General features: G+C 47.5%; 1 protein-coding gene across 1 annotated transcript; it reads right to left on the bottom strand.

Annotated features, from left to right (window-relative positions):
- Positions 1-797: 797 nt before the first annotated feature.
- On the bottom strand, positions 798-25,572 carry XPNPEP2 (X-prolyl aminopeptidase 2). Its single transcript, XM_052663700.1, has 21 exons — positions 25,524-25,572; positions 22,409-22,479; positions 21,001-21,111; positions 19,816-19,879; positions 18,893-18,997; positions 18,604-18,690; positions 17,436-17,582; positions 14,683-14,784; positions 13,952-14,033; positions 13,474-13,669; positions 12,612-12,701; positions 10,796-10,905; positions 10,016-10,093; positions 8,874-8,945; positions 6,584-6,644; positions 5,299-5,368; positions 4,750-4,854; positions 4,255-4,314; positions 3,917-3,993; positions 1,266-1,355; positions 798-992 (listed from the first exon to the last, which is right to left on the bottom strand). The coding sequence occupies exons 1-21, from the start codon at positions 25,570-25,572 to the stop codon at positions 798-800; spliced, it is 2,022 nt and encodes a 673-aa protein (XP_052519660.1).
- Between the last annotated feature and the right edge of the window lie 45,863 nt (positions 25,573-71,435).

Raw genomic sequence — 71,435 nt, forward strand, 5'->3', positions numbered from 1 at the left:
TTCTTGGAAGTCTGGGGTAGTAGACTGGGTAGAGTCATATTCCAGAGTCCTCTCCTACCCCTTGGGCAGATTCCTATGGCTTAACTGCCTATGCTGTCAGTAGGAATGGAGCCCATCCAGGGTTTAGGAGTGATGGGCTTACACATGGGTGGGGAGAGGGGCTGGTCTGTCTGACCCTGGAGTGGCAGTAACACAGCCAAAGGCCTCAGCCGCCATCTCTTCCTCTCCCTCCAGGGGCGCAGCAGCCTGGAGGCAGCAATTGTTCCTTCAGCCTGTGGACTGCAGCCAGGAGGCCACTGCAGGGTCAGGGCCAGGGCAGGAGGCCAGAAGCGGCCTCAAGGGTGCAGGAATACCCACAAGTCAGGAGCCAGTGTATGTCAGGCTGTATCCAGCAGGTGTGACAGAGTGGGACTCTCACAGGGTCTTGGAGCTCCTGGGAGGTAGGGTGCTATCTTGTATTGATCTTTTGAAGCGGGGGAGGAGGTGGGTCTGCCAAGTCAGTGGCTGGTCTGCTGGATTCATAGGAGGAAAGGGGACCACCCGGCTCTTGTATCCAGGGGCTAGGGGTTGGGAGCTGAGGGTGAATGTCCCAGCCTGAAGGTCGGAGTGTAGGGCGGAGAAGGGGTTGGGGGAGGTGCTGACAGTGACCAAGAAGCCCCACACCCCTAGGGCTTGGTTCCGGAGGAGGAGGCGGAGGGCAGCGGTTTCTAGGCAATGGGTTGGCGGGGGCTCTTGGGGCATGGGTATTGTGGGGTGAGGGGAGTTGAGTGAGAGGGTCAGGAGGGGAGTCTCAGACACTAGACACTCCAGCCTAGGATAGCGAGAGCAGAGACTGTCACCAGAGGGGCCAAGGAGGCGGTGGGTGCCGCCCTGGCAGTCAGGGGCTCTGTGTGCCGCTGTAGCCAGGAGAACTCCTCCTGAAGCTGGCGGCGCTGCAGCTCCGGGCCCACCTTCTCACGGATGATTTGGTAGTAGCGGTTCAGGTACTGGAGCTGCAAGACATAGGAGGGGTGAGGGCTTCACAGGCCAAGGTGTGGGAGCTTGGTGCCAGCTTGGCCCAGGTCCCCAACCATCCTCAGGTGAGCAGGGGAGGGATGCCCAGTGTGAGCCTATAGATGCCACTCGTGTGGACCCTCCCAAAGTGAGGGAAGGGGCAGAGGGTCTTAGGGTAGGGGGAACAGAGGCAAGAGAGGGCCAGGGCCAGGGAGAAGGCAGTCACTGGCTTGAGGGCTCGAGATAGACAGCGCCAAGGGGTGCCCGCTCACCTGCTCAGAGGACAGCAGGCTAACATCAATGAGGTTCCGATCGTAGGGCACCAAGGACACCACTTCAAAGGTCAGGTAGGTCCCTGGGTACTGGGGGACCCACAGGTAAAGGAGGAAAGCAGGAAGTGAGCAAGGCTAGACGGAGAGAGAGAACACTCCACCCAGAAGCCCGGGGCACAGGGAACTGGCCTTGTCAAGCCTGAGCCCCCACAGTGCCCTTGACCACCCCTGTGTCCACCACTTAGCCACCTGCCTTTGGTGCTTCCCTCATGATTCCTGAAGTTTAGACTTAGGCCTATGTTTCTCAGATGTAGAGATCTAATTTCCATCTCTACATCTCTCTCTCTGTCTGTCCGTATCTCTGTTTCTATCAATTGATGTATCTATGAAGATAAGCATAAAGAAGAAGAAATAGCCCATAATTCCCATCTCCCAGAGAGCTCTTGCATGTATGTGCTTAGAAAATTCAAACTACAAAAAGAGACTCAATAAAAATGAAAAGATTCCTCCTTGCCCGGTTTCTTTCCTGAAAACATTTTTGGCATATATAATATATATACAAGTATATTCTAAAAAAAATTCAAGCATAATGGATCCTACTATACACTTTCCTGCACCTTCCCCAACTCTGTCCCTGCCCCCCACAGTAAACTTAGGAGAGTGCTCCATATTAGCACAGGAAGGTCTACCTCCTTCTTTTTAAGGGCCCATAGTATGTGGATGATAATTTATTTAACCAATGATGGATATTTGGGCTGTTTCCATTTTTTTAAACTATTACTGTGAATGCTACAATCAACATCATCATATAAACATCTTTATACAAAAGTGGCATTTTGGGACTATAGCCAGAAGGTACACATCTGGCAGTGGGAAGGCAGAGACAAAAAGTACAGGCACTTTTAGTATAAATTTTGATAGATATTATCAAACTGCCTTCCTGAAAGTTTGTAGGTATTTGTACCTACCCAAGCAACGTATGAGAGTGTCCTTGTCCCCACAAACTCACAAGCACTGGGTATCATCAAAGTCTTTTGCTTTTGTCAATCAGGTGGTACTCCATTGTCACTTTGATTTATATCTTTTTAACAATAAAGTTGAGCATCTTTTTGAATTTATGGGCCATCTGTGTTGATTTTAGTTAATTGCCTTTTTATGTCTTTTAATCATTTTTTCTGTCTTCCTTACTTTGGTCTTACTAATTTTTTTTAAGTCGCTAAGTTGTGTCTGACTCTTTGCGACCCGTGGACTGTAGCCCACCAGGCTCCTCCATCCAAGGGATTCTCCAGGCAAAAGTACTGGAGTGGGGTGCCACTTCCTTCTCCAGGGGATCTTCCCGACCCAGGGATTGAACCCAGGTCTCCCACATTGCAGGCAGACGCTTTAACTTCTGCACCACCAGGGAAGCCTTTCCTTTTTCCAGGGGATTTTCCCAACCCAGGGATCAAACCCAGGTCTCCCGCATTGCAGGTGGATTCTTTACCAGCTGAGCCACAAGGGAAGCCTGGTCTTACTGATTTTTTAAAAGCTTGTGGTAAAAGAAGGACATCCCCCCTTTTTCAGATATATGTGCTATACTTACCATACATCTTTTGACCTCATTTTGGCATTGTTCCCATATAGACGTTCTTTAACTGAGTCAGAGTTATAAAGGCCCCTTTCTGCCCTGGGATTATTAATGAATTCATATAGGTTTTCTTCTAGATCTTTTATGGTTTCACCTTTAAACCTTGATCCATTTGCAATTTTTTTTAGAGTAACAACGAGGTTCTTCAGTTTAATTCCCCCAACCAAATGATTAGCCATTTGTCTCCTCTGCCCAATGATCAAACAATCTCTCTTCTTGACTGTTTTGAGGCAACAGCTTTATAGTAAACTAAATTCCCATCTCGTTTGATGGAAATTAGAGGGTCTATTCCTGGACTAACTATTCTGTCTCACTGTTCCATCCGTCTTTCCCATCTCTGCTGTCTTACTGTTTTAGTGATGGCAGCTTTGTAGTGTGGGCTAGTATCTGCAAGAGCTAGTTTCCCTTATTGTTCTTTTCCAGATTATCCTAGCTACTGAGCTATCTTTGTATGTTTATCTTTACAAATAAACTTTACCATCATTTTGTGAAGTTACAAAAGCATCCAGTTAACGTTGAAATTGCGGTTGTCTTGAATTTGTAGATTAATTTAGGGAGAAATGACATCTTCATAATATTGAGGCTTATTTCCAGAGAGCACCGTTTACTTAAATCTTTTTTTAATGTCCCTCAGTAGAGATTTTCTGCACATAAGTCTTTTAAAGTTTATATCTAGGTATTTTATCTTCTTGGTTGTTATTATACAGAATCTTTATAACTAACAAGCTCCCCTGGTGCTTATTATGTGCATGGAGAACCAATGATTTAGGGCAGCGCTACTGATTCATTTGGTTCAGAGTGAGACCTGGGCATTGGCTTGAAAAAAAAAAAACAACAACTCTAGATGATTCAAATATTCTAATGTGCAAACAGGTTTGAGAAACTGTTTTATGGAATTATTCTGGTGCTAAGGAAGACTCTAAAGAAATTCATGCCCATACACTGAGTTCTCCTTTGACCTTCCTCACCCCCGATGCAGCCCAAAGTCCCTGCCATGCTGTCTACCCCTCCAGCCTGTCTTTACCTTGGTCTTTGCTTCTACCACAAGGGCCACATCTTCCAGACGGATCCCAAATTCTCCATCCAGATAGTAGCCAGGTTCTGGGAGACAGAAGAGATGCTGGTGACATTAGGTAGGGGGAAGACCCAAGCCCAGGTTTCCTGTACTGAATGAGGAGTGGCAGTCCCACCACTTGCTAGATGTTAGGAGGGGCTTGGTGTTATGGTGGGACAGCCTATTTGGGACTGGGGAGGTGGGTGAGGGAGTACAGCAGTGGAGTCTGGGCGGGCCTGTGTGGGATTGTGCTCCCTGAAGGCTGGCATTTGCTAGAATGAAGTCGTGGAGGAGTCCGAGAACTGTACCAATGGAAGTGAACATGCCCTTGGCCATGGCAATGTTGCTGGACTGGAATCCCACTGGCCCTGCAAAGGGAGAGAGGGAGAGGCAAGGCCAGCGTCAGCTCTCCTGCACTCGCCAGCATGGCATCTAGCAGGCTCCATGGCATCTGGCAGGTTCTGGGAAAGAGCAGGTAACTGGATACCCCCAGCAGCATGCATCCACCATCCTCGTCTACCAGTGACTGGTTGGCTCTGGCTTTTATTTCTCTGGGGTCTGGGCCAGTCAGCCACTGTGTCTTGACCTGCCTCTCTTCTTTCTGGACCCGTCCTGGATGCCAGTTGGAATGGCCAACTGCCAGCATTTCTCACTTACCCTGTGGAGCACCAACTTCCCACCAGCTGGGTCCCCTGGCCTGGGTCACTGCCCCTCCACGGGTCCCAGTCCTTTCCATACCTGTGAAATACTCTGCCTCTCTCATAAGAGGGGGGACTGCAGGAGAGTGCCAAAGAGATACCTACACTCGTGCACACATAGGAAGTTGCCAATGCCGTGGCCTGTCCCGTGACCATAATTGAGCCCAACATCCCACAAGGCTTTGCGGGCAAAGGCCTCCACCATTCGTCCTGGAAGAGAGACAACCTCCAGTCAATTGGCTGGACGCCACAGTATTGGCTTTGCCCCTTCTGGCTAACTCTTCCAAGACTAACCACCAGGATGGTGCATGAGGAGAGGGGACCGAGAGGCAGGTAGGCATGCCCTGTCTCCAGTCTATTCTATGTTGTACCCGTTATCTGGACCTCCCCATGTGTTAAGACACCTGCTTCCTCCCAGAATCCTCCCATGATTCCTGCAGCACACTGAACACCCCTGCCTCTGAGCTCAAGGCCTGGCTCTCCCACTAACCCTCTGTGTGATCTTGGGCAAGTGGCTTTCTCTCTCTGGGCTGGACTGGATCTATACAGTGGAAGGGGTGATGACCTAACCCCTGCCCCACTGGCCTCCCAGGGTCTGGCTGCAGTGGAATCAGGGCCTGAGGCTCTGGGTCCAGCCTGGTTTCCAAAACCCACCTGAAGTAGCAGCTGGGAAGACAAGTCTGGACAGGTCAATATTTCCTATCAACACGCGGGTGTATGCCTCCTGATGGAGAGAAGGTGACAAATGTGCATGAAGCCTGAGTGGCTAAAAACTCATATGTGGGCCCAGGGGGATACGGGGGGACCCATGCATGCTTGTGTGTGGGCACACAGGTTCCGGAAGACGGCCAAAGGAGGCTGAGGGGCACCTGCCCAAAGCTGGGGCTTGGTCCACGTGGTTCCCTTGGCTTGTCTAGGTGGGGGGTGAGCTGAGGCTGCGACAGTAAGGGTTTAGAAGGCAAACTCCCTGGGCTAGAATCCTAACATGGCCACTCACAAACTTGACCTTGATCAAGTGTTTTGAGCTTCTTTGTGCCTCAGTTTCGTGGTCTGTAATGGGATGATCATAGTACCAGCTCAGGTCGTTGGGAGGAGTGGGTAGACTTGTGCGTGTAGGGTGCTCTCAACAAAGTAAATGGGTCAAATAGAGGTCAGCGCCCCTCTGCCCTTATCATGATCACACTTGAGTTTTCTTACGGCCTTATGATTAAGTTGAGGCCTGATAATGGGCAGGCCAGCCTTGCTCTGTTGGGGCTGTTACCTCGTGGAAAGAGAGAGGGAGGCATCTTCTCCCAGTCACTCCCTGTGGTGATGTGGCGAGTCCCCTTCACCACCCACCCCCCCCCCACACACACAGGGCTTGTCATCTTGAGCGTGACAGCCCGGGGCACTGGATCTATCCGCTAAACTGAGCTCCTGGAGGCCTGACCAGTGTTTGTTTTCTCTGTCTCTGTTTCAAGTACAATGTCTGAGCCACAGTTCACCTGCTGAATGCACGAATGTGGTCCCAGAGGTGCACAGACCGTGTCCCCACACTTACCCCCAGCGGACCAGCCCTCATTGTTTCCTGAACAGTGAAGTCCCTTTCCACCTCTGAGACTGTGCTGGTGCCAGTTTTTTTTCCCCTGGAATGGAATGCCTGTCTTCTTCCTTTCTGCTCAGCACAGACTGCACTAAATAAATCTTTGTTCATTGAGTTTCTGAAATGGGATGATGATAAGCTTCGGCTGAGGCCCTACCAGGGGCCTGAAGTATCTCTGGGGAAGTAGTCCGGGGCACTGGGTTTCCTGGTACTAATTTGCTGTGTGACCTATGGTGAACTACTTAACCTCCCTGGGCTTCAGTTTCAGACTCTATATAATCAAATGGCTCTTGCAGGAGTGGTTGCTTGGGTGTTCCTTGGGTGAGCATAGGCAGGGAAATCTGGTCTGATGCCTACCTTTTGGAAAGCTGAGGGGGTGCCCCAGTGGACTGTCCTGGTGACGTCTGTTGTCCCATCCCTGTGGAGGACAATCATCAGGTCCAGCTCAGGTGAACACTTTGGGGTAGGGATCGTGGCCCTGTTCTTCTGGAGTGTTCACCACTGGGGTTTGAGTGGCAGGACTGGGATGGCGGTGGGGAAGGAGGCCAAGGGAAGAAGATGGCAGCCATGATGCAGTCCCCATCCTCAGCATGTGCATCTGAAGGAGCTCTGCAAAGTCGTCAGGAATCCTGAGTCCCCACATACATCCTCCACCCCAATCCCACCCATTTTGACCAAAAGTTTCCTTGGGCCAGTTTGGCTCTAAAAGAAATGCTCCCTCCAGGCTTCCTGTGAGGCAGGAAGGGATTGTCCCACTCTTACAGATGGGGAAACTGAGAGATCATAACACTGTCACACATTCATACACTTATTTACTATTTACAGAATGAGGGATGCAGAACAAACCTCATTATCCCCATTTCATCGACGAGACAACTCTCCCTCGCTGGCCTCACGGAGGCCGGGCCTGGCTCAAGCAGTGGCTTTATACAGTTCTCTCCATTGTAAACATGAATCTGCCCCAGGGATTTGCTCAGTGAACCGAAGCTGCCAGAAGGCAAACAGTCTGACTGCCAACCACCACCTGCAGTCGTTGCCCCAGAATGGCCCCTGTGGCCACCCCCGCCCCCAGGGAAGTGGGGAATGGTCCCAGGGCCTTTGGGACTCCAGCTTGGGAGCAGGTCACAGGATGTGGCTGACTTCTTCAGAAGGAGAGAAGAGGAAGTGAGGTGACCGTTTCCCTGGCCTCACCCTGCTTGAGCACGCCCCAATCCAGCAACACACCGAGAATTCACTTCCCCTTTGCACATCAGCCATCTCAAGTCTGCACTGCGCCATACTGGTGACTGCAAGGGCTGGTAGGCTGAACGCCCGCCAGGCTGGCTCCCAGTGAAGGGCCTTTGTCATTAGCACATTCACCACAGGATAGAGGATGGGAAACGATTCCTGGCTCTTGCATCAGTTCAGCACATCCCTTCCTTTCCCCCAAGTTTCCCAGAGTCCAACTGCTTCCCAGATGAGAAGGGAAAATCCTCCAGCCCATTTCAACTCAGCTCCTGTGTGATTGGTCATACATTTGGAAGGAATGGGCTTAGCCTATTCTCATGGTTATCGTGGGCTTCCCTGGTAGCTCAGCTGGAAAAGAATCCGCCTGCCATGCAGGGGACCTGGGTTCGATTCGTGAGCTGGGAAGATCCCCTGGAGGAGGGCATGGCAACCTACTCCAGTATTCCATAACGGGGCTTCCCAGGTAGTGCTAGTGTTAAAGAACCCATCTGTCAATGCAGGAGACATAAGAGATGTGAGTTCGATCCCTGGGTCAGGAAGATCCTCTGGAGGAGGATATGGCAGCCCATGCCAGTATTCTTGCCTGCAGAATCCCATGGACAGAGGAGCCTGGTGGGCTACAGTCCATGTGGTTACAAAGAGTCAGACATGACTGAATCGACTTAGCCCGCATGGCTATCATGTCTAGGTGTTCAGGTTGTGCACTGTACAAAAGTAACATATCTTAAAAAATGCCACTCACCAAATGGGTATATACTAATTTCAATGAGAGCACACAAGTAGACACGCAGATTGTGGAGTCCTGGAGCAGGGGACAGTGCCCTCCCACATAACCCTATCTGTGGCCATGCACATACTCAGAACACACACACGTCTACTCACAAACATATCCCATGCTGATGGTAGTGCCTTGTCCCAGCTCTGCTGCTGGCTGTCCTCTGACGCTGCGTCACTCACCTGCCTGCTTCTCTTGAAGGTCCGATCCTGCCCCCACTCCACATGATGCGGTCACCTCACCAAGCACGCAGTGAGGGGCGGGGTGGGGGCGTGCACTATGCTGTCACGCCATGCAGGTTGTGTCCAGGGTATTTGGGTGAGAATATGGGCATACTTTTTGCACAGTCAAGCAGGGCAGTTGGGACTGTGTAATAATGTTCGGGCTTAAAAAAACCTTTTACTTGTACAAGGGGAGTCTTTTCCTGATTTTTAGGCATCTGTGGGCAGCCGCACTTTTGGCCTCTGTCGGTTGCCCACCGGGCAGGGATTCCCACGTGTGAAAATGGACAGGCTACTTAAGCAATTCAATCCAGGCCTCTCCTTTCTCAGATGCAGAATCCACGCCCAGGAAGGGAAACCTTTGGCTGGCTCTTGTCTGAGCTGACACAGCCGGGCCAGGGCGGGGGTGAGGTGGAGTACATACCAATATTGTCCCCCAGAATCCAGCAGATATATCTCGTCTGAGGACAGCTTGCGGTGCAGCTCTTTGGTGGGGCTGGGAAGGGCAGAGATGCTGAGAAAGGAGCAGCCTAACACTGAGCTAGGTAGGGAGGGGTCCTGAGTGGAAGCAGAGGAACCCCTTCCTCCCTGTGGGTTGGCTTTTCAGCTAACTCCCTTGGGGACATCATCATCTCCCAAAGGGCCCTGGAAGATTAATGAACTTCTGCTGCTAATGTCCTCAGCACACATCTGTGTATCCTACATCTCCCCAGGCCAGGCCCTGGTCTCCAGGGAGGGAGAAAGGAAAGAGCCCTGAATGTGGGAGATGAGGAGGCCTTAGCGAGCACCCAGTCCAGCCATCTTTTACATCAGGAGGCCCCTCAGGAAAGCCATGAGGGAACTGGGCCTGGACCCAGATGCTCAGTCTAGGGCTTTCTCTAACTTCCTGCTGCCTCTAGGAGCAGACGGCCCCAAGAAACCAGGGCACAGGAAGGGAGGGAACTCAAGGGTGAGGCTGGAGAGCAGCAGTTGGTAGAGCTGAGGAATTCCTACCATGCTCCTCTCTAGTAGGGAGAGGGGGCTGGGCCAAGGCAGCTGAAGGCTTGGGGCCACCAGGAGAAGGAAGACTGGGATAGGCTAGGCCAACCACTGGAGGGTCTCTGCCCTCTCCCAGTTTTGCCCTTGCCAGCCAGAGGCATCTGGTGAGCTTGATCACTCCCCTTCCCCAGTTTCATCAGGCTGGCTGCAGGTGTTTGTTTGCTATGGAGCCAAACATCTGCCCAGCCTATATCTGGGGGCCACCTTGGTTGGTTCAGGGACAGTGAATGGGCCCTTCTTCCCCACGTGCTTGTGAGCTTTGAGAATTAAATAACTCACAGGAAGCAAAGGAAAAACATCCAGCAGCAGTCCCACCATCTGCCTTCCAGATCCTTCTGCCCTAAGTGCTCATAAAGTCCCAGCCTCCTGGGCAGTGAAATTACTCAAGTCTTAATTCAAAGGAGACTCCCAACACCTGACTAGGCTCTAATTCCCCAGCCCCAGCTCCCACAGTGCTAAAGACCTCAAAGCTTAAATGTGGACTCAAGTCCTCCACAGGGCCCTAGAAAATTCTTCCTCCTGAAGTACCTGTAGTGGGCCAGGGCAGCATTCAGGCCACTTGCAGAGATGGTTTCAAAACTGGATCCAGAGAAGAACTCCTCCTCTCTGGAAAGGACAAGGCAGGAATGGTCAATGAATGGGCTCAGGGACTAGGCTGGGCCCAGGAGAGCTAGCAAAGGCAAGTGAAAAGTCATGTTTGCTTCTCCCTTGGCCAGGCTCCATTTGGCTTTCCCAGTCCCACCTCCTGTCCTTTCCCAAGCCCTGACCTGTCACTTATAGACCACTCAAGGTCAGAGAAGGAGAGACTGCAGACACCAATTATTCCTCCTCCACCTCCATTTTACAGATGGGGAAACCAAAGCTTTGTGTCCCAACGTTGAGTTCCTAGTAAAGCAAGTGTGAAGAAACCTAGCTCCCTGTATCTGAAAACTCCCCCAGCCCAGGAGCAGCATTTTGGGCTAAGTATGCCCTCAGGGAACCTCCCTCCTCAGCCTGATATTCTCAAGTGGTCCAAGGTCCTACTGGCCTGAGCCGGCCTCTCCTCAGAGGCCCGTGCCTGAAGCAGACACTAGGGGGCGCTGTTGGGTTGTGGCCCTTCTAGGTATCCAGCTCTCAGCAGTGTTGGGGAACGTCATCCAATACCCCTGCCCAGCTTCCCGACCACTCAAGAACCTGTCACTCCTTATTCCAGAGAGCCCTCAAATACAAGGAGGGTCTTCCTTCCCCAGTAAGTAAGGAGACCAGGCTCCCCTCCCTGCCCCCATTCCCACACTTAGTCAGCCGAAAAGGATGGCTGTGGTCATTCACCCTCGGAACTTCTCCAGTTGTTCTGCCCCAGAGAACTCATCCACGGTGCCTTGAGGCACATTCTTCTCCAGCCAGACCAAGTAGCGGATCACAGCCACAGCATCCCGCACCTGGAGCAGGACAAGCAGAAAGGCAGACTGAGGAACGGTCTCAGTTGGGGCTCCAGGATGCAGGAGATGTGGTGACTGCTCTGGGAGCTGAGCTGTAAAAACGTGAGGGTTTAACTGGCCATGTGATACTATTAAGGGATTCGTATTCATGTCTATATACATGATCAGAGTATGGTCATGTTTTAAAAAGAGTTCTTGACTTGTCAGAGATACTGAAATGTTGCTAGAAGAAACAATGTGATAGATGGCATTTGCTTTAAAATCATCCAGCAGCAGAGGATGGGGAGTGGAGGTAATGACTGTGGGGTTGTAGAGGAAATGAGATTGGCCTTGAGTTGATGATTATCAAAGCTGGATGATAGTGACGGGGATCACTAAGCTATTTCCTCTACTTTTGTACATGCTTAACATTTTCTACAAGAAAAGTTTTTAAAAATGAGGCAACATATCCCAGTTTTAACAGGAATATCCTGGTGGGCTGCAGTCCATGGGGTCGCTAGGAGTCAGACATGACTGAGCGACTTCCTTTTCACTTTTCATTTTCACTCATTGGAGAAGGAAATGGCAACCCACTCCAGTATTCTTGCCTGGAGAATCCCAGGGATGGGGGAGCCTGGTGGGCCTCTGTCTATGGCGTAGCACAGAGTCAGACACGACTGAAGCGACTTAGCAGCAGCAGCAGCATCCAAAGGGGCAAACCATCTTCTCCCCAGGGTGAAGAAATTATAAAAGCTAACATATTTAAGACTTGGAGTGTGCCAGGTGGCGGTATTAAAAGCTATATATATATTTAATATATATAAATATATAACTGTATTTATACACATAGAACTCTATAATTATTATATAAGTATCATATTTACATAATTATTATATATTTATAGGTATATTTTGCACATATACATAGATGTATATAAATGCAAATATGTACAAAGTGAAAAAGTGAAGTCGCTCAGTTGTGTCCAACTCTTTGCAACCTCATGGACTGTAGCCTACCAGGGTCCTCCCTCCATGGGATTCTCCAGGCAAGAGTACTGGAGTGTATACTGTATATATTTAGGGCTTCTGAGGTGGTGCAGTGGTAAAGAACCTGCCTGCCAATGCAGGAGATGCAAGAGATGCAGGTTCAATCCTTGGGTCAGGAAGATCCCCTGGAAGAGGAAATGACAACCTACTCCAGTATTCTTGCCTGGTGGGCTACAGTTCAAGGAGTCACGAAGAGTCAGACCCAACTGAGTGATTAAGCATGTACATGTTGTATATATTTATATTATGTATTATAATTAATATATTTAAACATATTATTTATTTATACTATATAATGTAGAGAGAGATATATCTTTAATTATCATAACAATCCTTTGCTGCTATGATAGTTACATAGTTACAGCTATGATCCTCATTTTACAGAGAAGGTAACTGAGGCCCAGAGAGGTGAAGTGACTTACCTAAGGTCACACAGCTAGGAGGTGGCTAGAGGAACTAGGATTTGAACTCAGACACTGTAGCTCTGGGACTCAGGTTATAAACCACTGAACCAAGCTGTGAGTGAGGGGGTGGAGCATAAGTGGGTGTCCAGGAGTTTGGTGTTCACGTCTATGTTTCACTAAGGGCCTTCTTGAGGCTCCTCGTGCATGGTCTCCTTTCTAACCCATCAGACTGGGAGTGCCCCAGAGGCCTGTGTGTCTGCCTGCCCATGGACTTACGTGACTGGCCCTGAGGAGGGTTTGCTCCTTGCTGTTTTTCACCGCCTTGGTTACCATCACTGGGGAGTAGGTGTCTTCTAGGAGCTTCTCCTGTGAGGAGCAGAGAGGAGATGGTCTGGGAGCCCTGTCTAGGGCATGGTGGGGTTTGAAAAGGATTAGCAGGAAATCCTGGCTGAGATGAGAGCTGCCGTTTCCTGGAGTGGCAGTGCCCTTCCTGTGTGTGCTTTCTGACTATGCAGGGCTTTCCTTGTCTTCTCTGTCCAGCCTAACCTTCCCTCTCTCCCTCCCTCCCTTGCTTCCTCCTCCCTCCCTGGTCCTGGATCCCCACAGTGCTCTGGGATGGATGCAAGCCTGGCCCTTGCCAGTTGTGGGCTGTTCGGACAAGTCTATTTCCTGCACATCTCGTATCATAACAACTGCCACTTACTGAGAGCCTGCCCTGCTGCAGGCACTGGGCTTTATATGCACTGTCTCCTTTTAAGCTCCTCAGAGCAATTCTTTTGAGGTTGTAACTCTTAGTGCCACTTTACAGGTGAGGAAGCAGAGGCCTGGACTGACGAAGTCACTCATCCAAGGTCCTGGCACAGTCGGTTCTCCGCCTCTCATCTGGCGACCTCAGAGCCTCTGCTCCCCCAGCCTCTGTGACAATGTCTGGGATCTCTGTGGACAATGTCCTGCTGCTGCTTCTCCTGTCTCTTTCCAGGGAGGCCTAGAAGGAGACTCACTGCACCACTGCTGACTGACCAACTGCCAGAATGGACAAGGGGCCCTCCCCCTTTCCCTGTTAGATTGAGACTTATCGGGGCTCTTGGTGGGGGTAGCGGGATGGTGCCTGGCATGAGCTGGGGCCTGGCAAACCCACCTTGGGTATCAATTCATAGAGCCCATATGAAGTATAGCTGGTCCCGATCCAGATCTTCACGTCTCCTGAGGCGTAAGCCTGGACACTGCCAGAGACTTGGCTGTAGTCTTCGACTTGCACACACAGGGAACCGGTGCAGCCAGAGTTCAGGTACTGCAAGGTCTCAGAGCTAAAGCGACTCTTGTTTGCAAATAACCTGGGTGGACAGGGAAGACCAGCAGGGCCCAGAAGTCTCTAAGGGCAATGCAAAAGACCAGAGGCCCTGTGTTCCTGGAGGTCAGAGGTGGCCCGCACCAGGCAACTGTGCAGGCCAGATTTGGAGTATGTAGGAACAAAGGTCAAAGGGGTCAGGAAAAGGTGATCAGAGGCTTCCTAGAGGGTCCGGCAGGGGCAGGCACCTCACTTCTGGGAAGGCTGCAGGTCAGGGCTGTGAGGGGTTGGAGGAAGTCAATGACCTCAAGCCAAGGACAAGTCCTACCTGATGGAGGAGTCGGTGAGCAATGTGTAGGAATAGAAGAAGGGATTATAAGGGATGTCACTGCCACGCAGGTTGAAGAGCCCTGGGGAAGAGAATTGATGGGGCCTAGCTGAAGCTGACCTGCTTGAGGCAATTGCAAATGGCACCTTTTACCCTCTTGGCTGCTTTGGCCCCCAAAGATCCCCAGCAGCATGCCTACCCGCATCCTCTACCCCTGAATGTTTCTCAGTCTTTCTGGAGAGGGGCGGGTCTTTGAAGCACTAATGAGCTCTAAGGACTCTTTCTCCCAGGAAAAGCATATACCCAGCCAATAGTCTGTGCAGGGTGTCAGTGGGCTTCCAGCCCAGAGCCGGGGTCGGGTGAGAAGCGCTGAGCCATGCTGGGACAGAGTGGGGCTGCATGGCGTGCTAAAGCTGGGCGTGTGAGCGCCCTGGACTCATGGCCAGGTGGTAAGAGGTGTTTGCTGGGCCTCCTCCCCTTCATGAGACAACAACCTCTACTGCTTTGGTCGCCTGGTCCTCCAGTGGCCCGTGGGCTGGCCCCAGATCACATGGGGCTTCCTGGTTTCCTTACTGGGTAGGCATAAGCTACTGCCCTCACCTCAGTTCCTACAGGTCAAGGCCAAAGAGCTCTCAGAACCCACAGGTACATGGTCATTGCTGCAGGGCCCAGGAAGCTTAGGGGTTCCTGGGCAAGCCAGGCCCTCCCTGTACCCACAGATCTATACTCACAGGCTGTCTCATCCAGTGCAGATAGAAGGACAGCAGTTGGGGCCTCAAGATGCTTCTGCATCTGGCTGCGGATGCCACCTACTTTCTCCTGCCAGGTGCTCCCTGGAAATGAAAGAGCCCAAAGAAAGCATGAGTGACCTACCTTCTCTTTGCCACTCTGTTCCTGAGAGGGCTCCCTTTAGGGCAATCGTTCTCCATTCCTTTAAAAAGCAATAGAACCCTTTCTTTAATCAGACTCTTACTTGTGTAGTCAGTAAGGACATGGGGCTCTTGATCCAGACTGTTTGGGTTCAAATTCCAGCTCTGTGATTACTTGCTGGGTGATCTTGGGAAAATTACTTAATTGCTCTGTGCCCTATTTTACACATCTGTAAAATGGAGATGGGTTATAATAATAGTGTCTACCTCAATAGAGTTGTTGTGAGGGTCGAATTAACTAAGATTTGTAATGTATATAGAATGGTGTCTTGCCATATAGAAAGTCCAGTATAACTTTCTGAGTAATAAATAGGCATGCAGAAGAGAGATCAGCAGAGCAGCCTGAGGTGAAGAGCAAACGGATAGGGCTTGCCCATGTTTAATCCTCTTCTCTGTGGTAACCCCAGCACTTACTAAAGCCACTTGGGTCTGAGCTAAACACTCTGTGTACATTGTTTTAATCCTTACTTGGCCCATTTTACAGATAAGGAAATTGAGGCTTTAGAGAGGTAAAGTGATTTATCTATGGTTTTTCATAGCTGGCAAGGGGTGGAACTGAGACTTGACCCCAGGTCTGTTTGACTACATGGCTTGCACTCTTACTGGTACAGACATTGGATGACCTTGCTAACTTTGTTAGTCTCCACCTTGTCCTTAAACTCTGTGTCACAGACCTGTCCTTTTGGAGATGCTTGTATACTGGTTCTAAGACTTTGGTTTTCATCTTTTTTTCTTGCTCCCTGCAATCCCTCTAAAGAGTCTGCCCCTCTGCAGGGCCAGGAATTTGCTGGCAGAAGATCATAAGCATGAAGAGTTCTAGCTGGGCTTGGAGATTAGCATAAATAACATAATTCAATTTAAAAAAATCTTTATGCAAACAGGTAAAACTATTCAACAAGAACCAAAGCTTTGGGTGTAATACTGTTTTTTAAGGTTGATTCTATTTTACTGTGGTAAAATACACATACCATGAAATGTATCATTTTAACCATTTTAAAGTGCACAACTCAGTGCCTTTAAGAACATTCACGAGATTGTGCAACCACCACCACTAATTCCAGAACATTCTCATCATCCCAAAAGGAAACCCTGCCCTCCAGCTGTCCCTCTCATTCGTTTCTCCCCCCAGCTCCAGCAACCACTGATCTGCTTTCTGTCTCCACGGACTTGCCTATGCTGGATATTTTAGCCAGATGGAATCATACAACATGGGGCTTTCGCTGGCTTCTTTCACTTAGAATGATGTTTTCAAGGTTCATGGATGTGATACATTTTCGAGACAACAAATGAAAGGCAACTTCAATGGCTCGATACACAGAGGTATCTTTGAGTAACTACTTTTCATGCTCTTTACTTCATCCCCTTTAAAACCTGTGAGTGACTGGAGAGAAAGTCTCTCTTATAAGCTTAGAAAGACTCTGTTCTTGGGCTTCCAGGCCAAATTCTTGCTCTGCGTGGCCTTTCCTTGAAGACTAGCAGCCTGCAATGGCTTGGTTTCCTTTCACTTGTGGGAAGTGATAAAACCCATGTGAATTCTTTCCCAGCGCCTGGAAGGTTTTCCCTCTTTATCCCCTCCTCTTCCTGATGGAACTGCAGCCTTCCTTATCTGAATGGGATGAGTTTTATTTATGATGGAACTGTCTTGGATAGCAGGTTTCTTTAAAAACTGTGTCAAGCAGCAGAAAGATTCTGCAAGTTACATCAGAATGGATAAAGAAAATTGGACCCAATTGTGACTTGTTTCATCAGACCCAAAATTTTGAAATTTCTCTCCTGTTTTCCAGATTCCTTTCCAAACAAGAAGTGTACATAGACCTGTGTATGGAAATGGGCCTCTCAGATTGCCCAATGTTCCCAGGAATCCAAGTCAAGGGCTTGTATCAGAATTCCTAGGAAGGTAGGGAGTGGTGGTGGTCAAGACACTGATTCATAATCAGCAGCCTGGGTCCGGTCAGGAGCTTAGTTACTACTTACAAGAATCATAGAGCATACTGTTCTCTTATGACATATTTAGATGGTGTCAGTGGGGTCAAGATTTTTGATGTTAGAACTTTAGGGGGTCAGTTAACTTTCCTTTGTGGTTTGGCCAAAACTTGAATCTTAATCTGTGCCACAGATTGACCTTGAGTTTAGTTTATGCTTGCTTTGTCCACACCAGCCCATCTGACCCCAGCCATCTTACATCTGAATTCCTCATCACAGGAGGGCCAGAAGTCAAGGTCTGAATGATTCAATACAAAGCAGTCTTCGCTACCAGAGAAGCAACTCATGTTTTTTTCTCTCTGCAAAGGGGTAGGGATTTTTTCATCATTCTCTGACTCCCTTGTTTCCTCCCGCTTTAAATCGTAACACTCTTTATTCCAGCATTTTCTAAGTATGGTCTGAGGACCCTCTGATTCAGATTCTCTGGGGAGAGGGGGCCTAGAAACCTGCATGAAAGGTGCACATGAAACCATTGCTTTGGAACCTCTTGGGATGAATTTTTCAGCCAAAGGAGCAGCACTGCGGGTCGGTGCTGCTTCAAGCTGGGAAAGAGGACGAGCGTAGGAAATTACCTGTGAAAGCCTCCTGCAGGGCATAAATGGGCTCACTTGGCACTGGAGGCCTCTCTGACCCCCACACCAGGTCCACAAGGTTGACGGGGACGGACAGCAGCTCTCTGTCAGAGACTTGTAGGGCCTTGGCATAACTCTCCCAGGAGTCTACAGAGACAGGAAGGAGTTTAGACTTCAGGAAAAATTGTGACTAAGGCAAAGTTAGCTCTTGTCCCCTCTGTCTCTCATTCCACTCCTGTAGCCTGGCTGCCAGAGCCTGTCCAAGCAGTCTGAACCTTCTGAGCTCTGCCCTTTCACCTTCTTCCTTCACTTTTCAAAGCTCAGTTGTCCTGAGCCCACCCTAATGCTGTCCACAGTCAGCTGGCTAAGCTCATCTTTTTAAGTGTCAATGGCTGTGGGGCCCTCTTTTCGGTCCTGTCTGCATGCCACAGCCCAAAGGAATGCTGAGGTTCAGGCCACTGGAAAGGCTGGCGGAGAAACCAGGTCTGAAGTGGGAGCCTTCCACTACATATTCATGAGGACGCCACCTTTGGGGGCAGGCTGGCCAGTGGTGGGGGCACCAGGGCTCAAGGAGCCATGTTCCTAGAGGGGAGAAGAGAGGACTGTGCTGCTTCTTCTTTTTATTTATTTTCTGGCCATGCCACACACCATGCAGGATCTTAGTTCCCAGACCAGGGATTGAACTCATGCCTCTTGCAGTGGAAGTGCAGAGTCTTAACCACTGAACTACCAGAGAAGTCCCAGGGACTGTGCTTCTTTACTCAGAAACCCTCCAACTCCTCCAACGCTTCCAAGCTGCCTTCCAGAAGAGGGCTCTCAAGTGATTCTAGTGCCCCGATCAGTAGAGTCCCAGGGTACAGAGGATGGTTCTAGGTTGAAGACCATCTTAGCCTACTCATTGATTAGGTCTTAACAACTCCCTGAATCTTCTAGTTTGGGTCTCTGCACTCCTGACTTTTAAAAAACTCTATTCTTTTAAATGTCTTTTCATTACACAATCCCGGAATACAGCCTTGTTGCAAAATACTCTGCAACCACAAGTTCAAACATTCTATTTTTAGAGTCCCCCTGCCCCTCCTTCTGCCAGGATGGGTTTCTTTACATCCCGAGGGCCTGAGTCTCCCTCGCTGGTGTGTAGACACACACTGGAACTGAGGGAAGAACGTACTGATGGAGAAGAGGAAGGGGTCGACGCCCACACGTGCTCCAACAGGAATCTCAGTGAGGAGCCAGGTGACGATGGGAGTGGTGCCAACTGAGAGAAAGACAAGAAGGTACATTGAGGTTACCACAGCCCTCCAGCCAGGCTTCTGTCTGTGACAGTCCTGTCAGGTCTGTCCTCCATGATATCCGTCTCTAAGGTTAGGGATGGCTCCAAATTTCCCAAGCTCCTCACAGCAGCCCAGAATGGCCTTGCAGGCACCCCCTCACCTGTACCTTCCCCAGGAGTCTCCTACCTTCCTTATGAAGCTCCCAGTTGCAGTCCATCTGCCGCTCAGCCTGGGTCCAGTAGCGGCTATCGGTCCAGAGAGAGGCTTTCCCCATGGTCACCACCGCGACTCCTGGGGCAGAACAGAGACTCTTGGAGGGGAGGGGGACAGTGCAGAGCATGGCTTTAGTTAGCACATGTGTGATGCGGTAGTCTCTGACAGTGTCACAAGGGGCCTCTAGAAAGAGTTTCTCTCCTCCCTTGAAAGGAAGTGAGCCAGGAAATGTTAAAGAGAGTGTTGGGGGGAAGGCTGATGTGGACACTAATCCAGGGGCCTTGCTGAGGACAGGCAAAGAAGCCAAACCTGGTGACTTTGGCAAAGAGAAGAAGGACCAGTGGTAGGCAAGTCAGGCAGCTAGAAGCCCAGGGCAGGGATGTTTAAGCATCAGTAAGGGAAGCTTAGGTTTCACTCAAGGAGCCAGGATCAGGGTGAGAGGCCAATTCCGAAACCAGTACCCTAGAAAGGGTCTCTATGTTTGTGTCTCATTGGATCACGTGAGGTGATGCTGTCCATAAAGGGACCAGCAAAGTAAAACTTTGCCCCCAAATGAGCCATCGGGTGAAAGAAATCAGTGGCTAGATATAGAGGTAGCAACTGACCCAGAAATGGAGCCCAGGGAGTGTGAGGCTGGGCCTGGCTGTGGCCGAGGCTGTGAGCACAGGAAAGAAGTCAGGAGGGCCATTTGCCTCGTGCAGAAGTGTGGCTGGTCGGCTTTAAGATGTGCCCTGGTGACCCCTTTAGGAGTGATGGAGGGGAGACAGAGAGAGTAGCAGGGGCCTCTGGACACTAAATCCTGGGGTCCTGGCTGCTAAGAATTAGTCACACTAGGGCCTCTCTGACCACTCTTGGTCTCCCAACAGAAGCAATGAGGGGCAGGTAATAGCTGTTACCTGCAGACCCTGTAAAGCCTGTAATCCATGCACGCCTCTGGTCATATTCACCAATGTACTCGCTCTAGGAAATCAACAACACTGTCATTAGTCTCCTTCATGGAGTCACACCCCACCTGGAAGGCCCCCAACCACATCCCAGTTGTTTCTGTCTAGTCAGAATCAATCAGTCCTACAAGCCTGAGCTCACTGGACACCTCTTCCAGGAAGCCCTCTGGAACTCCCCCAGCTCTCAGGATCTTCCCGTCCTTTGAACAACTGTATTTCTTGGCATCGAAACCCCACAGTCCTGCACTGGATTGTTTTGCCAAGAAGTTTTGTCTCCCCAGCCGGGATGCAAATTCTCTACAGTTGGGATCATGCCTTTTTGTTCTACTGGTTCTCCCCTGCAGTTGTCCTCCTCCCCAGTCTAGCACAGTAGAATGGGTCTATCATAAATAACTTCTGCAGAGAGCTTTACACATTACTGCATTTTGGTCCCCATAATTCTTGGAGACAGATCTCATTATTCCCATTTTGCAGTAGAGAAAACTGAGGCTCTGAGAAGTTCAGATCCTTACCTAAGCTTCTTAGCCCTTTTCAGCAGGTGGGGAAACTAATTCAAGTAATGGCATTGACACTAAAAATGCCTTCTCTTCCAACTGGGTTGGTGCTGGCAGGGTGAATGGGGTGGAGGCTGAGCCAGGGTGGGCAAGAGTGGGATGGGTGGGCAGCTCTGGTTCAGACAAGCATCTTCCCTGACTACTCCCCCTCTTCCAGCCTGTACCTCATACTCTTGGACGTGTGATCATTTCAGCACTCCATCCATCAGCTGATGGGAAGGGCTGAGCCAGAAGGCATCTCAGGGTTCCTCTAATTCAATTTCCAGCCTATATTCTAACCTCCTAGGGCAGGGATATCCTAAACATTTATTCTGGATCCACCATCTAGGAACTGATCAAAATTGTTCTGAAGTTGTTTATAGTTTCATGGCCTGAGGTCAAGGAAACTGGGCAATGTCTTCTGTCCTATGTAAAGGAATACATTGTTTTCAGTTGCCCTAAAACACCCGTGTCCAGGTTCCCCACTTCCTTTCCTTTGCCTGTCAAACCTTTTCTCTGTCTTCCATCTTCTGAGTCTCAACAGTCCTGTTTGTGGCCTGGGTAGCACAGAGGGTGGGGGTTGGGGGGAGGAGTCATCCCTCACCATATGGGCATCCGTGTCGGGGATGATGTAGGCAGAGAGATTATGGATGTACATCTGCTGGCGGAGGGCTGCGAGCTGCGCTGTGGTATTGACCGCAGTAACTGGAAGGTACTGACAGGTGACAGGAAGACAAGACACACACACACACACACACACACACACACACACACACACACACACACACACTGCTTTGAGAAAACGATGGATGCAGGGGCCTCCAGCCTCCCTTTAGGTAGGGGTTGGGGGTGCATAGGCTGGGCCAGCCTGGCCAGAGATGGGGCAGCAGCGGATGTTATGGATTATTCTAGATTAAGGTGCCTGGATAGAGGTGTTTACAAGTTTGGAGAGGGACTTTCTGTGACAGTGATGAGACCTGAGGTGGGCAGGGGCGGTTAAGAACTGTAGGGGTCTGAGCCCTGGCACTGGGCCAGGCCAGGGGATGGTCCCTCTTTGGATACCAGTTTAGCAAATAAACATACAGGATGTTCACCCAGTCACATTTGAATTTCAGGTCAACAGTGAATCATGCTTTAGTATAAGGAAGTCCCATGTGCTATTTGGGCATATTTATATTAAAAACATGATTCACTATCTGCAAATCAGATGTAATTGGGCTGTCCTGTATTTCACCTGGCAGCCCTACCTTGTTAAGGGTTATTTGATCTTAAAAACTGTGGGTTTTCTGTTTGGTTTTGCTTTCTACTCAAGGACACATCCGTGTTGGTTGTAATATTAAAGTGCCCACCGACCTGCCTGCCCCACGGGTCACATACAGCAGGCACGGCACGCACACGTGTCCCATGTCTTGAGACTGTAGTGACCTGCTGGCAGGCCCATGAGCCCTCACGTCTGGGCTGCTCCTGCCCAGGCAGCTCTTTCGCACTCTCATCTAGCTGTGGAAAGAACTGCTCTGGTCTCCAAGTAGGAGCTGACGACCGTTCAGCTCCAATGTGCTGGGCCTTCTCACCAGTCTTCACACCCGAGGCCTCCCTTTCTTGACCTTCCGCTGGCTCTTCTAGCCCTCGGTCTTCCGCCCTCCTCCCAGTTCCTCCAGAATTGTTTTCTTTCCTCCCTTCCGGCTGGCCTCTGCCTCGCCTTTAGGCTAGCTAGGGGCCTCTCGCCTCCTTACCGCCCCTCCTCCCACCCCCTCCCTCTCCCAGGGGCTGCCCAGGCCCAGGCCTGGAGGGAAGGCGATAGCCTGCCGCGGGAATGGTTGAGAGGGCGGAATGGGGCGGATGTCAGACACCTGAGAATGAGCCGCCCGCCCCGGGGGAGGTTAATCAGAAACTGTGGCCCCTGAGTCCGGAAATCGGGAGGAAGGCTGGCAGAGGGCGAGGCTAGCAGCTGGGCCCGTGGGGGATGGGCAGGAAGGTGGGAGCGGTGGGGCGGGGCGAAGGGAGGGCCTCACCGGAGGGCTGATGGAACAGTTTCTCACATCTTCTCTCTGGTCCAGTGACTTTGGGTGGCCCCAGGCATAAGCTAGAAACCGGAGAAAAATCCAGGGTCACTCGGAGACCATATAGGTCCTAGACAGCAGGGGGACATGTTCCCTCAACCCCCCCTCTGAACCCCAGCAGAGCCGCCATCCTTTGTAGCACTGAGATGCTGTCCAACTCTACTTGAGGATAAAAATAATCACATTTCATAGGAAATCAGGCTGAATTGCATGGCACCCTGGGTCACAATCAAAGAAACCTGTTTCATTGACAAGTGATTGCCACCTTTGGATGGGTTTTAGTGCTCATTAAATCAATTTTTCCCTTCTAATCTAATTGGGTCTTTTTAGGGTCTACCAAACTGGAAAAGTTGTGTGTAAATTAAATTTTTGTAATCAGATTTTCCCTTAAATGCTCTAGAGGATCTCACTAAATAATCACCCCACCTTCGCTTTACCCTTCTATAAATCAAATTATACATATATTAGGTTTACTTAAATTCAAGGCCCACTTATACCATTTCTTACACTCTAAATCACTGCGGCTCATTCCAGGCCACAGAAGACAAGCAATCCCAGGCTGACATCGTCCCCTGGTGGGGTAAGGTGGGTTAGCATTTAGAGAGCTCCTACTGTGTGCTAGACACCGAACTCTGCTACTTATCTATATAGTATTAGATTACAGCCCCATCTGCTGTAACAAAGAAACCTGAATGAACTTTTTGGCCAACTCTATATATCATCTGATACTTGCAACAACCCTGTGAGTTGGGTCTTATTGTCTGCTTTCTACAGAGGAGGAAGTCGAAGCCCAGATATGTTTAGTTACTCACCCAAGTTTTGCCACAGTGAGTCTGTGGCAGAGCAGGAATTTGAAACTGGGCCATCTGAGTACAAAAGAGCCAACCATGGAAGTGTCCCAGAAGGGACAGAATGTATGGAGACTTAGTTTCCATTTGAGGCTCTGCCACCAGCTTCCCTTGTAGCTCAGTCAGTAAACAATCTGCCGCAGTGCAGGAGACCCAGGTTCGATCACTGGGTTGGGGACATCCCCGGGAGAAGGAAATAGCAACCCACTCCAATATCCTTGCCTGGAAAATTTCATGGATAGAGGAGCCTGGTGGGCTGTAGTCCGAGGGGTTGCAAAGAGTTGGGCACAACTGAGTGACTAACACTTCCTTATATACTTACTTGAGGCTCTGCCACAAATTTGGTGTGTTCCAAGAAGAGTCGCCCAGTATTCATGAAGCAAACATTTCCTAAGTGCCTGCTGTGTGCCAGGTCCTGGGCTAGCTCCTGCAGGCTCTGGGCCTTCACACTCTGAAAGTCCAGTGGTCTCTGATAGGCCTTCCCTCCAGCCCCCCATGTTTTGGGGGAATCCTTTCTGAGTACAGAATTAGTACACCTGGGTTCTAACACTGTCAGTGCCACACCTGGCTGTCTCTCTCAGTCACATAAACTCAAGGAGGAGATGAGACCCGCCCTGTTGATTTCAGAAAGTGAATACTTGTTTCCATAGGAGCAGATCTGGCAAAATAATGAGGCTAAAACACCTACATAAGAAGCAAGACACAGCCAACCTGTGTCCCTCTGGACACCCCAATTACTGTTGTCTGAGGCCTGGGCTGTGGCTCACAAGGGCCAGCTCTGCAACCTGTGGTCCCTGGCACTGGGGAGGTGTCAGGAGCTGGGTACTGAATGAATGAGCAGGGACCTGCTGCCACAGAGCAAAGGGAAGGAGGCCTTCATAAGGTCAGCATGGAGTGGATGTGGAGGATGTTGAGCTGGGCACTTGACTGTGAACAAAGAGAACGAACAGGGCACCATAATGGTGACAAAGACCAAACTGTAGTCAGGCTCCTCCAAGCCGTCTCCTCCATTAGGTCTGGAGTTCCACCTCCATCGTGTCCTTACTGAGCCTGCATGCAGCAGCCTTAGCAAGAATCCTGGTAAGTCACTTTAGAGAGAATCACTCACCTTTTGTATCTTATCAGCCTTGAAATCTGATCAAATTCCTCATCTCCCACCCTTGATATCTCATCACCCCGCCTTTAGCAAGAATCCTATGAAGTCAATTTAGTAAAAATCGCTTCACCCTTGATGTCTCCTCTTTGTAGTTTTACATCCACTGACCCTCTCACTCTGCTCAAGAAGTTCTCATCCATCTTTACTGTTTTCAGAGTTGAGCCCTTTGTCCCCTATTGCAGTGCCCCTATTGCAGTAGAGGGTTTCCTTGCTAGCTCAGTGGGTAAAGAATCTGCCTGCAATTCAGGAGACTTGGGTTTGATCCCTGGGTCAGGGAGATCCCCTGGAGAAGAAAATGGCAACCCACTGCAGTATTCTTGCTGGGAGAAATCCACGTACAGAGGAGCCTGGCGGGCTACAGTCCATGGGGTCGTAAAGAGTCAGACAGGACTGAGCGATTAACAATTTAGGGCCTTTCTGGTGACTCAGACAGTAAAGAATCCGCCTGCAATGCAGGACACCCAGGTTCGACCCCTGGGTTGGGAAGACCCCCTGGAGAAGGAATTCCAGTATTCTTGCTACGGTCGCAAAGTGCTGGACACGACTGAGTGACTAACTTTTAGCTTATTGCAGTAAAGTAAAAGTGAAGTTGCTCAGCTGTGTCCTACTCTTTGCAACCCCATGGACTGTAGCCTACCAGGCTCCTCCATCCATGGGATTTTCTAGGCAAGAATACTGGAGGGGGGTGCCATTTCTTTCTCCAGGAGATCTTCCCGACCCAGGGATTGAACCCAGGTCTCCCGCATCATAGGCAGACGCTTTACTGTCTGAGCCACCAAGGAAGTCTCGTAGTTGGACTCTAAGTCCAATAGTCTTATTGCAATAGTTTTGAATAAAATCTTCCTTACTCTTTCAACAAGTGCCAGAATCATTTTTTCTTTAACAGGTGGGAATGGAAAGGGGCCAAACCAGACTTGAGATGGGTCTTGAGGGTCCCCAGGACTGTCCTGGGGTTCCTCTTGCTCAAGACAGAGAGAGGAATCAAGAAAAGAGAGACAACCTGGGCCCAGCCTTCATGCCAACCCTTTCTGAGCCCAGAGCGGGGAGGCCAGGGTGCACATACCACAGAGGAGGACAAGCCAGGGGTGGCTACCCCAGCGAGCCCAGGCCATGGGGTCTTCAGATGCTGGTGCTGGGTGGATGTAGGGTCAAGGGAAAGTGGACAAGGCTGTTTCCTTGGCCTCTTCCTCCAGGTCTTTCCGGGGCAGCAGCAGCCAGAGGGTGGGGGCTGGCAATGGGGAGGAGGTGTCCAGCTGGTGGATGGAGAGTCTTCCTCTGGTCTTTCGTTTCTGAGGATTCCAGGAGTCGGGCTGGGTGGAGAAGACTCAACTGCCCCAGGCAGCCTCTGTTGGCTCCCAGTCATCCAGAATAGGGTAAGAGCCCGCCCCGGGCAGAGTCCAAAGATCTGAGACAGAGGAGCGGCAGCTGGTCTCAATCAGCCTGCTTCTCCCAGCCCCCTCTTCAGCAGCCAGCCTCGGCCATTCCCGAATTCTGTCCCCCTCCCTCCTGCAAGCTGTTTCCCATTAGCTCCCCCACCCAGGCTCTGGCTACGGCCCCACTTTTGCTTCGAGATGGACATGGATGTTTATCCTTCCGCCTCTTCTGAGCTGGCCTGACTCAGGAAAAGCCAGTGTCCTCTCTCCCCATTGCCTGCGAAGTGCCACAGCACCCTCAGGGAAGTTAGTTACGGCCGGAGACTGACTTTCCTGAACTGAGGGCTGAATCACCTCAGGACAGCCCCTTCTGCAAAAGTGGCAGTAGCCACTGGCCGAGGGGAAGATTCCCTTCTCTTGGGATGACCGGGATGATGGAGTTCATTCAGCTGCTGGTGCCATTTGCACCTGACGGAATGAAGTCCTGTTCGGAGGGATCAGGGGATGACATCGAAGAGGGAACACCCAGAAAGAGGAGTTTTGGACTCGTCGAAGGAAGGGAATCTAAATGAGTGAGGGGGTTCAGGAAACTCCACCTCCAGGAATAAAAGTAGAGGCAGAGCCCAGGGCCTTAGAGGACAGACCAGGACTGGAGCTGAGGTTATGCCCAAGACCAGAGGACTGGGGAAAGGCCCCCTCAAAGGCCTTTCCCTCTCCTGTGCACTGTATTTGCCATCCTCAACTGCAAGCGGGTGGACTTCATGGGTCACACAGGGGAGGGGCCCTGAAGACAGTCTTCTAGGACAAGCAGCCCTGCCTGGACCAATGGCCTAGGAGCCAGACTGCCAGGGCTTCCATCCCAGCTCTGTCACCCATTAGCCTCCTAGTGGTTTAGTCACTAAGTCATGTCTGACTCTTATGACCCTGAGGACTGTAGCCCACCAGGCTCGTCTGTCCTTGAGATTTCCCAGGCAAGAATACTGGAGTGGGTGGCCATTTCCTTCTCTAGGTGATCTTCTCAACCCAGGGATCAAACCCCTCTCTCTTGCATCGCAAGTGGATTCTTTACCATTGAGCCGCCAGGGAAGGCTTGACCACTAGCCTCATGGTCTTGGGCAAATGATGCTACTTCTCTGAGCCCACAGTTTCATCACCTGTGAAATGGGTAATAATTTTAGTATCTTCCTAGGGATATGATGAGGACAAAATGCATTCATGATTGTGAAGCTCTCAGAATGTGCATTGCCGCAAGGAGTAAATGCTGTCTAAGAGTTTGTTAAATCAAATGCATAACTAGAACTCAAACCATTCTCATCTGTACCTGGTGCTTTCTGCCCCTGGCACCTAGTACTGCTGAAATGGCAGTTAATGTTTTAGCCAAGATTAGCTGGAAAAAATAACCTGAGCAGACATCCCTCCCCCATTTTCTGGACTCTGCCCTGGGATGGTCCCAAGGCTGCACACAGGACTCAGCCCTCTGATTTTGTCCCCACGGTCCCTGTCTTGGCCCTGGTGGTAAAGATGACCTCATCTCCCTTCACGCTCAGCTCCTCCCTTATCTCAAAAGCAATGTTTTTACTCATCAATTTGGGGACTTGAACCCACATTGGCAGTAGGCCTGATGTGGAAAAGAGTGACTCAGGGTGGAGAGGGTGAATGGCCAAGAGTCTTTGTATCAGTGTTGTTCGGATGATCCGTTGCTCACTGGAGTCTGGCTGTGACAGTGCAGGCAGCCAAGTCCTCCGAGTCCAGCTGAATTCAAGGCCAAATTCTGAAATGGGAGAAGGTGTTCTTCAGGGTCCTTCCTGTCCATATCTCTTTTTTTGGCACCCTGATCCCACCTTAGGCTTGCCACTCTGCCTTTTGACCTGGATCTGCCTGATCTGGGCACCCAGGATGGCCTGACTGTTAGGTAAAAGACCAGGACACCAAAAAAGCGTCTAACGGCTTTTAACGGCGAAGCGCTCCTGGGCGGGGTTCCCGGACCCAAACGAGGCAGGTCGAGGAAGTCCGCGCCAGATGGATGGGGGTTCGGATAGGTCGCCAGGTCGAGGCGTCGCGGGCTGACAGGTCCTTCTACGTGGCTGGGGTGGGGCGGCTTTAGCTGGCGAAGTGTGCTGTCATTGGTCCCCGGGATCTGGGAGGTTCCTTCCATTAGGGACTTCCCCCGCCAGCCGGAGAGAGAGAGGAGGGGCGGCCCATCAAGGCCCCGGGTCGGGCCTTACACTGACTTCATCAGAACGTATCTTCCTAAATTGCGTCTTCTCCCACTGGGTGAAAATAGATGTCCTGAGTCATGTGTGTGACTGAGAAAAATGCATGTAAAGTGACTAGAATGCCAGGAGGTCTAGCACCAGGGTGGCAAGCAGTCCTGCTGTGGGACTCTCTGGAAGAGGGGAATCCAAGGATGGCCCAAGAGCAAAGGGAAAGCCAGCAGGCCAGAGCTGCAGAGAGCATCCTGGCAGCCTTGTGCAGTACCAGTGAGGTGAGCATTGGCAGGAGAGGCATGGAAACAGCACCGCAGGCAGTGGTCATGGGGGTCAGGGCCAGACTGGTGGTGCTGACATAAACAACAGCCCGAGAGAGCACAGGCAGGTGGCACCATGGCCTGGAGCAGCCTGTGGCAGCCGAAAAGTCAGAGACCCAAACGGTGTGCACTTGGAGCATTGTGAAACAGCATGCTGGGGATGTCCCAAGGTATTGAGGATGAAGCCTGAAAGGGGACCTGTGGTCCTGCGGTTCTGCAGGTGGGAGGGGACTTCGGATCTAACTGCTGATGTGACCTCTGAGGCGAGAGACCGGCCCCCCTTGCCATGTGGGTGAAGCCCATGTCTGCTGCTTCCCAAGCCCCTTTCCACTCTTCCATCATGTTAGTCCACCATCTTGCGAGACAGGGTGGTCCTCACCTGCAGAAAAGGAGGCAGGCTGGAGAAAAACAGTGGTGTGGCCCAGGTCCAAGCTGATCAGTGGCAGAACTGGGACTCAAATCTGGATTTGGGGGCTTCAAAGCCCCTGCTCCTTCCATTAGACCTTACTGTCACCCCCATCTGAAATTCCTCTATGGTTCCCACTGTCCTCAGGATAGAAGTCAATCTCTCCAGCTGAGCAGTCAAGTCCTTCCTCCCTGATATGTCCCATCACCCATCTCTTTTTTCCCACATTCTCTCCAACCATCAGAGTCTAGTTCAAAGGTCACCTTGTCCAGCAGTCCTGACCCCTATCTCAAATTCATCCCTCCACTGTGGAGGCTCCCAAAACATTTCCTTTGAGCTTCTATATTAAAAGCTTGCATTGACCCTTTGCTTTCTTGACTATCTCTTCCTAGGTCACCATCCCTGAGGGCAAGAACCTGCTATTATAAACCATTGTGTGCACCAAGTCATCCAAGACAGAGCCCAGCAAAGAGTGGCCTCAAAACGAGCCTGGTGAATTGAACTCACCCCGGCTCACCAAGGTTCTTGTCAATTCCACTTCAGGATCCTTTTCGTGGTCCTTGGGCACTCTCCCAACCCAAGCCCTTTACTTGTCTGTCTTCCCCTGCCTCTGTCCTCTCCAGTCACACTGCCCTTCCAGTAGGGCCTCTTACTCGCAGTGCTCTCTCTGCCACAGGACCTTTGCTCTGCCTTCAGTGCCCTTCCTGTCTCTCTTGCCCTGTGAATTTCTTCTCCTTCAGGTCTCGTCTCATGTCCCTTCATCTGGGAAGCTTTCCTTGACCCCCTGGCTAGGTCGAACCTCCCATTGGTCCTCTTGCTGCCATTGTCATGGTTCCTGCTGCCTGCTTCCCAGCACCTCCCCAGCCGTGGAGATGACCATATCAGCTAGCTCTTGGCTGCCTTTCCCCCACATGTCTGCCTTTACTATGGTTGACGTCAAGGTTCCTGTCCATGATCCACTTCATGTCCTAGTTTTTCAAGTTCAGAGCCCTTTCTCCTCCACTCCTCTTCAACGTTCCGCCCCCCGCCGCCCCCCTCTCCCCCTGCCCCTCCCCCCCCCCCCCCCCCCCCCCCGCCAAGGCAGTATTCTCTGGCCTCATCATTTCTTGGGATCACCATCTTCTGATATGAACTCTGGCCTCCCATTTTCGGACCACATCCTCTTACCCTTCTGGCAATAGTTCTCCTTCCCTCATTTCTATTACACCTGCTTTTCAACGTCACCAAAACTTCTTGTCACCAAACTTCCCTGTGCTCTCCCTCTCCATTTATCAGCATCCCCTGGTCTCTCTTCCCTCCTTAGGTTCAAATGATGGAACCCATCACTGCAGCCTTTTTACCAGCACATTTAACTCTCCTGTCCCTTCCTCCTTCCACCACATCCATCCTGCCAGTCTCCATGCTCAAGCAAAGTGTGCTTCTATTGCAAGGCCTTTACATACACTGTTCCACTAATAGGCATGCTCTTTTTTCAAATATCAACATGGCTCACTCTACTTCATTCAGACTTCCATTCACATGTCACCTCTGCAGAGAGGCCTTCCCTAATCTCATTATCTAAACAGTGCCTCTATCATTCCATATCCCCTTATTCTGCTTTATCTTCAGAGCATCCACCTGACATTATATTTTGTATCTGTTTATTTTTGTCCATCTCTCTTACTAGTATGCAAACTCCACGAGAGCAGGGACCCTGCTTATCTTGTTCACTGCTGTATCCCAGAGCCCAGAACACTGCCTAGTACTTAGTAGGCACTCAGATATTTGTTTAATGACTGAGTGAACCCCAGGGCTTTTGAACCATGTGTCTTCTCCACAGGAGAAAATATCACAACTCTATTGGTTGGAGCCACTCCGAATGCGTGGTGTCCAACCTCAGCAGGTCTCTTGATGCTTCCTGGCAATCCTTTTACTTATCCTGCCTTAGCTCCCTTTCTTGTTCCCATATCTAGAAGTAGAAAAGTGTACATTTTTCACTTTAATAGATTCTGCTGAATTGCCTTCCAAGAACAGCTGTACCAGTTCACATTCCTACCAACAGGGTATGAAAATAACTGTTTCTACAATCTCATCAACACTAGATCTCACCAATGTTTTATTTTTTATTTTGATGTGAACCATTTTTAAAGACTTTTTTGAATTTGTTACAATATTGCTTCTGTTTTATATTTTGTTTATATTTCTGTTTATATTTTATATTTTGGCACCAAGTCATGCAAGACCTTAGCTTCCCAACCAGGGATCAAACCCACACCCCCTGCATTGGAAAGTGAAGTCTTAACCTTTGGGCTGCTGTTACCAGAGTCCAAGCTCTCTGCTCACTGCAGGATAGGCCAATAAATCTGAGAGACCAGGGGTTGAGGCAAGGAATACTTTATTTGGAAAGCCAGCATCTCAAAAGAACCATCTTGTTGGGGCCTGGATGCCAAGTTCTTTTATGAATCAGAGATGAGGGAGGTGAGGAAACAAAGTAAAAAGACCATTCAATCCTCTAGGAGATACCCTTCAAATAAAATCTCCTTGAATGGCAAGCCTCAGGCAGGAGGATGTGTTACTTTCACTTCCTTACAGCCATTTCATGGGTGGTGTGAAACGGAGTATCTCCTATCATATTAACAAAGATGCCACATCTATCTGTGATTCAGGCCTCCCCAAATGGGAATTTCTGAGCCATGCCAGTAAACAGCAGACAAGGGGCGCAGTGCCATTTGCCACATAAAGAATTCAAGAATGTCACAGCCCTTCACAGGTGGGTGGGTTTAGGTTATCTCCCTGAGGCAGGTCATTATGTATGCCTATAATAACAAAAGCGACAAAATAAGGGTTACTTACAGTCACAGAAGCAGATCTAGTGTGAATTCAAAATTAACCCTTACAGTTACACCACCAGGGAAGTCCCTCTTCAATGTTTTAGAATTTTGTCAGTTTGATGGGTGAAAAGTAGCCTCACATTCTTTTATTTACACTTACCTGATTGCTAGTAAAGGTTAATTATATTTTTATATGTTTTATATGCTTTTATTTGCCCTTTACTTTTTTCATTCTGAGTACCAAGGAAAGCCTTGGCTCATTTTCCTATTGGGTGGTTTGTCTTTTTCTTATTGATTAAAAAAAAAAATCTTTGGGACTTATCTGGTGGTTCAGTGGTTAAGACTCCAAGCTTCCACTGCAGGGGGCATGGATTCAGTGTCTGGTGAGGGAACTAAGATTTCACATGCTGCATGGCATGGCTAAAAAAGAGATCTTTATATACTTTACATATTTTTCCATTATCTGACATATGACAAATATTTATAAACCACAAATATTTCCTTCCTTTTAGCTTTGTCTGTTTTTGATTTAAAAGACTTAAATTTTTTATGTAGTCAAAAAAAATCTATCAAGAGATTAGTTTATAATTTCTAGAATTTGTGACTTACTTGAAAAGGACATGTCATCTCATATTTTCTTCAGAGTTTTAGATTATTTTTTATGAGTGCATGTGTGCTTATAGCTCATTATTTCATCTGGAATTTATGTTTGGATATGGTAAGAGGTACAAATCCAATAGTACTGTGGCTTTCCCCTCCCCCCATTTTGAGAACTAATTGTCGCAACACCATTTATTGACTAGTGTACGTGTGTGCATGCTCAGTTACTTCAGTCATGTCTGACTCTTTGTGACCCCACGGACTGTAGCCTGACATGTTCCTCCGTCCATGGGATTCTCCAGGCAAGAATACTGGAGTGGGTTGCCATGCCCTCCTCCAGGATCTTCCTGACCCAGGGATTGAACCTGGGTCTCCTGAATGGCAGGCAGATTCTTTATCATCTGAGCCGCCAGGAAAGCCCATTGACTAGTATACCTTTCCTCACTGATGTGCAATGCCTTTTTAGTGTGTATTGTATTCTCATACATACCTGGGACTGTACTGGACTGTTTTCTTCCATTGATCTGTTTGTTACTGTGCCATCACACTCTTAAAAAAATTTTTTTTTTAATTTATTTTTGGCTGCCTCGGGTCTTTGTTGCTGCATGTGAGATTTCTCTAGTTGTGCCTAGCAGGGGCTACTCATCACTGTGGTGCACGAGCTTCCCACTGGGGTGGCTTCTCTTGTGGCGGAGCACAGGCTCGAGTTCAAGAACTCAGTAGTGGCGCATGGGCTTAGTTGCCCGGTGACACGTGGCATTTTCCCAGACCAGAGGTGGAACCCATGTCTCCTGCCTTGGCAGGCGGATTCTTAACCACTGGACCACCAGGGAAGTCCCACACTCTTTTAATTAGTAGAATCTGTGTTGCGTTTTGAGAGCCGGTAGTGCAAGCCTTCCCCCTTCCAGCCCTTTTCAAATTCTTTTGTCATAATTACATATTTTCTGCTCTACATGATCTCAAGATCAGCTCCTCAAGTCCCTTAAAAATCTATGTCATGATTCAAGTTGAGATTGCCTTAAATGTATGGGTTAATCTGGGGGAAGTGTTTGTCTTTCTAAGATGACTTCTTTTTATTCTGGAACATTTCATGTCTTTTTATTGATTCAGATATTTTATGCCCTTTGGTTATGTTTTCCATCCTGATCCTCCTCCACTGTGGCCCGATTTTAGCCCCTACCACTCCACTCCAGCTGCTCTTGTTAGAGTCAGCCATGAGCTTTGGAGATTTGGGTGTTCCCCCACGGAGACTGGGGGACTGTGTCTACTCCCTTTGAAGCTGAACAGGTTTTTGTGACAATTTTGGCCAATAGCATGTGATGAAAGTGACACCATGTGGCTTCTGAGGAGAGGTCAGAAAAGACTATACGGCTCCTGCCCTGTTTGCTGGAACATTTTTTTAATGGAGGTGAAATTCACATAATATATAATTAATCATTTTAAAGTGAGCAATTCAGTGACATTTAGTACATTTACAGCGTTGTGCAACCATTACCTTTATCTAGTTCAAAACATTTCCACCATTCCAAGATGAAACCCCACACCCTTTAAACAGTTACACCCCATTCCTCCCTCTCATCTTCCCATGCTTGGCAACCACTAATCTCCTTTCTCTCTCTGTAGATTTACCTATTCTGGAAATTTCAAATAATTGGAATCATACATTATGTGATCTTTTGTGTCTGGCTTCGTTCACTTAGCATAATGTCTTCCAGGTTCATGCAAGTTAGATCAATAGCTTGTATCAGTGCTTCATTCTTTTTATGGTTGAGTAATATTTCGTTGTATAGATATATCACAATTTGCTCATCCATTCAATTCAAATTTGGGTTATTTCCACCTTTTGGCCATTGTGAAGAGTTCTGCCAGGAACATTCATGTACAAGTTTTTGTTTAACACCAGTTTTTAATTCTTTTGCGCTTATGCCTAGGAGTGATTCGAATTGCTGTGTCATATGGTAATTATGTTTAACTTTTCAAGGAATCACCAAAGTATTTTTCACACCTTTTTACCCTCCTACTAGCAATGTATGAGGGTTTCAGTTTCTCCACAGCCTTGTCAGCACTTGTTATTTTCCATTTTTAAAATTAGAGACATGCTTATGGGAGTGTGAAGTGGTAGCTCATGGTTCTGATTCACATTTTCCTAATGACTGATAATGCTGAGCATCTCTTCAAGTGCCTTTTGGCTATTTGTATATCTTCTTGTAGAAATGCATATTCAGGTATCTTACTCATTTCAAGATTGGTTTTGTTGACTTGTTAGAGTTTTTATATATTCTGGACACGAAACCCTTATCAGATTCATGGTTTGTAAATATCTTCTCCCATTCTGTAGGTTACCTTTTCACTTTCTTGATATGCCCTTTGATAAACAAAAGTTTTACATTGTGATGAAATTCAATTAATCTATTTTTTCTTTTGTTGCTTGTGCTTTTGGTGTCACAGCTAAAAATCCATTGTCAAATCTGGGAGGTCATGAAGATTTACCTCTATGATTTGTTCTCAGGGTTTTATAATTATTTCTTTTATATTTACATCATTGATTCATTTTGAGTTAATTTTTATATAATAGTGTTGGTATCCTTATTGAAAATGTATTGGTCATAGATATGTGTTTATTTCTGGACTCTCAATTTTATTTTATTGGCTTATATGTGTGTGTTTATGCCAGTATCACACTGCTTTAGTTACTCTAGCTTTCTAGTAAGTTTAGAAAATGGGAAATGTGAGTACTTCAGCTTTATTCTTTCTCAAGTTTGTTTTAGCCCTCAAGGCCCCTTATGATTCTACAGGAATTCGATGCTCAGCTTTCCCAGTTCTGCAAAATAGGCCATTAGAACTTTTTAAAATTAATTTTTATTGGAGTATAGTTGCTTTACAATGTTGTGTTAGTTTCTTCTGTACAGCAAAGTGAATCAGCTATACATATACCTATATTCCCTTTTTGTGTGATTTCCTTCCTGTTTAGGTCACCACAGAGCTTTGAGTAGAGTTCCTGTGCTGTACAGTAGGTTTTATACGTAGTAGGTCACAAAGGGTCAGACACAACCGGGCGACTGAGCAACAACAACAAGTGTATATATGTCAATCCCAACCTCCCAGTTCATCCCACCCCCTCTTTCCCTCTTGGTGTTCATATGTTTGTTCTCTATATGTCTCTATTTATGAAAAGGCCACTGGAATTTTGACAGGAATCATGTTGATCACTTTGAGCAGTATTGCCATCTTAACAGTATTAAGTCTTTTAATCCGGGAACACAGAATATCCTTCCATTTATTTAGGTGTTCTTTAATTCTTGTAAGCAATGTTTTGTACTTTTCAGTATACATGTCTTTCACTTCATTGGCTATATTTACTGATATATATTTTATCTTTTTGCATGCTATTATAATTGGAATTATTGTAAGTTCTTCTTGGATTGTTTGTTTCTGGCATATACAAATACAGAAGCCTCACTTTGGAAGCCTTCAGCTGCCATGTCAGCAGCCCACCTATATATAGGCTGAGACCTCCACACTGTGAGAAAGCTTAAGGTAGCCCATGCAGACACATGGTTTGGATGGGCCCTGAGACCACATGGAGAAAGAGAGCTGCCCGGCTAGGCCTCAGCTGCTCCACCGCCTCTGTTACCCAGCGTTCTAGCTCCAGTCACTTTAACTGCGATTGTGCGAGAGACCCTGAGCCTGACTGCTCAGTGCCCCAAATTCCCAATGCCTGCAAACTACAAAAGCAAGTAGGATAGATAATACAATGATTTTTGTTGTTTTAAGCTGTTAAGTTTTAGAGTGACTTTCTTAAAAACAAACAAACAAACAAACACAGCAATAGATAACCAAAATAGCCTACTAGTGACAAAATTTAAAAGACTGTTTTAAGGGCGCTGACCTCTCTGTGGTAGTTGATCTAGTAGAAATGTCCCCTCCTTTAAACGTTCCCTTTCTTTGATGTCCTTGACAATTTTTCCTGGTTTTCCATGGTTGCTTCTTAGTCCTCTCCCTACACTGCTTTATATTCTCCACCTTCAATTTTGATGCCTTGCCCTCAGCCATCTTCTTTTCTCTTGTATCTCACTCTCCCTGGACAATCTCACTGATCTACCAAGGGGATGCCAGTTCACACCTCTTTTCTGAACTCAAGACTCATAAAACCAATTGCCCCTGGACCATTTCCCCTTGGATCTCTCACGCTCACCATTTCCAAAATGGATCTCTTCATTTCTCCTGTACCCCAATAGGTTTCTCATCCAGCATCTCCAAGTTCCCAACTCTGTGACTGGCATCCCTAGCCACCCAGTTGCCACAGCCAGAACATAGACAACCACTTCAGACCCTTCCCTCTCCCCTGCCGTCACAGTCAGTCAGGTACCATATTTTGTCAATTCCACCTCTTAATACTTTTGAAGAACTTTGTGATTGTCTTCCGAAGCATCTGCAGTCTCCGCTGATCAGCACAGACACACATACAATCTTCCATAATCAGAACTGATGTACCCAAGCCCCAGCTGCTGTGGTCCAAGAGCTTGGAACTGTTTCCTTCAGCCAAGAAGGCGAGCTGCTAGAGCAGCTCCAGAGTCTGTGTTCTCACCCACTGACTATGGTGTGGAGGGCAGTTTGAGGGGAAGAGAGTCGAGGGAGGCAAACCAGTTAGGATTGGTGGCAATTGCTCCATCTGCCATTCCCTGGCTCTGTGACCTTAGGCAAGACATTCACTTCTCTGAGTCTCACTTTCTTCTGTAAAATGGAGATAACAATAACTTAAAAAAATTATTTGGTTGCGCCGGGTCTTAGTTGGGGCATGTAGGAGCTTTGATCTTGGTTGCAGCATGTGGGATCTTTAGTTACGGCATGTGAGGAGATCATAATTTTACCTGTTTATAAGCTTGTGGCCAGGATTCATTAAGATAATGCATATGCAACATTTAGCACAGTGCCCTGCACACAGCAAAGGCTCAGGATCAACAAATGACTGTGGAACCTTTAAGAATGAGGCATAGATGGGAACATGGCTGGCTCGAGCAGCTCTTTCTTTGCTGAAGGCAGCAGCTCCAAACTCATGGACCACGACAGCTGTGGCTTGGGAACGTTGTTGGGTCTGAATAGGAAAGACTAAGTGCGCGTTCATATTGATTAGGGTTGAGGGCAAATATTGCAGACGACATTAGCATTGTGCTCCTGAGCTCAGGGTGGCAGCTAGGGGCTAGGGAGACTGAACCTGCCCAAGTGGAGCCTGCATGCCTGGGGCTAGACAGCAGAGGGCAGCAGAGGTTGATTCTATCACAGTTCACTGGGTTGGAGTTGGGGTGGGGAAGAGAAACCTAAAAGAGTACTCGGGATCCTAATTTCAAACTGGGCTGGGGAAGCTGTTCAGAGAAGGGACATGCTCTCGGGATCACTCTCCCTTAGGCTCTGGAATGAAGATGATTCACAAAGTAGGGAAGCTTTCAAGGGGCCGAAAAAGCTTGAATTTAGGGATGGAACTTAAGTGAGTAAGTTGGGATGTTCTCAAAGTATATTAAAGAAATGCATCTATCCTAGTCTTGTGTCCATTTGGGCCTTCTCACTTTTCTTGGAGTCCCACTGGTCCTTCTAAGGGCAGAATTATCAACTGGGGACCCTAGAGGGTGGAGACACCCTTATATGTGTTTGGTGATGAATTTGTAGTATAGGTAGGGACCACATTCCTAAAGCAGGGATGAAAGAAACCTCAGGCTCATAAGAAGGGAAACCAAAACCTAGAAAGAGGAAATGACTTGCCAATGTCACATAGCTAAGATTCAATGTTAAAGGCAATCCTCACCGAGACCCTACAGGTACTGCTGCACACGTTATACACATGACCTCACTTAACCCTCACAGTAACCTTATGAGGCTGAATCAGATGTTTTCTTATCACTGGAAACTGAAGCTCAGAAAGGCTAAGCCATTTGCCCGAGGTGCAGCCAGGACATAAACCCAGGCTGTTTCCTAGGGCTATTTTATTAACTACCTTGTTCTGCTACTCACCTAGACCAAGGGTTAGGTCTCCAGACTCCCAAATCAGGGCTTTTCATCACTATTCTACATTGTCTTGGATGGAAATCCAATTTTAGTAAGTCAAATCCTGGTCTTAAGTATAATAACAAGGCAGTTTGCTTCTTTAAGTGGATTTTCAGTAAATTCTTTTGTAAGGTAAATACCCCCATTGGAAAAAATCTCCCCTCATCCATAATTTACCTTCTCTGTGATGTTCCTGTATTATGTGAACTGTCTGGGGAATGTGTATTTGGTATGCTTACTACAGAACATTAATGTCAATACGTGTTCTGCTTTAAGTGGCGTCTTTCTCAGCCTGCTCTGGCTTTCCTGGGACGCCTTCCTATATCAGACTGTCAACGTAGGTCCAGGAACAGTGAAAGAAAGTTAGTGAAAGCAATGAGATTTTGGGAGGATGATCATCTATTTTGTTTTCCTTGTACTATTGCTTGTTGGCCGCCAAGCAGTCTTTCTTATGCTTATTCAGTATCTGTCTGCATGGAGGCATGCAGAAACACATTCATTCATTCATTCAATACTTGCTGATCCCCTACTCTGTGCCAAGCACTATGCTAGATCCTGGGGACCCCATGATGAGCAAAGTGAAACTGTTCCTGCCTTCATGGAGTGTTAATTCTAGATGCACAATATGTGCCCCTCTCACTGGGACTGGGCATCGTCCGCCTTCTCCATCCCCACCGCCTCAGCTTGAGCTCTTGCCATCTGTCTCTTCCTTGGGTCCCTGGAGCTGGCCTGCCATCTCTGCCTCCTCCCAACCCCCACCCCAGCCTGCACAGAGCAGACAGCAGCAGACGGACTCCACCTTTGAAAACATCCCTTTCAACATGTCACATCCTTCCCTGCTCAACCTGCTCAAAATCTTTCAATGACTCCCCGTTTCCTGTTAAATGGGATCCAAATTCCTTCACCATCTGGCCAGAGTCAAGCAATTCCGCAAGCCCATCCTGCCCTATCCCCCCTCCCCTCTCTTATTTCCTACCTGTTCCTCTGCTCTAGGGAGGGTCTTCTTACTGTCCCTATACAGTGCTGCCTCATTCCGTGGTCATACTGCACTTCCATCTCTGACAATCCCATCCATCCTTCAGAGGTACCATGGCCTGCAGGATGCTTGCCCCAAAACACCCCACCCTTTTCTGCTTCCCTTCTCTGTGATCCTGGGTCTAGGTCCTGGATGGTGTGAGAATCAGACAAGAGCCATCATGGGCAAATGCTTTGCGTTGCCTAATGTGAGGCTGTCTTCATGTGAGTCCTCACAGCTACCATTTATTTAGCATGTGTTCTCTGCCAGACAGTGGGGCTCAGTGGTTTGCAGCCATCATCTCACTGAATTCTCTAAAGAAACTGAGGCTCAGAGAGGTTAGTGATCTAGCCCAAGATTGCACTTAAAGATTGGTCCATCTGGGGAGCCTGTGCTCTTTCAGGAGATGGTCCATTGGACTGAGCCAGATTGAATCTCAACTCTGTTCTTTTTAGCTCCCTGGGGTTCAACACGAGATGGCCTTGAGGGTATTTTACACTTGGCTTTTAAAAAGTTCTATTGATATTTCCACTGCTCCTGACTCTCTGTTTCTATTTTAATGTTATTTTATTGCTGTAAGCCACCTGAAATCTTTGGGAAACAAGGTGTAAGTAATTCAATTTGATGCAAATAGGATGCATTTCTTCTGTCTCCACTCCCAGCATCCAGGGGAGAGGTGAGTACCAGTACTGTGGGCGAGCATCATCTCATTCTGGGCTCTCTGGGGCCTTGAGGAAAAGGCAATACAAGTCAAAAGCCAAAGGTCAGTTCCTTCTGTGAGATAAAGGGTGCAGAGTCGGTGCCAGGTCCTCTAGCAAAATGCTAAGCTGTGGCACGGACTCTACTTCCTTCCCTGGTTTTATTTTTAAGGAACCATCAGGTGGTGGTGGATGATTCATGCGTTACTTACTCTTCTTGTTTATTTCCCTTCCTCGACCTTCAGATTTTTTTCCTTTTAATGTTTGTTCCGGGTTTTGACAAAGCACTGAGGTACTTGACTTGCGTTGGTAACTTTTTTCCCCCTTAATGTCTTCTCAGGAATAAAAATGAAAGGAAGTGACAGTATTCCAAAACTATCTTTTATTCCATCAGTGGATAGATTGCACCTGCTACTCCTAAGGTCACTCTATGATTGTTTCCTTTTACAGTAAAACCTCATTAGAAGACACTCCACGAGTACCAAGTGTGGATGGCTTGGGCCTTACCTGGCCTTACTTTGCTCACTCTCAGCAGCAAGAGTTATCTGAATAAATGGGCGCCATGCACTGAGTTCCCATACTTCAAGGCAACAAACTTTGTTATTCCTTTGGCAGCATCATTTGTGTACAAATGATTGATGCTGGGGAATCTTTTCATTCAGGCAAGTCTCCTAAGAGCTCGATTAGGTTACAATTTGTTAGCCTACTTGGAGTGATCGTGAATTATTCAAAGCAATAAAGCTTTGTTTCTTTACAAGTAACCTACAATACAAATGATTCACTAATTTGAAGGGCTACCTCCAATTAGTTTGAGTAAGTGAAGCTGGACTGCATTCAATAGCAATTTATTGATTTCTTTCATCATAGAACTCACTCTCACTAGGCAAGAACACTTTTTAACAGCCCCAGCACTGTGGGAAGACAGGGTCCCCCTCAGAGACAAAGATGATTTTATTTATTTATGGTTGTGCAGGGTCTTCATGCTGTGTGGGCTTTTCCCTAGTGGTGGTGCGTTGGCTTCTCACCACAGTGGCTCCTCTTGTTCCAGAGCACGGGCTCTGGTGCCCACAGACCTCAGTAGTTGTGGCTCCCGGGCTCTAGAGCACCGGCCCAGTGGCTGTAATGCATGGGCTTAGCTGCTCTGCCACATGGGGTCTTCCCAGAGCGGAGACGGAACTCGCATCCCCTGCTTTGGCAGGGGGGCGAGTGTTTACCACTGAGCCTCCAGGAAAGCCCTTGGGCATATTTTAGATTCTAGTTTTCCATGCTCCTATCTGGTGAGAGAGGCCTGGGAGCTGGGAGTCCTCAGCCACAGTCCTGGCTCCACCATCAAAAGCTCTGGGGCCTCCGGCGAGCATCTGTTCCTCCCTCTGCTGCTGCTGCTAAGTCGCTTCAGTCGTGTCCGACTCTGTGTGACCCCATAGATGGCAGCCCACCAGGCTCCCTCGTCCCTGGGATTCTCCAGGCAAGAACACTGGAGTGGGTTGCCATTTCCTTCTCCAATGCATGAAAGTGAAAAGTGAAAGGGAAGTCACTCAATCACGTCCGACTCTTAGCGACCCCAAGGACTGCAGCCTACCAGGCTCCTCTGTCCATGGATTTTCCAGGCAAGAGTACTGGAGTGGTGTGCCATTGCCTTCTCCCATATACTCGTTTTTAAAACAATATTTATGTATTTGACTGTGCCGGGTCTTAGTTGTAGTACACTGGATCTTATTTTTATTATTTTGATCTTTTAATTTATTTTTTTACAGTTGTGCCGGGTATTTGCTGCTGTGCAGGCTTTTCTCTAGTTGTGGAGAGCGGGGGCTACTCTCTAGTTGCGGTGCAGATTTCTCACTGTGGTGGTTTCTCTTGTTGTGGAGCACAGGCTTTAGGGCTCTCAGGTTTAGCTGCCCCACAGCCTGTGGGGTCTTCCCAGACCAGGGCTTGAACCTGTGTCCCCTGCAGTGGAAACATGGAATCTTAACCACTGAACCACCAGGAAACTTCCATGATGGATCTTTAGTTGTGGCATGCAAGCTCATAGTTGTGGCATGTGTGTGGACCAGGGACTGAACCCAGGCCCCCTGCATTGGGAGCTCAGAGTCTTAGCCCCTGGACCACCAGGGATGTCCCCACATCCATACAAAATGTGTCTGAAATTCATGGTCAGTGTGCGGCTGGGATGGAGGATTGGTTCTCTGTGATACTGACCAAGTTGCTTTACCTCTCTAGGTTTGAGTTCCCTCATTCTGTGACAGTATACTTAGCCTGTGAATGTGACTAGGGACACTCAGTGGCCAGGGTTAGAGCTCAACCGGGTGGATGAAGAACTAAGCAAAGGGGTCTGACTGCTTGCTCATACGCAGCCTGATTCTCTACCCCACTAAGCTTAAGATAAGAGACACTACACTAGAGGAGACTAAAATTACAGGACAAAGACATTCAGGAAGGTGGGCAAAGATGCTGGATAACTCTTATTCCCTGCCCAGTACTTAAGCACTTTTTGTGAAAAAGGCAAGAAGGAGAGGGTCACTTCCACAGTCATTGGTGTTGGCAAGGCCTTCTCAGATTCCAAATAAATATTTGAAATGGGTGCCTTTGCTCTGAATTCCTCCCTGGGAGGCTCTGGCCATGGGGAGCTGCTGGAGCTTGTATCAGCGAAGCTGTCTTTTCTCTGCCTATAGTCAGGGTGGGGAGGAAGGGAGATGGGCTGGGCCACCTTGGCCATGTTTGACTTACCGAATGACAATAGAATTCCTGCTCAGAATGCTAGGGAAATGGGTTTCTCTGATCTCCTGGGAGGAATTGTAATCACCAAGTTTTGAAAAGCCTAGGGAATCTGTAACTGAAGGCTGCCTTTCTTTGGGGACAGGAAGAGACAGACACGGAGGGTGAGACTGATAAGTTCAAGGGCGCGAAGCACTGTTTCCCTGGCAGGATGCTGGGGCTGGCCTGGAGAAGAGGAGGTGGTGGTAGTGGGGGAATCTACCCTCCTTGATCTAAATGCTCAGAGCCACCCTAGGAGGTCATTACCTTTATTATCCCCACTTTACAGATCAGGAAACTGAGGCACAGAGAGAAACAGAGATCACACAGCTGGTAAGTTACAGAGCTGACATTTGAACCGAGGACTGACTCCAGAGCCTCCAGCTGTGGTTACTGGAAAGATCAAGTCCACCTGGAATAGCAGGGAAACATGGAGAAGAAAGAATGGGCCGGATTTATGGTAGCATGGCACCTCAAGGGCCCTGAGATGGCCCCCACACCAAGAGGCAGTACAGTGTCGTGGGGAAGAGCATACATCGGTGAGCCGACAGTCCCAGTCACTCATCTGGGTTCAAATCCCAGATCTGCTGCTTCCTGGCTTGTGACCTTGAGCAAGTTTCTTGACCTCTCCATACCTCAGCCGCTTCATCTGTGAGATAGGGATGTAGGGGTAATCATAGAACCCACTTCCTGGGGTTGTTGTGAGGGTTGAACGAATCAATACAGGATTGAATGAATCAATGCCTGACATCCCGGTGAGGACCACCTACCTAGTTAGCATCTTGTGTGGCAATGAAGTGCACAAGGGTTAGGGCTGTGGTTGACTGGGGGCTCTTTGAGCCCTAGTTCCTCCCTGCAACCCACTTTAGGGTTCCTGTGAGATGTAAACCAGGCAGTGCAGAAAGAGAAGGGCGCACAGTGAGTCCTCGATTCCCCACAGCTGTTTTTGCGTAATTACATCAGCCTATGCAACTCACCCTAGAATCCGCATTCTCCTGTTGACGTCAGTCTGGGAGTTCAAACATTAAATGAGTGGATCATTGGCAAGGGATGGGGAACACTCTTTGCTATGCAAAGAATTTTTTAAAGTTAATTTTTGTTGGAGTAGAGTTGATTTACAATGTTGTGTTCATTTCAGGTGTACAGCAAAGTGAATCTGTTACACAAATACATATATCCACTTGTTTTAGATTCTTTTCCCATATAGGCCATTACACAGTATTTAGTCTCGAGTTTCCTGTAGCTCAGTGGTAAAGAATCCATCTGCAATGCAGGAGACCCAGGTTCTATCCGTGGAAAAGGGCATGGCAACCCACTCCAGTATTCTTGCCTGGGAAATCCCCATGGACAGAGGAGCCTGGCGGGCTATAGTCCATGGAGTCACAAAGAATTGGATATGACCTAGCGACTAAACAACAATAACAACAACCCTGTGCTATACAGTAGATCCTTATTAGTTATCTATTTTACATATTGTTGTTGTTTAGTCACTAGGTCTTTTCCGACTCCTGTAGCCCACCAGGCTCCTCTGTCCGTGGGATTTCCCAGGGAAGAATACTGGAGTGGGTTGCCATTTCCTTCTCCAGGGGATCTCCCTGACCCAGGGATTGACCTCAAGTCTTCTGCATTGGCAGGCGGATTTTTTACCACTAAGCCACCAGGAAATCACTATTTAACATGGCAAATAGATGGGGAAACAGTGCAAACAGTGGCAGACTTTATTTTTGGGGGCTCCAAAATCACTGCAGATGGTGATTGCAGCCATGAAATTAAAAGACACTTGCTCCTTGGAAGGAAAGTTATGACCAACCTAGACAGCATATTAAAAAGCAGAGACAGTACTTTGCCAACAAAGGTCCGTCTAGTCAAGGCTATGGTTTTTCCAGTGGTCATGCATGGATGTGAGAGTTGGACTATAAAGAACACTGAGCACAGAAGAACCGATGCTTTTGAGCTGTGGTGTTGGAGAAGACTCTTGAGAGTCCCTTGGACTGCAAAGAGATCCAACCAGTCCATTCTAAAGGAGATTAGTCCTGGGTGTTCATTGGAAGGACTGATGTTGAAGCTGAAACTCCAATACTTCGGCCACCTGATGCGAAGAGCTGACTCATTGGAAAAGACCCTGATGCTGTGAAAGACTGAGGGCAGGAGGAGAAAGGGATGACAGAGGATGAGATGGTTGGATGGCATCACCGACTCAATGGACATGGGTTTGGGTGGACTCCAGCAGTTGAGGGTGGACTCCAGCAGTTTGTGATGGACAGGGAAGCCTGCCATGCTGCAGTCCGTGGGGTCACAAAGAGTTGGACATGACTGAGCGACTGAACTGAACTGAACTGAGTGTGAATATGTCAGTCCCAATCTTCCAATTTATCTCTTCCACCCCTCTTACCTCCAGGTAACCATAAGTTTGTTAAGAATTGCATTTTTAATGCAATTGACCTTAGGCTTTGCTGATAGTGACGATGGAGAGAGGACATGGCCTCAGGTACCACTGGGCCCAGATCCAAAGCCTCAAGAATTCAAGGCCTGCAAGGCAGTAGAGCCCATAGGGACGAATAACTCAGCTTCCAGAGCCAGACCCGCCTGGGGCCAGTCTTCGATCTTGCGCAGACTGTGTGGCCTGGAGCAAGTGACTTCACCTCTCTGGGCATCAGTTTTCCCATCTGGGCTGCTGTAGGATTAACTACCTAAACATGTGTAGAGAGCTTAGAGTGGTGCCTGGCACATAGTATGAGCATTGTTGATTTATTTCCCAAGAAACCAGGGAGACAAGTAAGAGAAGAAGGAAAGCAGGCACTCCTCCCCACCCTTTCCCCTTCCCCACTGGCTGGAAGATGCTCTGGTCCAAATGGGACATTGAAGCCAAAATAGCACAATAAAGGAGAGGAAGCGCTCAGGGGTGGGGGGGGGGAGCAGATGGGCTCCCCACTGCCTCCCATGGAATGTGCTGAGTCTTCAGGAACGGTCTTTGGCAGTCACTTCACACAATCACGGAGCAAAGGGAAATGATCAAGTCTGTCACCAGGGTCAGTGCCAATTTATTTAAGAAAGTGGTGAGGCTGAAAAGGAGGATGTAGGGAATGGGAGGCCCCCGACATTCTTGGAAGCAGTTTGCAAAACGGCAGCGATCCCAGGTGAATGGGGAAACCACCCCTCCACACACGCCCTTCCACAGTCCCCAAGGGAGCAACCTTGACCAGAGGCTGGGGTTGGAGGCTGTGAGCCAGGGCTCACAAGGGCCCTGCAAGGGCTGAGTCCAGTTGGGGCTCTCATGCTTTCTTTATTCTATTCAGCAAACTTGTAACAAATGTCCACTGTGTGCCAGGCACTGGGCCAGGAGCCATGGGAGATGCTGGGAAGAATGATACAGGTGAGGTCCTGCCCTGGGAAAACTCACAGAGGACAAAGGTGATGCTCATTATACCCGAGGAAAATATCTGAGAAATACTGAGGGGTCAGAGACCAAATGGCCACCCCTTCTCCAGGGTGTTTACCTGGAAAAAAGGGGATGTCTGGAAAGGATAATGCTTAACATGGAATAACCTCCTTTGCTGGAATTAGCGGGGGAGTTATTTCCTGGGGAGTGGAGGGGCCATATCAGACTGTAAACTCATTAAAGAAGAGGCTTATGATTTTGTCAATTCCTGGACCAGTCATTAGCCTGGCTTTAAACCTAAAGAGACCCATAGGCAGAGCATTTAGAGATGCCATGCTCACAAGGCCGGGTGCTCCCCCATTCTTGAATATCTTAAAACATCTGAGTTGGATTAGTGTAAACACTGATTGAGCATGAATCATAGAAAGGCACATGTATGTCATATAACCCAGTGGTTCTCAAAGTGTGGTCCTTGGACCAGTAACATCAGCATCATCTGAAAACTTGTTAGAAAGGCAAATTCTTGGCCCCATTCCATATGTACTGCATCAGAAACTCAGGTGGGGGTCCCAAAAAGCTGTATTTTGCAAACCCTCTAGGGGATGCTGATGCATATTCAAGTCTAGAGACCAGTACTCTAACCCAGGGGTCTTTAAAAGGGAATCTCCGCTGCTGTGGAGGTTCTGGGGGCAACTCTGGGGAGGAGAGGAGTAGCCCAATTTTCATCTGAGTTATATGTTGAGCTCCTCTGTCAGGCTTTGTTTAAAGAAAGTACTTCAGACTGAAAAAGTTTTAAAGCCATGACTCCACTTTACCTATCCTGCTTCATCACCTGTGCAAATGGGAACACAGAGGCCCAGAAAGGGAGGGTTCCAGGAAGCAGGACGGACTAGCAGCCAGGCCTCCTGACCCTCAGCCCAGGGTGCTTTGCGGCATCTCAGGCAACCGCCTCATGAGAGAGGAAAGAGGAAGACTAGCCTTTGAGCCGTCTGTTAGTGAGATCCTGGGGTCTTTTTCTCTTTCTAGTTATGCCAGGATAGGCCAGGGGCTTCAGGAGTTCTTTCAGGAAGCCCTTCCGGTTCATCTTTCATCCTGTGGCCCAGGCTCTGTAGCCCCAGACTCCCTCATGGCCAGGCTGACTCTCCCACCCCCACGCCAACACTCATCTCAAGATGGAACGTCACGGGAGGTCTGCCTGAGCTTCCAACCTCTCCCTCCATCCCTCAGCCCACCCCCTCAGGTCCACGTGATGCCTGAGACACTGTCCAAGTCTGCATTTCCCTGCCTCCATTCCTTGCCCATCCCAGTCCCAGCCCTGCTCCATCATTGCCATCATGTTATGAACTGGGGCCACTGGGAGCTCTTTCTGGGAGGTCACTGGATTCTGCACCATGGCTCTCCCTTCCTAGCCTCCAACATCGCCAGGCCTGTGGTCCCAACAGGCATATGGGGCAGGGGAGATGTTGCTGAGGTTGGGGTCTGTGCTACTTGCTGCTGGCTCCTCCCCAGACCCAAAGACCCAGCTGGCACGACTCATCCACTTCTGCCTGTGCCCTTTCAGATGCCAGGCATCACCTCTGACTTAGGATTTGAGCTTCTGCCAACTTCTATGGCTTTTTCCAGGGCCATGAGTGCAGCCATCTTCACAGTGCAAGGGAGAATGCAGTGGCTCCTCAAGGTGCCAACTGAGGACAACACCGAGGTGGGGCAGGAGTCTCAAGCTGCTGAGCGTACGTGAACAAAGTCAAGGCCGTGGCAGTGTGGTGTGTGAGTCAGCTGCTTGGCTCTTCCCTTCTGGATGTGTGTGTATGTGTGGGGGGTGGATTCTGGAGGAGGGAGAGAATGAAGAGAAATTGGAAACATGACCACTAAAAGGCTAACATTCACAGACCCAGCCAACTCATCCCTCCTGCAAAAGAGTGCTTGAAACCCTAGCCAGGCCCGCCCCTGGCTGACCTCTTGGCCTCTGTGGACTGGCTTATAGCAGGAATTTCACAGCTGATGAAGCTGGGCAGGGTGAGGGCAATAGCTCAGGCTCTGGAGTCAGAGGCACAGACATTCACATCTGAGCTCAGTCTCTCACTAGGTGATCAACTTCCATGAGGGACTCCACCTCTTTGAACTCTGGTTTCCTTAGCTCCCTCAAAAGGATGGTAATATTAGGTAGAACCATATGAAAATGCTATTTTGTAGGTTAAGAAAGGTTGAAAAATGCCAATGTCATATTGGTTCAACCCAATAGCCCCTTTCTTCCAGTGTCGTTGTGCAGATGAAATAAAGGCAAGATACAAAATTGTTTATCCCAGTGGGCACTGGGATAAGTGGGCACTAAAGTATCCACTGACTAATAAGTGCCCGCTAAAGGGTAGTGGTGATGACGATGAAGACAGTGGGTATCTGACACCTAATACTGGCCACAGACTGAGGCCAGGTCTGGCCATCTCACAAATACAGGTCTTGGATAAACCAAAATGTATCAGTGACATAATCTGAGGGGTTAAAATGGAACCTTGGCCAAATACTCCTCCTCTTTGGTCTGGGTCAGCTCTTAAAATTTCTTGATTATTATAGGTCACTCTTGTGGTAAAGCCACTCTCCAATGATGGCTCCCAATTAAGAGTCACAAAAGAGGAATAGAGTCAATCAGTGACTCATTCATTCATTCAACAACAGGATCAAGAGCCTATTATGTGTCAGACACTGTGCTGGGTGGAAGAAGCTCTGGTCCCTGCCCTGGAAGAATTTGCAATTTGGTATAAGAGAAAACCCCAGCACAGGTACTGAGAGTCCACTGCTGACAAGTGTCATCGTCATGAAAAGTGTGTCCCACGACTTGTGGGAGTACTGAGAAGGGATCAGCCAACTCTAGGGATCCAAGAAGGCCACACAAAAACAAATGTCATGCCAGATGGACCATAAGAGATAGGAATTCCTTGGATGGAGAAGGTGAGGCACTAGAAGGACATTTCAAGCAGAGGAAACCTGACCTGTAGAGAAACAGGTTTACGAGTGGGGAGTGATTGAAGTTCAGTGTGTCTGGAGTATGGGGTGGGGAAGGGAGTCTCAGGAGCTGAGGCTGAAGGGGTAGGTTAGGGCTGAGTTAGGAAGTGTGTGGTAGGCCCACCTAAAGGGCTTGGATGTGATCCTGTGGGCAAATGAGAACCAACATAAGGGTTTCCCAGAGTGTGCAAACAGGTAACAATCTGATTCTATCTAGAGTAGGTCCTGGGAATCTGACATAGAAGAGGTTTTTTAATTGTTAGTAATAATTCTCAACTTTATTGAGACATGATTTATATATAATGGAAGGCACCTATTGTAAGTGTACAGTTCAATGAGTTTTGACAAATAGATATTATACCCACGTAACCAGTACCATCTTAGACTTGGGCAAATGGGGCCCCTGCTCCACACCCTGCATCTCAAGGGTGGGGGACTATGCTTTGCAACACCTTCATTACAATTTTCCACGGTCCCCTTTCGTGCCTGGTCAGGGGTCAGCAATATCATCCGGGAGGGGCTGGCCAGAGTACAGAATGGGTTGCAGGTTGGCGGGAGACCAGTTTCTCCCCTTCAAGGCACACTTTGAAGCTCTCGACCCTTACCCCTCCTGCTTGGGCCCCCCAGATACCCCAGGGAACTTCAGGATTCTCATCTATGGCACTTACATTCTTGGGACCTGGTTTCTGGAGGGCAGCATGGCAAGGAGACTGAGCCTCCAGCCACTGCAGTGTTTCTTTGACACAATGCATGAAACAGGGCAACCAACTGACACAGGTTTTGGATGATTCAGATAGTCCCTATAGACAGGGGCCATGCAAAGTGTATTTTCCCAGGTTCTGAGCACCCAGGGAGCAGCCACGATAAAACCACCACTGCAATCAGGATTGACAACATTTTCCTCGTGGTAAAAAGTTTTCTTGAAGACCTTTGCAATCAATCTCACTCCCACTCTGTATCCCTGACTCCCACTGTCTTACTCTCTGTCACTTTAGGTTAGTTTTCCTATCTTAGAATTTCAAATAAATGGAATCATACAATATCTAGCCTTTTGTGTCAGGTTTCTTTCAGTTAGCATAGTACTTATGAGGTTTTCCATGTTGTAGCATATATCAGTAGTTTGTTCCTTTTTATTTCTGACTATCCATTGTATTAATATACCATTATATAGGTTGCATATCAATACAATTTGTAATGTATATTGATATACCATTGCATTGATATACCATTGGTCCATTGTATAGATATACCACAATTCATTTATCTATTCACCCAGTACTGGTCATCTAGCTTGTTTCCATTTTGATTTTATTTTTTTTAATAAAGCTACTTTGAATAAGGCTTTCTGTAGGCATATGTTTTCATTTATCTTGGACAAATACCTAAGAATGGAATTACTGGGCCAAAGCATTGGCTTATCTTTAATTTTATGAGAAACTATTGAACTGACTTCCACAATGGTTGTGCCATTTTATACTTCAGTCAGCTATGTAAGAGAGTTCCCATTGCTTCCACTTGGTATTGTAATTATTATTTTTTTAAATTTTCAGCCATTCTAATGGATGTGTACTGGTATCTTATGGTGGCTTTAATTTGCATTTCACTAACTAATGATGTTGAGCATCTTTTCATGTGTTTATTGGTCATTTGTATGTCATCTGTTCTTTAGGTATAATTTGCAGACAATAAAATTTGCCCATTAAAAGTGTGCAATTCAATGAATTTTGACAAATGAATGTGTGTGTATGTGTGCGTGTACATGTGTGTGTTAATTGCTCAGTCATGTCCAACTCTTTGCGATCCCACGGACTGTAGCCCACCAGGCTCCTCTGTCCATGGAATTCTCCAGGCAAGAATACTGGAGTGGGTAGCCGTTTCCTTCTCCAGGGGATCTTCCTAACCCAGAGATCGAATCCGAGTCTCCTGCATTGCAGGTGGATTCTTCACTGTCTGAGCCACCAGGGAAACCCTGACATACAACCACATAACTAGTACTACCAAACTAGAAATTTATCAGTGGTGCTGATCTTTTCAAAGCACCAGCTTTTGGTTTCATTGAATTTCTTTTTTTTTTTTGGAGGGGATGTGCTATTTCATTGATTTTTTTTAAAAATTTAAATTTATTTATTTTAATTGGAGGCTAATTACAATATTGTGTTGGTTTTGCACTTACTTTTATTATTTCCTTCCTTCTACTTACTTTGGGCTTAATTTTCTCTTCTTTTTTCTAGCTTCTTAAATTTGAAGCTGAAGTCATTGAAACATCCTCCTAACTACTGTTTTAGGGGTGTTTCACAAATTTTATATGTTGTTTTCATTTTCTTTCATTTAAAGTTACTTTCCAGTTCCCTTTTGATTTACACTTTGACCCATGGATTATTTAAAAGTGCATCATCTAATTTCCAAACAGCTAAGGATTTTCTGACATCTGTTTGTTATTGATTTCTAATTTAATTATGTTGAGGTCAGAGAACATATTCTTTTTTATTTCAATCCTTTAAAATTTATTGAGACTCATTTCATGGCCCAGCATGTGGTCTATCCTAGAGAATGTTCCACTGTGTTCAGAGAAGAATGTGTATTCTGCAGATGTTGGGTGCAGAGTTTCATTCATGTCAATTAGGCCAAGTTGATTGATAGTGTTGTTCAAATCTTTTACATCATCATGGATTTCCTGTTTACTTTTATCTGTTACTGAAAGAGAACTGTTGAATTCTCCAACTATAATTATGACTTTAAATACTTATTGTTTCAGATCTGCAGTTTTAGCTTCATGTATTTTGAAGTTTGTTACTAGGTACTTAAATGTTTAAGAATGTTATATTATTCTGATGAGGCAACCCTTTTATCATTATCATTTTACCCTTATATCATCATTATCATTTACTCTTGGTAATATTCTGTGTCTTGAAGCTTACTTTGAAGTTAATATAGCCACCGTTGGTATATCTTTATCCATCATTTTAGTTTTAACCTGCATCTTCATACTTGAAATATATTTCATATAGACAGCAAAAAAATTGAGGTTAATTTTATTTTTAATACATTAGGATAATGTCCAATACTTTGGCTACCTGATGCAAAGAACTGACTCATTGGAAAAGAGCCCGAGGCTGAGAAAGATTAAAGGCAAGAGGAGAAGGTGACGACAGAGGACGAGATGGTTGGATGGTATCAAGGACTCAATGGACAGGAGTCTGAGCAAGCTCCAGGAGTTGGTGAAGGACAGGGAAGTGTGGCATGCTGCAGGCCATGGGATCACAAAGAGTCAGACATGACTGAGTGACTGAACGACAGGATGATCTCCTTTAATAGTCCTGCTTAGAGTATATTTACATTTAAGGTAGCTGTTGTTATGGCTGGCTTTAGGTCACCCATTTCTCTATTTGTTTCCTATTCTTCTCATCTATACTTATCAGCTTTTATCTTTTTCTCTGCCTTGTTTTAGATTATCTCTTGAAAAAAATGTATTTTGAAATAATTACAGATTTATGAAAGAGTTGCAAAGATAGTACAAAGTGTTCTCAAATGCTTTTTATCTAATCTTCTTTAATGTTCACATCTTACATAAACATGCTAGTGTATTCATCAAAAACTAAGAAATTTACATTGGTACAGTATGATTAACTAAACTACAGATTTCGTTTGGATTTTCCCCTTTCTATTCCAGGACCCCATCCAGGATCCCACATTTCAGCTATTCATCATGTCTCCTTAGCTTCCCCCTGGCTGTGGCAGTTTCTCAGATTTTTCTGGTTTTTGATGACCTGAACAGTTTTTAAGAGTACTGGTCAAGAAGTGTTGAGTTGCTTCAGTCGAGTCTGAGTCTTTGAGACCCTCTGGATTGTAACCTGCCAGCCTTCTCTGTCCATGAGATTCTCCAGGAAAGAATACTGGAGTGGGTTGCCATGCCCTTATCCAGGGTACCTTCCGAACCTGGGAATCGAACCTGGGTCTCTTCTGTCTCCTGCATTGGCAGGTGGTTTCTTTACCACTAGTGCCACCTGGGAAGCCTGTTCCTCAGTTTGGGTTTGTCTGGTATTTTCTCTTCATTAGTCTGTGGTTATGGATTTGGGGCAAGAATACCACTGAGGGGATGTGTCCCGACATCCTGTTATATTGGGGGATACATGACATTAATGTGACTTACTGGTGATGTTAACCTTCGTTACTTGGTTAAGGTGGCTATTTGTCAGATTTCTAAACTATAAAGCTACTATTTTTCCCTTTTCAAAAAATTTAAATTATATGCAAGACACTAAATTCAGCCTACACCCAAAGGGAGGGGAATTCAGCTTCACCTCCTGGAGGGACAAGCATCTAAGAATAATCTCAATCTTTTATCTTCTATTTTTACTCCACCATTGGCTGCTTAGCTGTAATCAGTGTTTTTTGGAGTTTCTCCAGGGCTTAAAGCAAACATTTTTATCCGAAAAAAAACAAAAACATTAATTCAAAAAGAAAAAGGTGAAAAAAATAAAAAATAAATAAAAATAAAAAAATAAGTAAATAAAAAGACACCTGAACCCCAATATTCATAGCAGCATTATTTACGATTGCCAAGATATGGAAGTAAACTAAGTGTCCATTAGATGAGTGGATAAGATGTAGTGTGTGTATATATATATATATACACACAATTGTATATTACTCAGCCATTAAGAAACCAAAATTTTGCCATTTGCAGCTATATGAATGGACTTGAAGGGCCTTATGGTAAGTAAAATACATCAGAGAAAGACAAATACCATATAAGTACGCTGTCACTTATATGTGGTATCTAAAAAATACAAAAAACTAGTGAATTTAATAAAAAAGAAGCAAACTCACAGATAGAGAGAACAAACTAGTAGTTACCAGTGGGGAGAGGGAAAGGGGAGGGGCAAGATAGAGATGGGGAGTAAGAGGTATGAACTATTAGGGATAGAATAAGCTACAAGGATATGTTGTACAACACAGAGAATATAGCCAATATTTTATAATAACTATAAATGGAGTATAACCTTTAAAATTTGTGACTCACTAAATTGTATACCTGTAACTTATATAATATCATACAACTGTATTTCAACTAAAAAACCAAATCAAATCAAATAAGCATTTTTAACTTATTATAATCTATCTTCAAATTCTGTTATATGACTTCATGTACAAGTAAGAACCTTAACACAGCATGCTTTGATTTCTCCTATCCTTTGTGGTGTTGTTGTAATACATTTTGCTTCTACATATATTATAAACCTAATAATATTTATTAGGTAATAATATTATTATTTAAACAGTCATAATAATATAATATAATAATATTTAAACAGTCATTTAGATCTTTGGAATAATTCATCCAGGTGAAATTCACAGAACATAAAATTAACTATTTTAAAGTAAACAATTCAGTGGCAATTAATAGTCAATTATCTTTTAAAGAAAAAAAAATTAAAGGTTGAAAACAAGTCTTTTCATATTTATCCATGTTTACCATATATAGTGCTCATCATTGCTTTTCATAAGTGTGACTTTCCATCCGGTATCATTATCCTTTAATCCAAATAATTTCCTTTAACATTTCTTGTAGTATATAGACCTTCGAATATTTTAAAGGTGTCACCCATTGTCTTCTGGCTTGGAACATTTTGGTTGTGAAGTCATGGTAATCTTTAGCTTGGTGTCCTTGTATGTAAATGTGTCTTTTTTCTAGGGCTGTTAGCATTTTCTCTTTAGCTGTGATTTTCAGCAATTTTCTATGACGTGCCTTGGTATGATTTTCTTCATTTTTACCTTTCCTGAGGTTTGTTGAGCTTCTTGAATTTGTAGTTTATTGTTTTCATAAGATTTGCCAAAATTTCAGCCATTATGTATTCCAATATTTCTTTTTGCCTGTAGCTCCTCCTGGAACAATAATTACACATATGTTAGTATCTGTGGTATTGACACATAGGTCACTGAGGCTCTGTTAACATAAAAAAAAGTTTTATTGAGATATAATTCATATACTATACAATTCACACATTTAAAGTATGGAATGCAATAGCTTTTAGTTATAAATAGATATGTGCAGCCATTACCATGGTCAATTTTAGAATATTTTCATCATCTCCAATGAAATTCCGTATGCTGGCTATCCCCCATCCCTAAGCAATCACTAATCTACTTTCTATCTGTACAGTGTTGCCTATTCTGGAAATTTCAAGTAAATGCAATAATATAAATTGTGGTCTTTGTGGCTGGTTTCTTTCACTCTGCATAATGTTTTCAATGTTTTTCCATATGGTAGTATATATCAATGCTTTGTGACTTTTTATAGACAGACAGGGAGGCCTGGAGTGCTGTGGTTCATGGGGTTGCAAAGAGTCAGACATGACTGAGCAACTGAACTGAACTGAATATACCTTTGTATGCATATACCACACTTTGTTACCCATTCATTCTGTTAACTTTTAATCAGCCTTTCTTTTTCCTCTCTGCGGTTCATTTTGGATAGTTTCTATTGCTATTTCTTTCACTTCACTAATATTTTCTCCTGCACTATCTAATCTGCTATTATGCCCATCTAGTGAATTTTTTATTTCAAATATTGTATTTTCACCTATTCACTGAAAAAATATTTTAAAATATATAATTTAAAAGTTAAAAAATAGAACTACCATATGATCTAGTAATCCTACTTCTGAGTATATATCCAAAAGAAATGAAATCAGAATCTCAAGAAAATATCTGCAGCCCCATGTTCATTGTGACATCATTCACAATAGCCAAGATATGGAAATGACCTAATTATCTGTTGATGGATGAGTGACAGATAAATGGATAAAGAAAATGTGATAAATATAGGTATATCACATTGCTATCTCTTTTTTATTTCTATAGTATTTATTTATTTATTTATTTATTTTAATTGGATGCTGATTACTTTGCAATATTGTGGTGTTTTTTGCCATACATTCACATGAATCAGCCATGAGTGTACATGTGTTCCCCATCCTGACCCTCCCTCCCACCTCCCTCCCCATCCCATCCCTCAGGGTCATCCCAGTGCACCAGCCCTGAGCACCCTGTCTCATGCATTGAACCTGGACTGGCGATCCATGTCACATATGATAATATACATGTTTTAATAGTGTTTTTAAACAAATCTCAAGTATGTCTTTTCATGCTTACCTACTTCAGTACGTGTCTCTATACCAAGTCATGAGGCTGTATATTCAAATATATACTAGTCATCAATTAAAAAAATAAATAATAAGCACATTAAATATATAATTTAAAATTTCTTTCCTCACCATTTTCATGTTTTCCTTTAAATCCTCAAATATATCTATATTAGGCATTTTATTAATAAAAGTCCTCGGTCAATTCTGGCTCTGTTTCTACTGACTGATTTTTGCCCTGGCTTTGAAAGCAGCACATTTTCCTGCTTCCTTACATGTCTAGTAATTTTTTTATTGGATCTTAAGTACTGTGAATGTTTGAACATCTGGATTTCATGTCTTCCTTTAACTCTGTTCTGCAAGTCAGTTGAGTTACTTGCACGTCAGCCTGAGCTTTTGCAGGCTTTTTTTTTGGTTTCATCAGAGCAGATCTAGAGTAGCATTTATTCCTGGGCTGTGTGTGCTGTGCTTAGTCATTCAGCTGTTTCTGACTCTTGCAACCCCATGGTCTGTAGCCCACCAGATTCCTATGTCCATGGAGATCCCCTAGGCAAGAATACTGGAGTGGGTTGCCATGCCCTCCTCCAGAGGATCTTCCCAACCCAGGGATCGAACGCAGGTCTCCTGCATTGCAGGCGGATTCTTTATCGTCTGAGCCACCAGGGAAGCCCAAGAACACTGGAGTGGGTAGCCTATCCTTTTTCCAGGGGATCTTCCTGACCCAGGAATCAAACCTGGGCTAGCTTATCCTTATTGCTAAGGTATGATGTTTCTTGGGGTTTCTACTGAATGCCCTGGATTTTCAAAAGGTTTCTTTATGCTGGCTGGTGGGAACTGTGAGAGCTCTGGGAATGTCAGCTTACAGCTTCGTGGTAGTTCTTTGCCTGACTTTGTGGCATTCCATCCTATGTGTGAATAGCTTAGTGTCAAGCAATCCAATCAAGTCCCCATGCAGATATCTAAAACTCTTTCTCTGTGTTGCTCCCTCTTTTCCAGTACTCCACCCTGCAAATTCCAGATTCCTCAGTCTCCCAAATTCTAACGTCTTTGTCTTTAACTCACAGAGACCACTGTGCTCTTCAAGGGTTTTTCCTTCTCACTGCGCGGTCCAGAAAGTGCCTCCAGACAGAAGCCAAGGGCTGTCACAGATTTCACCTCATTTATTTTCCTTCTCTCAGGGATCACTGTCTGTTGTCCAATATCTAAAAACAGCTGTTTCATATAGTTCAGTTTTCTACGTGTTTTTTTTGTGATGGCAGGAGAAAAAGTTTGATATGATTTGCTCCAACATGGTTGGCATCAGAAGTCACAGTAGAGATTTTTAAGCAGGTATATGATCATATTTGTTTTGAAGGAAAACCTGGTGGCCATCTGAGAATCTCTTGAATGGACAAGAGGTAAATACCTAGACAGAAAGACAGAATAGGAGGTTATTTAAGCTGTCTGTGAAGGAGCTGATGGTGGTCTGAATGGGAAGAGCAGCAGGGGAACTGGAGAGGTATGAAGACATGTGAGAGCTCTTTAGGAGGTGGGACTGGCAAGACTTGCTGATAGATTGGATGTACATGACAGGTGAAATAAGGGGTTCAAGATGACCCCCACTTATGGTAGTGCCATTTACTGAGACTGAGGAAGAAGCTTTGTTTTTCTTTTTTTAAAGGAGTATACTGTCTGCAGTGAGTTCAGTTGTGGACATGTGGAATTTGAGTCGCTGGTGAGCTACCTTACCAGAGGAGGCAGTTAGATATGTAAACCTTAGATTCACAGGAGAGCTGGTGGCTGAAAACATCAATGTGGGGTTTATGGCATGTACATGACACGGTAAGTGAGGCCACGGGAATGGATGAAATTGTTCAGGGAGAGGGTGTCCAGTGACCAGAGAAGGCAGCCCTTCTCTGGTGAATGTCTTCATTTCTACTGGACAGCTGGATGCTGAGAGACTGGGCACAGCTCAGGGAAGTTGTGATGGGGAGGAAATGGGATTAAGTAGGAGCCCTGTTGGTCCTGTCCCTGGAGAAGAAGCCCTGGGGGTACTGCCTGGGGGCTCAGAGCCCAGGGATAGGAGTAGGGATGCTAGGAGAGAAGTCACCAGGTCCCAAGGCACATTCTGCTCACTTCAGTGTTCCTTTGGTTTCTGTCTGGCCCTGCCTGTCTCACCTCCAGGCACTACCATTAACAGTAGGACAAAGAAATGGAAAACTAGGGCAAAGAAACGCATAATAGAAATAGAAATAGTTTCTAAACCCCAAAGTAAGAGAAAACCTCAACTGGTATTTTGGAGGCGACAGGCAGCAGTTGCCACTCCATCTCCACAGGCCAGCATTGTCAACTTGGCCCTGCGCCCTGCAGCTGGGCCCTGCGGGCTGGCCAGACTCCAACCCGCCCACATATCTTCTCCCCCACTTCTGGCACTGGGAACCATGCCAGCACCTCCCCAGGCAGCCCGCCATGTGGCCAAGCCGAGGGAGCAGAGTAGGAGGACTCCAGAGCCACTGGGACAGGGAGCAGCAGAAAGGCCACCGCTCTGTGTGTGCTGGCAGGGATGGTGAGCCCAATCCTGTGTGCCCACCCTCAGTGGTCTCCCTGACTCTTCTCTCCTGACCTCACTCACGCCTCCTGGAACTAAGGAACTAGCCATGGTGTCACCACCCAACTCTGACTTGAATTCATTCTCTGTTGGCCTATTGTTCTTCCATTGGCTCTTGTCTGTCTCTTCAATGGGCTGGGGGGCCCTCCCAGGCCCTGGACCTGCCAGCAGTTGCTGTTTGCTTGATTTCTCCACAGTCCACCTAGCTTGGAAACACGCCAGGGCCACGCTGAAAGGACGCTTCTTCATCAGCTTTGCCGTCAACTTTGCAGTCAACTCAGATGCGTGGCCTGCTGACTGACTTGTCATGAACTGCAGTGTTCCTTTGGACTGGGGAGCCTCTTGGGGCACCTACAATAGGACTTGGTTCCCCGTGGTTTAATTTGCACTCAACTTCTTGAGGGCATGGCTTTTGGGTACAGCAAGATACAGCTGGATTTCTTTTATTTTTTTTTAGGTCTTGCTGTGGGTCATGTGGGATCTTAGTTCTCCAACCAGGGATTGAACCTGTGCCCCCTGCACTGGGAGCACAGAGTCTTAACCACTGGACTGCCAGGGAAGTCCCTGGATTTCTTTTTTTGAATTAAAATAAATAGTTGGCATTGAAACACCTATATTACTATATGTGAAATAGATTGCCAGTCCAGGTTCAATGCATGAGACAGGGTGCTCAGGGCCAGCGTACTGGGATGACCCTGAGGGATGGGGAGGGAGGTGGGAGGGGGGTTCAGGATGGGGAACACATATACACCCATGGCTGATTCACATCAATGTATGGCAAAAACCACTACAATATTGTAAAGTAATTAGCCTCCAATTAAAATAAACAAGTCGCTTTAGTCGTGTCTGACCCTGTGCGACCTCATAGACGACAGCCTACCAGGCTCCCCTGTCCCTGGGATTCTCCAGGCAAGAATACTGAAGTGGGTTGCCATTTCCTTCTCCAATGCATGAAAGTGAAAAGTGAAAGTGAAGTTGCTCAGTCGTGTCCGACTCTGTGCAACCCCATAGACGGCAGCCCACCAGGCTCTCCCATCCATGGGATTTTCCAGGCAAGAGTACTGGAGTGGGGTGCCATTGCCTTCTCCAAAATAAATAAATTAATTTAAATAAATAAATAAATAGTTGGAGGCCCTTCCAGACCTTCAGTAGTGAGCTCATACTCATCCCCTCCCCCAGACCTGGGAAAACAATGCTCTCTCTCCAGTGGGTACTGGACCTTCTGGGCTGCAGGGGGCATGTGTATCTATGAGGCAACTCATCTTGACCCACTACATCTTTGACTTCTGTCAGTGGAGGGCCTCGGAGAAGCAGACATCAAGATAAGATTAAATGTGCAAGCGCTGTCTTGGGGGAGACCCTTGTGAAGGATGCAGGGGAAGAAGTAGAAGCAGGCAGGGAGCATCTTCCCATCCCAGTGCAGGACTGATCCCTGAGAAAGGAGAGGAGGAAGGAAGGAGGCACAATGTGAGGCTGCTCACATGGCAGCCTGGTTCTGAGAAAGTTTAGATCACTGGGAATTACCTGAGCAAGGCTTGCTTATTGGAGGAGTCTTGTCCCAGGGATGGGCTGGGATTGGCATCCTCACTGGACTTAGTCATTGGCGGGGAGCAGCCTGGGGGGAATTTGGCCTTGATATAAACACCACCGTGGATCCCAAGGTGGAGCCCCTGGGGCTGTTGGTGACCTCTGCTTCCCACAGCAGCAGATTTTCTTGAGGGGAACTCTGAGCAGCACATCTCCATGCCCACCTCACCCTCCCTGCAGCCTCCTGGGCTTCTCCGCTCTGCCACCTTGCCTGGGACCAGTCTTCATTGATTTGTTCCCAAGACAATCGTTTCTTCCCTTCCAGCCAGACTCGGGGCCAGACAATCTGCCTGGGTCTCCTCAAGCTCCACAGCAGCGCCCAGGCCCCCGATCCCTGCCTGGGTGGAGAGCTGCTTGAAGCAGTGTGGGAGCAGGGGCCAGTGGGAAGGGGCTGGGTGCTTTGGTTCACCCACCGGCCGGGTGGTCAGTGCAGAGACGTTAACAACAGCTCCCAAAGGAAGGCTGCTGCTACTTCTGTCCTTGGTCTGTGCCCTCTGCTCTCAGGTGGATCTGGAAACCCAATCCTTCTTCCCTAGGCCTTCAAGGAAGCCATGACCGGTTCCTCAGAGAAGTACAGATGAACAGCTCTCTGAGTACTCTTGGCCCACCTGCGTTGCTTGTGGTAGGAAAAGGGTAAAGGGATGGGCCAGTGGGCAGTTGGCAGCTGACCAGAGCCAATGGAAGATCCAACCAGGATCCTGAGAGAAAATATTTCCTCTGGAAGGATGGCCATGACGCCGGCCCAGCTGGTGGTTTCTCCTGGCCCAAGCACCAGTCTGCTTTGGTGGTAGGCCCCCAGGATCTGGTCTAATGCCTGGGACACAGTGGGTGCCAAGAACCTGTGGGTGGAACAAGTGTCTTCTGGTTTTCCCTCTAGTGATCCCCTTTACCCTCCACTAGAACGTCAAGTTCATGAGAGCAGGAGCTTTGTGTTTTCCCTGCAATATCCTAGCTCAGAGCTGGCACTCAACAAAGAGTGTCCATTGGGTGCCAGAGCCCTTCTCCCAGGGGCACAAGAAGGAGGAAAGTGTAGGCCCAGCCCCCGAGAACTCGCAGTCTTCTGGGGAAACACAGCCTTGCAGGCAGCAGATGGTGAGCCTGGATTTACTCTGAAGCAGCTAGACATAAGGACTGATTTAAAAGAAAGCTCTGAGCAAGAACATAGCTGACCACAGCTGGTTGGCGGAGACTTTGGTGTGGAGGGGGACATTGGAATGACTGAGGTGATAAGAGCTGGCTGAAGCCAGCTGCCGCACATTTCCTTTCTAGGCTTCTTATTTAAGGGGAACACACGTTCTGACCCAGAACTCTGGACACATAGCTTGGCTACAGGAAAGTGGGACTGGCCTGTAAAATCTGATAGGATGCTTCCTAGTCTCGTGCTGGAACTGCTTATGGTAAAGAAGAGCCCAGATGGAGGCCTGTCTCTCTGCTGGTGGCTGCGCCAAATTCCCAGGCAATGGGTCTCCCCCGTAGGCCTGTCTTTGGCTCTCTTGCTGGAGGTTGGCAGAAGTCAAATGTATCGAGGAAAGAGAAAGGCTTCTTGGACCCACGAGAGGGCAGCAATACAGCCTCTGCCCCTGCCACCCACCAGAGGTGCATCCTCAACAGGACAGCACATCCCTTCAGGCCCGTCAGCCTTGATCCATCAAGAGAGAACACCTTATTCATTCGCATGTTGCCTTTGGACTCCAAGTTGTCACTGCCAGCCTGAGACTGTAAGTGCCCAGAGGGTAGGTTCCAATGCCTTGTCATTTGCTGGGAGATTATTCTGTGCAACTTCAGATTCACTAAGGACTCATAGCTGAATGAGAAGGAATTAATGAACAAATGCCACTCCCCTGAGATATCATAAGGCTCTTCTTCCTATGTTGGGAATGGTATGGACCTGAACCTTTCACACTCCATCTCAGCAGGCAGCCTAGGGTTGGGGTTAGAGTTATGGTTGGAATAGGGCTTAGTCCATGGCTAGGGCTAGAGTAAAAGAAGTAGCCCCACTGGGATGGAATCCAGTCTTTCCCCTTCCTCCCTGCCCCACTGGGCCATATCACCCAAGGTTGCTTTATAAATTTTTGAGGAAAAGCTCAAAGTTCAAATTTTTAGCTGGAATTAAAGGTATGGCAGTCTCCATTAATACAAGAGTTACAGGTGGAGCAAGATTCAACCAAGTCATGGGGTCACAAAGAGTCAGACACGACTGAGCAACTGAGCAACAACAACAGCAACAAAGATTCAGGCAGTTCTTTCAGGAGCTGAGGCTTGGCAGAGAGCAGTGTTTGGAGGAGGGAATGGGTTCGCCTGGAGCAGGCAGGTTCTGAGGGGGAGACCTACGGAGGGACACCTTGATGAAGGCTCCAGTCTTTGGTTTCCTCCCCCTCTTCCTCTTGGCTGACACCATGTGATAAGAATGGTGCTTTCAGTTCAGTTCAGTTCAGTCGCTCAGTCGTGTCTGACTCTTTGAGACCCCATGAATCGCAGCACGCCAGGCCTCCCTGTCCATCACCAACTCCTGGAGTTCACTCAGACTCACGTCCATCGAGTCAGTGATGCCATCCAGCCATCTCATCCTCTGTCGTCCCCTTCTCCTCCTGCCCCCAATCCCTCCCAGCATCAGAGTCTTTTCCAATGAGTCAACTCTTCACATGAGGTGGCCAAAGTACTGGAGTTTCAGCTTTAGCATCATTCCTTCCAAAGAACACCCAGGGCTGATCTCCTTCAGAATGGACTGGTTGGATCTCCTTGCAGTCCAAGGGACTCTCAAGAGTCTTGTCCAACACCACAGTTCAAAAGCATCAATTCTTCGGCGCTCAGCTTTCTTCACAGTCCAACTCTCACATCCATACATGACCACAGGAAAAACCATAGCCTTGACTAGACGGACCTTAGTCGGCAAAGTAATGTCTCTGCTTTTGAATATACTATCTAGGTTGATCATAACTTTTCTTCTGAGGAGTTAAGCGTCTTTTAATTTCATGGCTGCAGTCACCATCTGCAGTGATTTTGGAGCCCCCCAACATAAAGTCTGACACTGTTTCCACTGTTTCCCCATCTATTTCCCATGAAGTGATGGGACCAGATGCCATGATCTTCGTTTTCTGAATGCTGAGCTTTAAGCCAACTTTTTCACTCTCCTCTTTCACTTTCATCAAGAGGCTTTTTAGTTCCTCTTCACTTTCTGCCATAAAGGTGGTGTCATCTGCATATCTGAGGTTATTGATATTTCTCCCGGCAATCTTGATTCCAGCTTGTGCTTCTTCCAGCCCAGGGTTTCTCATGATGTACTCTGCATATAAGTTAAATAAGCAGGGTGACAATATACAGCCTTGACGTACTCCTTTTCCTATTTGGAACCAGTCTGTTGGTCCATGCCTAGTTCTAACTGTTGCTTCCTGACCTGCATAGATTTCTCAAGAGGCAGGTTAGGTGGTCTGGTATTCCCATCTCTTTCAGAATTTTATTCCTTCACAAACATTATCTTATTTTGCCCGCAGGACACTCTACAAGGAAAGTCTGATATCATCCCATTTTACAGATGAGGAAACTGAGGCTGAAGACTGTTAGATAACTAGTCTACGAGTTCAGAACGGGGCTAGGAGTGGGACCCGGCTCTGACTGACTCCAGAGACTTTATTACTCCATCTGCTCACTCAAGTTTCTCTTGGGGTCTAGGCTTGCTGTGGGTGTCCATGGGATAGGTGATACTTCTGATGCAGAACTGTCCCAAGCCTGACTCATTCATAACACCCTTCTGTCCAGTGGCCCTACAGCTCTACTCCCCTGGAGCCCTTGGTCCTCCTGGGCCTCCTGGGAATTTCAGCAGGTCCACGTGAGCAAAAGCTTGCTCCCCAGGGTATGTGATATCTCTACAGACTCACCCCAAAACGACTGGGGTGGGACCATCCTCCAAGCCCCTGCCCCATCCTGCTTTTCTGCCTCTCTTAGCCCTGCTGTTCTTTGCAGTCTTTCTGCCTCCTGATAACTGTGGGAGGATCTGGCAGCTTGTGTATGAGGTTAGCTGGCCCCTGTCCAGGCTGAATTTCACTTGGTTATTTCCTAACCATATTTCTAACCTCCTCTAGAGACTCAATCTCAGTCTTGGCTGATTCTGAGCAGTCCAGTTGTTAGCTTCTCTGTGGATTTCATTAGTATCTTGTTTATTGGCATCTTACAAAGTTTTTAATGAAGGTGTTCCTGGAGAGTGAGCCTGGAGTAGGTCACTCCGGTTGGTCAGAGTTTGGTGTTAATAAAGCCAAGCATGTGGGTTCAGGCACACCAGGCCTGCTGAGCTGAGTGGCACTGGGCTGCCAACCATAGGCTGAGGCTGAGCCCACAGGCGGACTTTGGGGACCTAAACCCCGGGTGACAGTGGGTGTGGAAAGTCATACTGATAAACAAACCAGAGTAACTATAGAGATGCTGCCTTAGAAGTTTGGCCCCAGGTGTCTGCCCCCTCCCTCACCTCCCTGCCATCACTACACAGGCTTTAATGCAGGCCCGCACCCTCCTGCATTGGGAAGATGGTGTAGTGATGGTGTGCAGGGGGGAACTGGTCTGGACCCTGGTCCCTACCCCGGCACTGGCAAGGCCCTGTGGTTTCAGTGTCATGGTATCTCACTGGGGGAGGGGTTTGCTGCCAGACCTGCATGGGAACTTTCTACTCTGCCCCTCCTTCTCCTTCTCCCCCCTGAACTGACCCAAACTGGACCCTCAAGGAGTACAGATGGCTCACCTGTGGTGTTGATGGCTCCTCTGGTTGGAAAGGGCCACATCTGCCTCATTCCAAGATGGTACAGGAAAGTGGGATGGGACCCTGGTGAACTTGTTGCCCTGTGTGCCCAGCCCTCTCTGCTCCAGGGGTGGAATTGGCTGGGCGGGCACTGAGGGGCCATGATCCCTCCCCAGGACCCTCTGGGCCCATTTACAAGGCCCCGCAGGGTAAAGCTGGTAGCTGGAAAACAGTGGCGAGCACCCTGGCTGCTGGAAGGCTGGGTCCACACTGTTACCCTCGTTAGCCTGGATTCTCCCCTAATAAAAGGGCCCCTGCATTCTGGGACAGTAAATTTATTTTGCAGCCTCTGTAAGTGTGTAGACTATGGCTTCTATTCTGTTTATGATTTTTCTATTACTATTTCTCTCTGCCTCCTACCTCTGCCTGCAGCAGGGGCTGACTATAAGGGAGACAGATAGCAGAGTCCAAGGGCCACTCCACCAAAGGCTGATCAGCATCAGTTTTGGTTCATCTGTTGTGCCAGGCTGCTGTGTCACCCAAATCCAGGGGTCGGGGGGCATGATATGTGCAACATGATGGGTGCTATGGACTGTATGTCTGTGTCCCCCTGAAATTCATATGTTGAAACTCTAATCCCCAATGTGATGTTATGAGGAGGTGGGACTTTTGGGAGGTGAGTAGGTCATGAGGGTGGAGTCCACGTGACTGTGATTAGTGTCCTCATAGGAGACAGAAGAAGGGAGCTTGTTTCTCTCTGTTCTGTGTTGTGTGTATATAATGAGAAGACAGCCAACTGAAAATCAGGGACAGGACCTTCACAAAGAACTAGACTATGATGGCACTGTGACCTCGAACTTCTGGCCTCCAGGACTGTGAGGGAAAAAATTGTTGAAGTCATCTAGCCTCTGGTATGCTGTTATAGCAGCCTGGACTGATAAAATAGGAATCTTCAGGAAGGAGGTGATTCCTGGCCAGGAGACTGAAGGGTCCATCCTTTTTCCAGATGGCCAAAATGAGGAGGGCGATGCTGGGGGATGCATGAACAGCACGAGCAAAGGTGCACAAGCAACAGCAGCTGGGTGGGCTTGGGGACCTGCAGTTATTCCGGCATAGCTCTTGACTTTGGCCTCCCGGTGCCTGGCACTTGACTGGTGCTCAGGAGACACTGGGTGAATGAATCCATCTCCATGACCAGGGATACCACATGCATGTGTAGAACTCCTGAGCCTGTATCCCCTGCTAGACTGAAGGCTGGTCAAGGATGGGTCTGTGAGGGAGTAGATGCATACAGTGGCACAGAGGGTTGAACTGGGACTCTAGAACGCAGCTCTCCTGACTCTCACCTCGGTGCCCTTTTCATTCCGTCTAGTTTCCTCTCAGTCCACATCCATCTCTTCCTTCTGCATACCCTTCTGTGCTCTCAGGAAGAGCCCCTTACGCTCACATGACTTCTCAGCTCTTGTCTTGCACATGAGCTATTTCTAGTGTGTTCCACCTGTCTCTTCAACTAGACTGTCAGCAACTTCAAGGTAGAGATTGGGCCTCTTCTGTGTTCTCTTTTGTGAGCTGCACACTTCCTACACCACACTCTCTTGCCTCCTTCCCCAAGAGCTTTGTGGGCTCATCTCTCAAGGGCTGGCTAACCCAAACTTAAGAGTTCCAGACCTTTCCATGTACACACCTGTGGCCCTGTCCATGCCATGTACAGGGAAACCACCCTAGTAAAGAACCTCCACTGTCCCCTCCTTTCGGGACTTTGCAGTCAGGACAAGGAGGGAAAATGGCCTCCAACATAGCAGAAAGGTGGACCTCTCTTATTTTGTGAGTGTGTTCTTGAAATGTATGTGGGAGCTGAGTCCGTCATTGGATGCACTGGGAAAAATCACTAGTTGAGGAAATCTGATGGTGAATTTTTTTAAGCTAATGACATTGAATTTATTTCACTTTTCCATGGCATTGTTGGCTTATTAGGGTTTGAGTCTATTCATTTACTAGTTATCTAATAAAAATCCACCTAACCTAACGAATCTGTCCATCCCAGTGAATTCCAATATACAGGAATTAATTTTATCAAAAGGAATACTTGTATTTTACTTGCAGTAACTTCTTTTTCAACATGACAAACACCCTAACGGACCCACTGTGTGATATTATGACTAGAAGCTGAATACAAATGAAAGTGGGCCTTACTGTTCTTGTCCAATAGATGGTTATCGAAGTATGTTTAGATTTGTACGTAAATGTCACTGGGGCCTACAACCTAATTTCTCCAAAGGACTCTACCCATAGAGTACAGGGAATCAGATAGGCTGTCTTTGGAACCACTTCTGCCTCTTACTTAGTGATGTCAGGCACGTGAGCTAGCTTTTCTGGTCCTCAGTTTCCTTGGCTATAAAATGGGGACAATCAAAGTAACTGCCTTGTAGGGTCGTGATCTGGATGAACATGATGCTGAACATCAAGGGCATGGAACACCTGAACTGGGCAAAGGTAGGGACTGTGAGAGAGGTAAGTAGCTCCCTCCTAAGGTGATCCTGAAGCATAAACGCATTACCCTAAGGGCAGTTCTCCCTGCCATGCACCCACAGGGGAAATGATTTTACCCATTCTGGGGCAAGGTAGGGGTGGGGGAGCAGTAAGGGCCAGATTCTTCTGTGACACCTCTATGGGCAGGGTGTCCACTGGCACTGGATGTAACCGTATAAACAGAAGTATTAGCGAGAGCTTGCTTTCGGAGCTCATGCACCTAAAATAGAATGGTAGAGACACAGATGACATTCAAACCTGGAAAGCTTCTGGAGTCCATGAGGCCCTCCCCCATCCCGGGCTTGCTGAGGTCGCCTGCAGCGGTACCAGAAGGCTCCTTCCAGTGGGCCTGCCTTCCCACTTGCAGTGCCTGCAGCTTCTCTGATGGAGGGAGGGCTTTCTCCAGCACCCTGGTGCTTGCCCAGACCCTCCCTGACCCTAGGGTCTGCATCAACTGATGGGGGATGGGAATCGGTGGGAAAATGCTCTGCCTCCTCCCATCCCAGCTATCCAGCGGAGCACTTCTCAGGAGGGTCCCCACCCTCTCTCAGTCAGTCCCCAGCTGGTTGTGCCTGGGGCCACTGGCTATTTAATGCCCCCTTTCCTGGCTTCTCTCCCTTTCTTACTTTCTCTGTTTCCAAATATGTACTTCCTGTGACCACCTCCCCAATCAACTCCCTCAGCCCTACTCCTTGTCTCTGGGTCTGCTTTGAGGGGGAATCCAAACTAAAACCCTTTTTCTGTCTTCTGAAATTCTTGAGTGAGCCAGGTGGGTGGGGAGACAGGAGTGTGAGGAAAGGTCATTACAAAAGAAATAGAATCAGATTACTGGACATTTGTTTTCCAAGCACTTTTTTTCACCTCCATCCTTGTTATCCAAAGAGCAGAGGAGCAGCCAGGGCATCACCTCGAGCTCGAGAGAAATGCAGACCCACCCCAGGCTGGCTGAATCCGAACCTGCATTTTGAACAAGATCCCTAGGTGGTTCGCGTGGCCCTTACAGTTGGAGAAGCCGTGTACTGCATCTTTCTCCATTTGCATGAAGATCCTGTGACAAAGCGTTACCATTTGTAGTATGTAGTGTCTCCCTAAATTCATGTTTACCAGAACTTTAGAATGTGATTTTATTTGGGGCCTCCCTGGTGGCTCAGCGGTAAAGAATCTGCCTGCCAATGTAGGAGACACAGGTTTGTTCCCTGGTTCAGGAAAATTCCACATGCCCCAGAGCAACTAAGCCCGTGGACCACAGCTACTGAGCCTGTGCCCCAGAGCCCACCCTCTGCAACAAGAGAAACCACCGCAGTGAGAAGCCTGCGCACCACAACTAGAAAGTAGCCCTCAGTTACTGAAGCTAGAGAAAAACTTGCAAAGCAAAAAAGACCTGGCACACAAAAATAAAAATAAAAATAAAAAAATAAAAATGAAGAACATGATCCTATTTGAACTTGGGGTGTTTGCAGATGTAATTAGTTAAGATGAGCTCATACTAGAGTGGGGTGGACCCTAAATTTGATGAGTAGTGTCCATATGAGAAGAAGAAAGGATGCACAGACACACACAGAAGAAGGGCACATTGCAGAGACTGTAGTTATGGTTACGCTGCCATAAGCCAAGGAACACCAGGGGCCACCGGGAGCTGGAAGAGGCAAGGAAGGATATGCACTAGAATCTTCGGCCCAGAGGACAACTTGATTTTGGACTTCTAGCCTTGAGAGCTGTAAGAGAAGTTTCTGTTGTGTGAAGCCACCACATTTGTGGTACTACATTATAGCAGCCCCAGGAAACTAACAGACTATTCTTTCCAATTTCACAGCCACAGAGGTGATAAAGTCAGGACTTGACCGAGGCCCAGTTTATGTTGTTGAGTCAATGTGCTGCGGTGGGTGCCAGGCCCAGGGGGACCCCAGGAACATTTCCAGGGCCAGGTTCTTAGATCTGGCCTGTTCCATGTGGTCACCCAGGACTTGGAGGCAGCCACAAGGATGTATGACTCAGGGGTGTAAATGACATGAGGTTGGGAGTGATGGCTGGACCAGGACTCAGAAAGATTTAGGCAGGTTGGAACAAGGGTCCCAACACTAGATGATGAAACCCCACCAAGATGAGAGGAAAGCTCAACGCTTAGGTGACCAAGAACAACCTTACAGAAATAGGATAGGGAGAGCTAGCTTGACAGATGTTCTGATGGAAACAAAAACTAGAGCAGGAGTGTGGGTGGTTTATGTGACCTCAAGCTCAGCTGGAGCTGAGAGGGTGATGCAGTTAGCGGAGTGGGACCATAGCCCTCAGCTGCATCAATGGAAGTGGCATGCCTGCCCCCAACGGGTGGGGGCAGCATCTTCTGCTTCCGCTCTGTGTTGCTCTTGCCACCCCTGGAGTACCAGGTCAAGGCAAGGGCACCACTTTTAAAAAGGACTGCAAGCTACAGTGTTTGTGGGGCAACCAGAATGGTGAAGATTCAAAAACAAAACAGTGATAAGAGCTGCCATTTATTGAATGCTCCCTATGCTGAGAAGGCAGTGGCACCCCACTCCAGTACTCTTGCCTGGAAAATCCCATGGACGGAAGAACCTGGTGGGCTGCAGTCCATGGGGTTGCTGGGAGTTGGACACGACTGAGCAACTTCACTTTCACGCATTGGAGAAAGAAATGGCAACCCACTCCAGTGTTCCTGCCTGGAGAATCCCAGGGATGGGAGAGCCTGGTGGGCTGCCGTCTATGGGGTTGCACAAAGTCGGACACGACTGAAGAGACTTAGCAGCAGCAGTGCCAGAAACTGGGCTAGGTGAGTAAGATGGGCACTGTCTTGCCCCCAAGGGACGCTTACAGCCTGCTGGCCAAGAAACCTGGAAGCTGATAAATACATGTATTTATTTAGAAATGTATACATGCTATAGGGGAGTGCAGGGTGCTCCGAGAGCACTAACCCAGAGAACCTGACACAGACTGGGGATTCAGGTTTTCATCTTTGAGCCCATTTATGAAGGCTGACTAAGTGTTACTCAGGGGAGCATGGTACCTTTGAAACAAAACACAGCAGGTTCAAAGGTCCTGGGGCACATTTGAAAAACAGAGAGAAGAGTTGTATTGCGGGATGTGGCTTGGTTAGATGAGGGTCTTGGAAACACTGTTTTGGCCATGTTGTGAGGAATGGATTGGAGAGAGGCAAGAGTGGAGACCAGTCGGGGAAGGGTTGGAGTCAGCCTGGGTTAGTCTCCTATTGCTGCTGTAACAAATCATCACAAACTTAGTGGCTTAAAATAAACACAAATGTCTCCTCTTACAGTTCTGGAGGTCAGAAGTCTGAAACGAGTCTCACTGGGCTAAAATCAAGGTGTCAGCAGGGCTGTGTTCTTCTGGAGGTTCCAAGGAGAATGCATTTCCTCCACCTCTTCAGGCTTCGACAGGCTGGCCACATTCCCTGGCTCGTGACGCCTTTCTGTCTTCCCAGCCAGCAATGGCCAATCAAGACTTTTTCATGTCCCTTCAGTTGGGAATCTGCCTCCCTCTTTCATGTCTAAGGACCCTCATTATAATGAACCCATCCACATAACCTGAGATAATTCCCTAATCTCCCTGTTTTAAAGGCAGCTGATTAGCAACTGTAATTCCTTCTTGCCATATAACATAGCACATTCATTGGTTCTGGAGATGAAGATGTAGATGTCTTCAGGAGGCCGTTATTCAGCTGACCACACATTCTGATTTACATACATCACCTCATCTATTCCCCATGACTCCTCCCGTGAAGATGGTACTATTATTACACCCCTCCCCCATTAAAAAAAATTTTTTTTGAGGGA

This window comes from Budorcas taxicolor, chromosome X (genome assembly GCF_023091745.1).
Source record: "Budorcas taxicolor isolate Tak-1 chromosome X, Takin1.1, whole genome shotgun sequence".
NCBI lineage: Eukaryota > Metazoa > Chordata > Mammalia > Artiodactyla > Bovidae > Budorcas > Budorcas taxicolor.

Bases quoted from the DNA above. Each gene is read 5' to 3' on its own strand.
- XPNPEP2 (XM_052663700.1), bottom strand. From the start codon at position 25,572: ATGGCCTGGGCTCGCTGGGGTAGCCACCCCTGGCTTGTCCTCCTCTGT. The intron at 19,880-21,000 runs GTGAGGGATGAC...TTGATTTCCTAG, and splicing joins CCGACACGGATGCCCATATG to AGCGAGTACATTGGTGAATA. The intron at 13,670-13,951 runs GTAGGACTTGTC...CTGTCCACCCAG, and splicing joins CTCACCGACTCCTCCATCAG to GTTATTTGCAAACAAGAGTC.